This window comes from Triticum aestivum, chromosome 2A (genome assembly GCF_018294505.1).
Source record: "Triticum aestivum cultivar Chinese Spring chromosome 2A, IWGSC CS RefSeq v2.1, whole genome shotgun sequence".
In the NCBI taxonomy this organism is placed as follows: Eukaryota; Viridiplantae; Streptophyta; class Magnoliopsida; order Poales; family Poaceae; genus Triticum; species Triticum aestivum.
The window spans coordinates 82,874,230-82,946,318 of record NC_057797.1 but is presented as its reverse complement, the minus strand read 5'-3'; the positions used below and the strand labels follow the sequence as shown (position 1 = coordinate 82,946,318).

The window sequence follows — 72,089 nt, the reverse complement described above, 5'->3', positions numbered from 1 at the left end:
TGGCCCAGGGCAGCCTTACCCGCGCGCTGATATGTTTTATATTTTCTTGTTTATATTTCTAATATTTAAAATCAAATCTCTTTTTCTATATTATTTCTAAAAGTGTTTACTAAAATTTAAAAAATATGCCAAATTCTGTTGTGTTTTATTTCATTTGTTCGTTCTCTTTTGCATATTGATAATATTTACGAAATATAAACTAAAATGGTGTGTTTTATTTTAATTTTAATTCTAATATTTCTTATCTTTATTATTTTTGAAATATTTTTAGTTTGTAAGATAAAATGTTCTGTTTTATTTCACTTCTTCACTCTAATATTTGTTCTCTTCTTTATATTCGAAATATTTCCAAAATGTAAGACAATATGTTATGTTCTATTGCACTTCTTCATTATTTCAATTCTTCATTTCAAATTATAAATTTTATTTTCTGTTTGATACTTGAGATATTATTAAATCAAATGTAGTTGGGACAGTCGCATGCATACCTCCACATGCACCATGTACTAGGAGCAGGTTTATCTTCTCGGTCTCACCAATTCAGACCAAACTGTATGCACACCCTAGGATGACCATGGCAAGCATGCATGACGAGTATCGTTCATTTCCAAAACTCGATGCATTTTCTAGGGTTTTTCCGGCGACAAAACCCTACAACACTGCCCCCACATGACGCAACGTGTGTTTTGTGTCCGAACTCGTGCACACCTTGCCTGGGGGGGCACATTGGCCATGCTCACATGCTCCCAAAAGTTGGGGTCATCTCATGCATGCCCCCACATGCACTATGTACAAGCAGGACCATTCGGGTCTGCCGGAGATCAGGTCTGAAATTGGTTTTTTCTTGACGGTTCCACCATATGGTCCCAAACTTTATGCATACCCTACAATGACCATGGCATGCATGCGTGACAAGTATCGTTCATTTGCGACACTCGATGCATTTTCTAGGGTTTTCCGGCGACAAAACCCTACAACACTACCCCCACGTGACGCAACGTGCGTTTTGTGTCCGAATTCGTGCACACCTTGCCTGGGGGACCACATTGGCCAAGCCCACAAGCTCCCAAAAGTTGGAGTCATCTCATGCATGCTTCCACATGCACCATGTACAAGCAGGACCATTCGGGTCTGCCGGAGGTCAGGTCTGAAATTTGTTTTCCTTGACGGTCCCACCAAATGATCCCAAACTTCATGCATACCCTACGATGACCATGGCTTGCATCGTGACAAGTATCGTTCATTTGCGACACTCGATGCAATTTCTAGGGTTTTCTGGCGACAAAACCCTACAACACTGCCCCCACGTGACGCAACGTGCGTTTTGTGTCCGAATTCATGCACACCTTGCCTGGGGGACCACATTGGCCAAGCCCACAAGCTCCCAAAAGTTGGGGTCATCTCATGCATGCTTCCACATGCACCATGTACAAGCAGGACCATTCGGGTCTGCCGGAGGGCAGGTCTGAAAGTGGTTTATGCGTAACCTACGATCTCACGAAATGATCCCAAACTTAATCCGTAACCTACGATGACCATGGCATGCATGCATGACAAGTATCGTTCATTTCCGACACTCGATGCATGTATAATATTGTAGAAATGATAGAGATACTATAAATATTGTTGAACATATACAAGTATACAATAACTAATACGTGTCACAAAGAGTTTTTTTAGGGATGAACCAATGATATTTATTTTGAGGGAAGAAACAATAAAGGTAGGTGGGCCGGCCCAGACCGCAAATAAGTGTCGGATCCATATTGTGGAGCCCACAACGCTGCGCTTTCCATGCACGTCGATCACACGCACGTCGATCACGGGAGTAGTTGCCGTTCTGTTACACAATTCTGGGATCGTGCTAATCCATATGTTCCTAATCCTACGATTGAGGAGCACGTTCAGCCTCGCTTCAACGGAGGAAAATATAGATCGCGAGATTGGCCACAGGGAAGTTACGACGACCTAGGCGTCGACCTCGTATATAATCTCCTCCTCCTCGCACATGTCGTCGACTAGATCGACTCCTGCCGGCGAGGCGTCGACAGCTCCGTCCGCCGCATCCCACACGCCACAAAAACCCCGAGAAGATCAAGGTCGTCCGCACGTGCAGGCCGACCTCGACGAACTACGTCGAGAACGCATCGCCGACTTCTTTCATCTTCGTCGACCGATCAAGTAAATTGTCCTCCTTCCCTCGCGCCTTCATAGCAAGCTACTTCCTCCGTCTCGTTGCTTTGATGGACTTAGGTTTACCACATATTTTCAACTAGTATGAACTCGACTAGATGCGTTCTGACCAGATGGCGTAGATGAAAACATTCTTTGGTTCTTTCATAGCATGGTAGAATAAGATGTTGTTTCTCGAGAAGCATGATGCAATACATTTTTTGTCACAAGATCCAATTATATTTTTGTCACACGATCCAATTATATTGTTGTGCACATAGAACATTAAAGAGTTATTAACATTAGATGTTGATGAACCTCAAATAGGTACCATTGCTATAGACTCTAGTTTATTTACAGCTGAACAATTTGTCACCCTGTTAGTAAGACAACCAGACGAATTAGTAACAGTTTACCATATTAAATTTATTGATTATATAATTTATATGATACTCAAAGAACTTGATCAGATGCAAGTAAATTCAATTACCAATTGTAGTTATTTTTTTATTACCTCATGTCAGCACACACTTGGTTGCATGTTGCAGTATACATGGTGATAGTTTTGTATTTCCATTAGTGTTATTTTTGCATTAGTGTTAGCTACTGCCAGAAAGTTTTATATTTTTGCATGCCTATTGTTATTTTTGCTTTAGTGTTAGCTAATGTCACGAAGTTATATATTTTCTTTCAACAGGATGGACGAGCTGAATGGAGAAATAGTATGCGCAGTTGAGAAATGGTGCAAGCTTGTTGCAGATCTATCGAGCGGTCAACGCGCTAGAGTGGCTGATACATCATTGCGCAGCATGCTGCAGATACCATCTATTAAGATGCGTACCCTGCTGATTAGGTATATGATTGAGAATTTTCAGGCCAGCACGGGCAGGTTCATTATACAAGAGCAGGTTGGGGAGGTGACTCTCGGTGCGGTCGACGTCGAGTGCATCTTTAACCTCGAGAACCAAGGACTGTCCGCTTCGGACATTCTGACTGAAGAAGGCGAGGACATGAAGGAGCGGGTGCCGCCACAATTTCTCAGTAAGACATCAGAAAACATAGTGATAGATAATCTCATTGAGGACATAATTAAAAGTAAAGCCACCGACAACGATTTCCTTCGCAAAGTAGTGCTTGTCCTGTTAGGAACAATTATTGCTCCCATGTCGAGCAAGATTGTGCCAAAGCAGTACTACGCTTTGGTCGAAGATGTGAAACGTATTTCAAAGATTAACTGGAATGCCTTCACCATGCGTGTTCTCCTTGATTGCCTTCGCATAGTGAAGAAAGGCAAACACCTCCGCCAATGGCCGAAAGGCAATTTGGCTCTCTTGCAGGTACACATATGAGACATGTTGCATAATGTCAATTATCATATCATTGCAATTTTATGTGATGTATTACTAACTCTAAATCCTTATATTTTTTTGTAGTACTTGTACTGGGAGAAGGTGCAACCGGTCGAAGGCGAATGCGCCTATAATCCCAACTTGTCCATACAACCTCTTATGAGGAACTGGACAGAAGGTGCAGCCACTAGGAGAGATAGGTTCGACTATGATAATGGGCGCGGCCGTGGTAACGTAAGGGTAAGTCATTGTGTTTCGTCTTTCTTAAATGTTTTGTAACTTAATACTATTTATTTTTTATTCATCACATGTACTTCAATATCGCATGCAGATCGAAAATAATATCACCCAGGAGTATAGGGCTCAGGAGCCCAACATCCCAAATAATGCGCCTACCATGAAGCCAAAAACCAAGCCTGCAACTGGAAACGCAAAGAAGTCGACGACAGCCGCATTGTCAGAAGATTTGATGGAGCTTCTAATGAAGCGGTGCATGGACTTCATACACACCCAGATGAGGCAAATCCCTGATCAAGTTGCTGAGGTATCACACCCAAACTTTATAGTTTACAGTATGTTTGCTGTTTTAAACCATGCTACCATTACTAAGTTTATATTTCTATTGCAGAGGTTGTTGGAGAAGTTGAACAAAGCAGGTGTCATGTACAAGCCGGCTGCTGCCGTGCCATCCGCGGAGAATGATCCGGACGAAGTGGATTCGTTCGAGAATGGTCCATATGAAAAGAAGGAATTCGTGTACAAGGAAGACATGGACAGTGATGGACAGCCGATCATTGACATGACGCAGCCTGATATAGTGCTTCCCGACCATAAAACCGTTCCTGAGGTACTATGTATTTATCTTTCTGTCTATAATTTTCTTGTTTAATTTTTTTACATCCAGAAATGTTCACACGATTTAGTTTGCCAAACAGAAAACCCCACCGAAGATGAGTGGACACAAGGAAGCTTCACCTGTTAAGCGTAATGATGTATGTGGGGGTACACTGGAAAACCCTTGGGTGGTTGGTACTTCTACTCTAGCACCTTCATCGGACATAGACATTTGTCCATCTTCTGTCAGCAAGTTCATGGCTAAGGCGAATGGAAAAAAGGGTGTAACAATCGATAAGGATGAGGAGGTTATGTCCGGTAAGAGGAAGCAGACCGTTCCCAACAAATTTGAATCCCCCTACGCACTTGACAAGCCCGGCAGGCGTACCAGCCGTGGTCAGAGAACCTCTGGTACTAGTACTGCTACTAGAGGTATCATAACTAACATTCTTAATTTTTTTATTTACTACCAATGCATATGATCACCATTGTTGACGTTCATATTATTTCATGCAGCTCTATTTTCGAACAATAATGTGCCGGAGGTTGTGGCAGATGAGTTGACGCCAGAAATAATTGATGCAACTATTTCATTTGTCGAGTTAGCTGCTAGCACTGAGAAGAACAAGAACAAAAAAATTTACTACAGTGAAGGGCGTGGCATAACTCTGACTTCCAAAAGGATTCTACCGGTACTAGCTTATAGATGGCTGTCGGACGATGTAAGTACTACTTGCATGTCCTGTTTTTAAAATGCTCAATAATCTATGTCTCAACTTTCAACATGTAATGCGCTGATATTCTATGCAGGTTATTGATGCTTATATGGGACATTTGGAGCTGCGTGTTGGTCATGATCATTACCTCTGTCCAGCGTGGAGGTCCAAATTCCTTGTAGATCATGCTATCGCACATGACGATCCATTGCCATCGAGCTGCAACATGGATAGTGCTCTGACCAAAGCTGGAGCAGTTAATAGAGTCACCAAAGAGCATACTATGCGTGATAAGGTACGTAATGTTTGTGATTCATCACTACATGATAGTTCATCAAGTTTTTCTTTTGATCTGTAATGGTTTTTTGCACTGTAGACATATATCGCGTTGAATATCGACAATAGCCACTGGATGACCATGGTCATGCACATGATCAAGAAAGAATTCCAAGTTCTCGATTCGCTCTATCCTTTGGACCTGACTGAAAGGACTGTTAAAGCACTGGTAATGTAATCAACATTTGTACCATTGCTCTTACATATTGTTTATGATTGTTCTTTAACACTATCCTCTTTATAGCGAATGGCTATAGCAAACGATATGCGTCAGGCAAATCTTATTACACCAAGGAAATATCCGGACGTAAGTACGTGGCCTATCAAGGAGTATGACATACCCCAGCAAGAGGATGGGTGAGTTAATAGGACATCATGCACAATCAAACAACAACACACATGTTTGTATTGCCCACCGCTAATGTTTGCATATGTACCAGGAACTCTTGTGGCCTTTTTGTCACAGAATGTCTAGAACATTGGGACGGGGACCGAATCACCCGCAAATTTACACAGGTATGTTGTTATTTTTCGTTTGTAGACTAGCTACTATGGTGGTGTAGCAACTTCAGTTCATGTAACCTTTATGTCATTTTTTGCAGGCCACCGTTGACGCAAGGAGAAGACGTTTCGTCACAGAGTTGATTGTGTCACCTTCAAACTAGATGGAGTGTGTGAAGAACAAAATTCGCGAAATCGCAAGGAAAAGGCGCCTGAAGAATTCATGCGGCATGCAAGATTGAAGTTTTAGTGGTTTGGATTTAGTCCGGTCGAAGGTTTCGACGGCATGATTATCTTAGGGGTTCTATAATTTTTATGTAATAAACAGGGCACATGCATGTGTATGTGTCTGTCAGACAATTCGCTCGTACAAGACAATTCGGTCATAAAATTCGCTCGGAGAAGACAATTTGGTCGTACCAATAAAGTTTTGGCTTCACTTATCAATTGTTCTTGCTTAATATTTTTCTCGTTCTCCAATTTTTTATAATTGTATTTTTCACAGCTTCACTTATCAAGTGTTCTTGCTTAATATTTTTCTCCTTCTCCAATTTTTTATAATAGTCTATTTTCTCTTCAACTGCTCTCGTAAGTTTCATATTAAAATTTTCACAATCTTAACTTTTTTTAAAACTCTACCAAGCTTAGCATTCTGCCTTAGCTATCTGCATGTCATCATCTTGCATAATCTCCTAGTAATTCCCCCTCATCACATTATTATGAAAAGTAGTCATGGTAGATAAGTAAATATATCGAGCCAAAATGTAATATTACACTCATCAAAATTAGTCATGTCAGCTCGTTGGCTCTATCGCGTGTTATCAGGCATCATGTTTTTCTAGTTTGTTTTACAAACCCGTCGTTTTTTATTATATGTATAATTAACTTTTTCTGTACTCACCATAATGCCAGGCACGGCCCATCTAACCACGTGAGGGGCCCCACAGGTGGGCTATCTTCCTGGCAGCGCTACACCAGCCCATTTTGCCAGGTTCACATCGATCTTTCCCCTTTTCTCGTTTCCCTTTCCAAATCCCTAGCCCTCCCTCTCTATTTGCGCCTCCAAATCTCGACGGCGAAAGCATGACAGCGAGCTGGGCGTCGGGTGGCGGCGGCTGCGGCAAGAAGAGCGGTGGCGACCGCAAGTTAGGTCGAACCCTGCGTCCTACAAGCAGGTGGGCCGGATTCAGTGGCACAGGAGGCAGCGGCGGCGGATCGAGTGGAACAGGGGACGGGGGTTTCGTGGGTGGCGGCAGGCCGGGAGAACCCACGGCTAGGGTTTCTTTAGTCCTACACTTTGGTGGCAAAAAGGTAGGTTCTTTACCGTTGTTCTTTACATCCCAGCATTATCGCCCATAATTCATCACCTGTGGCCATGACAAGCTCCATCTATGTGGTCATCAGGAAACTCCTAGTGGCCGTGTCTGCATAGATGCAGACAATTTTGGCAGCGCACTCGGGGGATGTGTGTTTGAGGTTAGTCTACTGAGCATGATCTTCAAACTAGTACTGCTATTGCGGTCAAGCTGCAAAAAAGTTCAGTGTTTAATGCTTGCAGCGACAAGTTCAGTTATAAAATGACTTGAATTGCTCATGATTTATTTAGGATGATATCACTTCTGAGTATGTTGAATGGGTTGATGGGGAGTGGGATAGCAAAGCAAAGTCAGTCATTAAGTATCTTGCCATGAAGAACAAGAAACTGGAGACTAAGATTACAGAATATGAAGCTGAAATTAAAAGGAATGAGAAAGAAAAGAGGGCAATGGTTAAGATGCACAAGGAGATATTGCTCTATAGGGATAGGATTTTAGGATTTGGAGGTCTTCTGTATCTTGGCCTGCTTGCCATTATGATTGCTGTCATAGTTAGCAAGTAGATTGTTCATAAAGTTATTGACATCATTGTAATTGACATGATGAAATGATGCTAAATTATTTGCTATTCAGTTTATGGGCAAAGTGTAACAGAGATTGCAGCATAAATAACATGGGGCCATCATGATTGGTAGACAGTGCACTTTTGGCATGTTCTATATTTGGCAGACAATGCACTTTTGGCATGTCCTGTATTTGACAGACAATGCACTTTTGGCATGTTCTATATTTGGTATGTGATGCACATGGGCACATCACCTAGCAACACTACTGATTTATGTAGCAGACTAGTTCATTGTCTTGTTGCAACATAGGAGCAACATCTAGCAGCTTCCATGCAACACTGAAGCAAAGCAACAATACATATTCAATATTCAGAAATTTAACTGAACTTGGCACTTAGGGTGAGCAGTAGATATTCAGTTCTTCAGCCACAAAGAACCCGATCAAACCGTACCGATTGCATAACTTATATGCTTACATATAAAAGCATACCTAACCAACATCAAACCCAAAATAATGTTAACTTATATGCTGAAACATATAACAGCATACCTAACTTAAGATAATCAGCAGCTTCCTCCTCCTTCAGCAACTGTGCCCATCTTCACTTCTTCAGAAATTTGAGGCGGCGTGAGCGGCGCACCACACACGGAGAAGCCTTCTTCTAGACCACCGTTCTGTTGGACAGCTGCGCCACCTGATCCTGAGCCACCTCCTCTTCTTCCACCTTCACTATGCCAGGGAGGAGGGGAAGGAGCTCGACGTCGATGGGCATTGTCTTGCCACCCTCGACGGCGACCGGCGCTACCATCTGCACAGCGTCCTCCTCGCCCTCCTCATGGTCCAACGGCAGCACTGGCTTCGATACATGGCGGACCTGGTAGTCCGGGCTGACGGGCGCAGGGACAGCGAGCTCGACGTCGACGCGGTCCGCCTTCGACGCGATGCGTGCTGAATCTGGCCGCAGCGTCATGGTGGTGGAGCGGTACATCCACCACCTTGCACGCTGAACAGGGGAGTCGCTCAGCGTGGCCTCTCGCATTGCCCACACGAGTAGGACAGCCGGCGGGACGCCGCGGCCGTAGGGGAAGGCGCGCTTCCTCTCGGCGTCGGTGAGGACTTTGACGAGGCCACGCGCGTGGTTGACCAACATCTCCGTGCTGGGGAACCAGCCGCACACCTCCGTCAACTGCGCGCGCCACCCCTCGTCATCGCCGGCGAGGTCCATCATCGCTCTCTGCCAGCCGAGGCTTCTCTCCATGGAGGCGGCTGCAGCGGTCGCCGGCGAGGGTATTCTCGATCTACTGTAGGTGGGGATAAGAGGGGAGTTCGAACCGGCGCCCGTGGGAGGTGGGTGAGTGTGTGGTGGGGAGGAGAGTGGTACAGTTACTTATTTAATGGCATTTAGGACGTGGGCAGGGGAAATGTACAATAATATTCTTTCTACCTCCCCCGCACCCCGGTCATTACACAGTAAAGAATTTTTTTGATTTTGTTTACAGGGAAACATCTTACTTTATTTAAACAAAGACTGGGATCTCGTCTGCTAATACACTAAGGATACAATCACGGGGCCAAAGCCTCCAAACCAAAGAAACACAAGCGCCACCTTAGCCAAAGTATGAGCCGGCCGATTAACACAGTAAATAATTGAAGCAAGTGTTCTACTCTTGTTCCTTCTCCACTTTTCTGCACCTGATAGAAGACAAGCTAAGTTAATGAATGATACAAACTTTAATAATCCACAATGCATACAAACACTTACTTCTGATTTAGTTTGCATTTCTTGCTACGTCTAGTGTGTCCTACCAATTTGCAAGCGCCGCACCGGGTTTTCAACTCATCAAAAGAGAGTGGTCTACCATTTTTCGAGACAGGGCGGCTCTCATCTGCCTTTGTTGCACCTTTGCTTGACACTTTCATAGGATCTTTAACCTCAATCATGTTGCCTTCACCATCGTCCACATATTCAACTGCACACTTACTGATGTCATTTGTTTGCTTCAACAAATTTTCCTGTAGCAGATCATACTCATGACTCTTAGCTATCACAGCCTTCAAACTCTCCTGTAACTGATCCCACAAAGCAGGGTGTTTGCATGCCGCATGCATAGCTTCAGACGCTAACACACTGACCTGGCTATATTTCATTCTTTCCCCGGCCCCAGTCCAACCAAATCCCAACAGATCGCTTGTGCGCCTCGCGGGCAGTCCCAACCTTGCTTCTTTCGTGAACCGAATAAGAACTAAACACTTTGGTATTTCAGATATGTTCAAGTGCTTCAGTACATGGAATATGTGCTTGCAAGGTAGACCCTTTCGAATCATTCTTCTGCAGCTGCACCTTATAGTTTCTGCGGAATTTACTGGTGTATACTCCACCCAAAAACGGCGCTTCCGGTTATTCTTCCAGGCCACGATGTACTGCTGTGATCCGTCTCCCAGCTTAATTTCTACAATCTCCATGCCGTCAATTTTTCTAAGATCATCTTGCAACATATAGAAGTTTGCTGGAGTGAAGACGTGAGAAGCAGCTATCTCAAGTTCCCTCGAGCTAGTAACTGGCACCGGTAAACTCTGTGAGGCCGTGCAGTCATCTCGCGCCTCGTTTTCACGGATACGCACAACGGCGTTCTCATAGTGCAAAATCATATCCACCAGGGTCATTTCACCGTCTAGGTGGAGGTGAAGGCATGAGTTCAGGCTTTCACTCCGCTGGTTGCTTTTCATGCCAAGCCAAAACCCCTCTGTTAGATATGCCGCGGCCCACAGTCTCCTCTTCTTATACATCCGCCTCAACCATGTTACAGTTTTTTCCGACTGCCATCTTTTGGAAAATGCGTGCCATCTCTCCTCAAACGTTGCCGTGGACGTGCTGTAGTACAGAAGAGTTCGGAACTCCTTCAAGGACTTGTGACTGAGGTGAATCTTCATATTTTTCTCTATGTGCCACGTACATATACGGTGCCACACGTCTGGCAAGACTTCGCGAATTGCCTTGATCATCGCAGCGTCGGCGTCTGTGATAACACTCTTAGGCATCTTTTGACACATGGACCTCAAAAAAGTCTGCAGAAGCCACACGTATGTCTCCTCGGTCTCGTCCGAAACTATGGCACAACCAAAAACAGTGGTCTTCCGGTGATTGTTAAGACCAACAAAAGGTATGAATGGCATACCATAGCGGTTCATCTTGTACGTGCTGTCAAATACAAGCACGTCGCCGAAGTCCTCATAGTCATGACGAGACTGGGAGTCGCACCAGAACATCCTATTCAAATGTCCTTCCTTATCTAGCCTGTACTCGAAAAAGAAGCTAGGATCCCTCTGTTTCCTACTGGCCATGATGCCTATGGCTGTGGCAGCATCACCTTTTGAAAGCAGCTTCCTCTTCTCCTTGGCGCAAAGGTTGTATATTTCACGCCTGGTAAAACCAACACCGCCGTACCATACATGTTTGCTGATGAAGCAATCCATCATGTCGTGAATTCTAATCCCTGCAGCTCCCATGGACATTATCTCATGCTTCTGGTACTCTTTGATTTTTCTGTGGGACCAAAGAAAAGGTACCTCGTCCGGTCCTGCCAACATATGGCTATGCTTGTCCTCAAAACTTTCAACATACCAAACCCCACGCTTTTGGTCAAGCTTGACGGTCAGGTGCGCTTCGCAAAAGCAGCGTGTCTCGGCTCTGAGCCTACGGCTGTGTCCTTCCTCGGTTAGCAACTTGCTGTCACGTTTCCCTTGTCTTGAACAAACAAACCGCCTATAACGCATATGACGTGACTCTGTTTTGCTATACCTGACCTTATTCTTTCTAATGCTGAAACCATTATCTCTAGCATAGCTGTTGTAGAAATCATACGCAGCATCGTGAGACGTAAAGGTCATTTCCATTATCTGCATGAACATATCCCTCTTATCATCTGCACTGGCAGTATCTTGGACATTCTTTGCCCCATCATCTTGTGTCACCTACACAATCAAACCACAGCCATGAAAACAGATTTCTAAGGTTTAACATTACTTACTTCCATAGAACATTGATTACACACATACCTCACTCATGATGACCGACGACTCGGACTCCCCAGAACCAGGTGCATCTAATGATTCGTCGTTAAGGCCTGTCTCCGCGTCGGATTCACCGTAATAGTCGTACGCATTATGACATTCGGAAATGAACTGAAAAATACAACACAAATACATAATTACTTATCATATAATATTCCAGAAGAAATTCAATTTGCATGCCAACAAAATTTTTCACTTACGTACCTGACTAATGTAATCTTCATTCGAGAGCTCCGAGTTGTTTTCCTGATCATCATCAAGCTCATCGATCTATAAATTTTCAACACAAAGATTTAATGTTGTCGGATGCCACCAAAAAATTACAACATGACAATGCCACTCACATTAAGATCGTCCCATTCGTTCCCATTCTCTGACCGATCTTCACGATCTGAATTTTCATCATCTGACCAATCTTCTATCCAGTCTTTCATCAGTTCTCCAAACTCCATGTCTACCATGATATCAGTTAACTCCTCGTCCGCCATTTCCTACAACCAATATTATGTATCATCACATGTGCAAACATTATCAATGATGAAATGTAAAACACATAGCACACGATCACGGATGTTATGTAAACAACCGCAACCGAGGCCGTTCAGATCTGCCCAACTCAGTAAGGAAGATGGCCATGACACCCGTCGTGATCACTTTCAATCGCGAGGAACTGCACGATCTCAAAAGCTAGCTTGATCTGTGATTACCTCTGCCGCCGGATAACTAGGTTAGCCGCCACATCAAATAACGATACCGGTGGTGCGCACAGCCGACGGCCACCGACACTACGTGAACCCAGATCACGAGGAGCAGCACTACCGGAACAAGATCCACGATCGCATGCGCCGCCGGGTAGCATGGTTACCTGCCCCGCTAGGTTAACCACTACCACTGGCGGCGACAGTTCGTTCGATGTTGCCGCGAGCGAGACTAGAGGGGGGACGCGGGATGCGGTAACTGTGCACACTCGTTGGAGATTCACGACGTTGTCGCGCCCGCTGTCTGACGAGATCGCCGGTGACGAGATAGCCGCCGCTGGAGATCTACTACGTGACTTATGGAGCTGCGTCAATGCTCGCGAGATTGATGAAGCTGCTCGCGTGAATGATTGGATTCGGCAGGCCTTACGTGGACGTGGGGTCGTGTGATGTTTTTTTTCGGACCAGGATACTGTATGTATACGGTCTGGGTTATATAGGGCTAGACAGGGCTTGGATCTGGGCTGCGGCGGGCCAGGAAAAAAATAAATTCGCGAGGATAAAAATACCCCTCCGAAATTAGGTTAGGGGGGAGCACTGAAGCAGGGCTCCTTGAGGTGGTCGCGGTAGCACTTTGAGCACATGCCCTTGGTTGCCTCGCTCCCGTAGAACCCACAGCCGTTCGCGCAGAGCGGCACGGCGCCACCGGCGGCGGCCTGCGTCGACGACTCCTGCCCGTGCGCCATGTATCGCCGCTGATCTGACCCAAAAGGAACCGATCGGGGATCGATCGTCTCGTGTTCGCGTATTACGGGAGCTTGTGAATCTCGCGTTGGTTCGGTTGGTTGCCGTCGTGCGTGGGTGCTTCGTTGACGAGGGCCCTTGTGTGGCTTATAAAAGGACCGCCACGCGTGACCGGAACAAATCCGAGGCGTGCTCAGGAACCTTCCAGCTGACCTTTGAAGCCGCGCAGTGGCCTTTTCGGCTTCCTTAACTGTATCCCGATCCAAAGGCAAGCAGTTGCCAGATTTAGCGACGTAACGAGTGCAGTGTCCAACGTAAGACGGATCTAGCGACGTTGCATGATCGGATACGTACACACCGTTAGCTCAATTTTGGCCATCCAACTCAACACGAAGCGGCTCAGCATACAACTCCGCCCTTTTCCCAATCTACAAGGAACTACGGAATCAAATGCGACGCCGACGAAGTAAAATACGTTTTTTCTCGAATACGCAGAGTGTGCTTATCGTGTAATATATTCTCTCTGTCTTAAAATAAATGTCTTAAGTTTAATAAAAAGTTGACACATTTATTTTGGAACGGAGGGAGTAGAAGAAAGGGGGAAAGAACACCATCACAATTTTTTTTTGAACATAGTATACATGCAAGTGCTCATATATACATGCATACACTCACTCCTATGAATGCACACACGCACACCCTACCTCTATGACCATCTTCAAAAGACTGAGCCGGCATATTATCTTGAGATTTTACGAGATCACCGTAGACGCCTCGTATTCCACAATTGAGTTTACGTGATATTAGCAATGTATGCCTCGCCCACTCCACCCAAGTACACGCTGACTGGACTCCTTATCCTTCCAAAGTGCCTTGAGCTCTCTTTGAGGGACGCCCGCTTGCTTGCACACCTTGCACTCGTCGGCAATACGTCGTAGCACCTCCCACATGACTAGTAGACATATATCACGTGTCGTCTTCGCTTGTTGACCAAGGTGCCCATGCCTAATGCACCAATCCTTGCTAGATTCTCCTGCCGTTGGTACTCCTTCCACCGACCCCAACTCTAATCGATCCTATATAAAACAGAGGAGGATCCGGCCGAGTAAAGCTTGGTTGAGGATTTTTACTCTACTAACTTTTGGTCAGACCTAACCGAACTCCTTAATTAATGAAGTAGAAACCAAATTTGCATAAGTTCAACCTAGTTTTGATTTAAACAACCTAATTGGATGCATTGTCTTGACAACCAAAATTAAACAACTGACTTAAACAAAAACTTAATCTTAAAACTAACTATTCATCATCATCATCACCCTTGTAAAGGGCGAGCCAATCTTGCCTTGACATTACACCGTCCATTGGGTCTAGGCCGGTGTCGTTGATGACCCACAAGTATAGCGGATCAATCGTACTCCTTTCGATAAGTAAAAGTGTCGAACCCAACGACGAGCATTATGAAATGATAAGCGGTTTTCAGTAAGGTATTCTCTACAAGTGCTGTAAGTAACAGTGATAGATAGTTTTGTAACAAGAAAATTGGTAACAAGTAGCAATAGTAGCAAGGGTGCAGCAAGGTGGATCAATCCTTTTTATAGCAAATGACAAGCCTGAAAGTTCTCTTATATAAAGCAAAGTGTTCTCGAGGACACATGGGAGTTTAATCTAGTCACTTTCATCATGTTTAGTTGATTTGCATTCGCTACTTTGATAATTTGATATGTTGGTGGACCGGTGCTTGGGTGTTGTTCTTATTGAAAAAGCAACTCACTTATGATTACCCCCTTTGATACATCTCAAGCTATCTATAATTTATGAAGTATTCATGCCATGTTTAGAATAATTTTATATGATTTTGGTAGGATTTGAATGGAACTAACCCGGGTTGACGCTATTTTCGGCAAAACTAACATGGTGTTCTTTTTTGTGCAGAAATAGAAGTTCTCGGAATGGATCAAAAATTTACGGTGATTTTTTATGAACAAAAAGAGACCCCCGAAGCTTCGAGGAAGGATCACAAGACTCATGAGGAAGAGACAAGCTTGGAGGTGCTCCTACCGAGCTTTTCGCTCCCCCGTGGACCACCTTGACGTGGATTCAACGCGAAAAATTCCTATAAATACCCAAAAAACCCAGAAAAAACCAATAACTTCCGCTCCGCCACCGCAAGCCTCTGTACCGAAGCGATCTTATCTGTAGGCCTTCTCCGGCACCCTGTCGGAGGGGGAAATTATCGCAGGAGGCCATCTTCATCATCCTGGCAGTCACCATGATGAGGAGGGAGTAGTTCACCCTCGGGACTGAGGGTATGTACCAGTAGCTATGTGTTTGATCTTTATCTCTCTCATGTTCTTGATTTGGCATGATATTGATGTACCGCGAGCTTTGTCAATATAGTTATATCATATGGTGTTTCTCCCTCTCTATCTTGGTGTGATGAATTGAGTTTTTATCTTGGAGGTTTCACTATTATTGGATTGAATACTTTTTGGATTTGAGAACACTTAATGTATGTCTTGCATATGGATACCCATGGTGACAATGGGGTGTTCTATTGATTCACTTGATATATGTATGGTATTCAACTTGCGGATTATCGTGACATTGGGGTAATCTATGCATAGGGGTTGATACATGTTTTCGTCCTTCTTTCTCTGGTATAAACCTTGGGGCACTTTTTGAAGTTCTTTGTGTTGGATTGAATATTATGAATCTAAAGTTGTTTGATGCATAGCGAATAATCAACTCATGGATACTTGTGGTGACATTGGAGTGTCTAGGTGACATTAGAGTTAGTTGATGTGTATCATATGGCGTTATTTTAGTATGAACCCTAGGGCTATTTGCAACACTTGTAGGGATGGCTCAATACATTGATCGGAAAAGATAACTTTGAGGTGGTTTTGTACCCTACAACAATTTCATCTTATGTTCTCCGCTAGATAAGAACTTTGGAGTGACTCTTTGTAGCATGTTGAGGGATTGTTATATGATTCAATTATGTTAGCAGTGTTGAGAGATTGCACTAGTAGAATTATGAACCCTAGGCCTTGTTTCTAATCATTGCAATATCGTTTATGCTCACTTTTGTTACTTGCTACATTACTATTTTTATATTTTCATATTACAGAAACATATATCTATTATTCATACTACACTTGTATCACTACCTCTTCGCCAAGCTAGTGCACCTATACAATTTTTCATTGTATTGGATGTGTTGGGGACACAAGAGCTTTCTTGTATTTGGTTCCAGGGTTGTTTGAGAGAGACCATCTTCATCTTACGCCTCCCACGGATTGATAAACCTTAGGTCATTCTCCTGAGGGAAAATTGCTACTATCATACAACTCTGCGCTTGGAGGCCCAACACGAGTCTACAAGAATAAGTTGTGTAGTAGACATCACCCTCCCGCAACTACGAAAGAAGAATTAAGATAAATCTGACCATAACATGAAATATATGGATTCAAATCAGCCTCTTACAGAATAACACACAAACTATGGTTTAAGCTTTTGTTACTATAGCAACCCATCATCTACTTATTACTCCACAGTGCCTTCCCTTAGGCCCAAATATGGTGAAGTGTCATGTAGTCGATGTTCACATGACACCACTAAAGGAAGTAACAACATATATATCATCAAAATATCAAACAAATACCAACTTCACATGATTACTTATAACAAGACTTCTCTCATGTCCTCAAGAAAAATAGTATCTGCTCACAAATCATACTCATGTTCAAGATCAGAGGGGTATTGAATATCCTTGAGGATCTGAACATTTAATCTTCCACCAAATAAACCAACTAGCATCAATTACAAGGTGTAATCAACACTAGTAGTAACCCACAGGTACCAATCTGATGTTTTGAGACAAAGATTAAAAACAAGAGATGAACTAGGGTTTGAGATGAGATGGTGTTTGTAAAGATGTTAATGAGGATTAGTCCACCCACAATGAGAGGGTCGTTACTGATGTCAATGACTTTGATTTGCCCCTCCTAGAGGGAAGTATCCCCGACGGAATCGCTCCATCGGAGAGCAAAAGGGCTCTTGCCCATGTTCCGCCTTGAGACGATGACGCTTCGTCCCGAAAGTCTTCCTCTTAATTTTTCTAAGTTAAAACTGCTCATATAGCAGAAGTTGGGCACCAGAGGCCAGTTGTGGGACCCACAAGGCATCAGGGCGCACCTGGAGGGTGACCGCGCCCTGTTGCCTTGTGAGCAGCTGATACGTCCATTTTGCATCATGTTTTTATGTTGATATTTATTGCATTATGGGATGTTATTACACTTCAAGATACAATTTTTATGCCTTTTATCTCTTATTTTAGAAGGTTTACATGAAGAGGGAGAATGCTGGCAGCTGGAATTCTGGACCGGAAAGGAGCAAATCTAAGATACCTATTTTGCACAACTCCAAATGTCCTAAAACTTTACGGAGAATTGTTTTGGAATGTATATATAAAAATATTGGGTGAAGAAACAACAGAGGGGGACCCACCAGGTGGCCACAAGCCTGGGGGCGCGCCCTATCCCCCTAGGGCATGCCTCCTGTGCTTGTGGGCTCCCTGTCCAGCCCCCTGTGCCCATCTTCTACTATATGGAAGGCTTTGACCTAAAAAATCATAAGGAAGCTTTCGGGATGAAGCGTCGCCGTCTCAAGGCGGAACCTGGGCAGAAGCAATCTAGGCCTCCGATGGAGCTATTCTGTCGGGGAAACTTCCCTCCGGGAGGGGAAATCGAGGCCATCTTCATCACCAATGATCCTCTCATCGAGGGAGGGTCAATCTTCATCAACATCTTTGCCAGCACCATCTCCTCTCAAACCCTAGTTCATCTCTTGTATTCAATCTTTGCTTCAAAACCTCAGATTGGTACCTATGGGTTGCTAGTAGTGTTGATTACTCTTCTTAGTTGATGCTAGTTGGTTTATTTGGTGGAAGATCATATGTTAAGATCCTTAAAGATATTCAATACCCCTCTGATCTTGAACATGAGCATGCTTTGTGAGTAGTTACGTTTGTTCCTAAGGACATGGGAGAAGTCAATTGTTATAAGTAATCATGTGAATTTGGTGTTCGTTCGATATTTTGAAGAGATGTATGTTGTCTTTCCTCTAGTGGTGTTATGTGAACATCGAATACATGACACTTAAACATGATTTGGGCCTAGGGGAAGGCATTGGGAAGTAATAAGTAGATGATGGGTTGCTAGAGTGGCAGAAGCTTAAACCCTAGTTTATGCGTTGCTTCGCAAGGGGCTGATTTGGATCCACATGTTTCATGCCGTGGTTAGATCTATCTTAATTCTTCTTTCATAGTTGTGGATGCTTGTGAGACGGGTTAATCATAAGTGGGAGGCTTGTCCAAGTAAGGACAGTAACCAAGCACCGGTCCACCCACATATCAAATTATCAAAGTAACGAACGTGAATCATATGAGCATGATGAAAACTAGCTTGTCGACGATAATTACCATGTGTCCTTGTGATTTGCTTTATAAAAGAGTTCGTCCAGGCTTATCATTTGCAATAAAAAGGATTGGGCCAGCTTTATACATGTTTGTTACACTTGTTACTTGTTACCCGTTACGAATTATCTTACTACCAAACTATCTGTTACCGGTAATTTTAGTGCCTGCAGAAAACACCTTGCTGAAAACCGCTTGTTATTTCCTTCTGCTCCTCATTGGGTTTGACACTCTTACTTATCGAAAGGACTATGATTGATCCTCTATACTTGTGGGTCATCAAGACTCTTTTCTGGTGTCGTTGCTAGGGAGTGAAGCACCTTAGGTGAGTGGAATTTGCTAAGGAAAAATTTATATTATGTGCTGGAATTTACTGTTACTTGTCACTATGGAAAACCATCCTTTGATGGGTTTTTTTGGGGTATCTTCACCTAGAACGGACAAACAAAGAGTTGCTCCTCAACCTACTGCACCTACTAAAAATATTTGTTAAGAAATTCCTTCGGGTATGATAGAGAAACTGCTAGCTAATCCTTATGCAGGAGATGGAACACTACATACTGATATACATCTAATATATGTGGATGAAGTTTGTGGATTATTTAAGCTTGCAGGTTTACCTGGAGATGAAGTCAAGAAGAAAGTCTTCCCTTTATCTTTGAAGGGAATGGCATTGGCATGGTATAGGCTATGTGATGATATTGCAGCTTGGGATTACAACCGATTGATATTGGAATTTCATCAGAAGTTTTATCCTATGCATCTGGTTGATCGTGATCGGAATTATATATATAATTTTTGGCCTCGTGAAGGAGAAAGTATCGCTCAAGCTTGGGGGAGGCTTAAGTCAATGTTATATTCATTCCGCAATCATGAGCTCTCAAGAGAAATTATTATTCAAAATTTTTATGCTCGGCTTTCTCGTAATGATCAACCCATAGTTGATACTTCCTGTACTGGTTCTTTTATGAAGAAGACTATTGAATTCAGATAGGATCTTTTGGAAAGAATTAAACGCAGCTCTAAAGATTGGGAGCTCGACGAAGGTAAGGAATCAGGTATAAAGCTTGAATTTGATTGTGTTAAAAAAATTATGGATTCCGATGCTTTTCAGAATTTTAGCACTAAGTATGGACTTGACCCTGAGATAGTAGCTTCTTTTTGTGAATCATTTGCTACTCATGTTGATCTCCCTAAAGAGAAGTGGTTTAAATATCATCCTCCCATTGAAGTAAACATAGTAGAACCCGTTGAAGCTAGAGAAGAAACTACTACTTATAATGTTGATCCAGTTATTCCTACCGCTTATATTGAGAAACCACCTTTTCATGTTAGGATAAAAGAAATGTTGAAGCTTCAGCTGTGGTTCGCAAGAGTTATACAAGAACACCTACACTCTCCGAACAAATTAAATTGAACCTAATGTTGCTATGGTTAAAGATCTCTTAGCTGAAAATATTGATGGGCATGTTATTTATTTCTGCGATGAATCCACTAGAATTGGTAAACCCGATGAAAAAGATAAACATAGACTTGTTGTTGCAATGCCTGTTGTCTTTGTTAAAATAGGAGATCATTGTTATCATGACTTATGTGATTTGGGTGATAGTGTGAGTGCAATCCCATTTACTTTATATCAGGAAATTATGAATGATATTGCACCTACTGAGATAGAAGATATTGATGTTACTATTAAGCTTGCTAAAAGAGATACTATTACACCACCTGCATTGTTAGCGATGTTGAAGTCTTATGTGGGAAAATAAAACACCCTAGTGATTTTCTAGTTCTTGGTTACCCACGAGATGATTTTGTCCCATTATATTTGGTAGACCTTTCCTGAACACGATTATTGCTAAGATAGATTGTGAGAAAGAAAACTGTTAGTGTAAGTTTTGGTGATGTGTCTCGTGAGTTTCATTTCTCCAAATTCTGTAGACAACCTCACAATAAAGAATTACCTAGTCAGGATGAAATTATTGGTCTTGCTTCTATTGTCGTGCCTCCTACTGATCCTCTAGCACAATATTTGCTAGACCATGAAAATGATATGCATATGAATGAAGGAAATGAAATAGATGAGATATTCTTTAAACAAATGCCTGTTTTGAAACACAACTTGCCTGTTGAGACTCTTGGAGATCCTCTCCCACCCAAAAGTGATCCTGTGTTTGATCTTAAACAATTACCTGGTACTTTAGCTAATACTTTAAAATATGCTTATGTTGATGAAAAGAAAATATATCATGTTATTATTAGTGCTAAACTTTCAGAGCATGAAGAAAAAGATTATTGAAAACTCTGAGGAAGCACCGAGCCACTATTGGATATGCTTTTGATGAACTTAAGGGCATTTGTCTATGTCAGCATAAAATTAATATGGAACCTGGTGCTAAACTGGTTGTTGATCACCAGAGACGGTTAAATCCAAAGATGAAAGAAGTAGTAAGAAATGAAATATTAAAGCTTCTGGTAGCAGGTATAATCTATCCTATAGCTGATAGTAGATGTGTAAGTCCTGTTCATTGTGTCCCTAAGAAGGGAGTTATTACTATAGTACCTAATGATAAAAATAAATTGATCCCACAAAGAATTATCACAGGTTATAGAATGGTAATTGATTTCAGAAAACTAAACAAAGCTACTAGGAAAAATCATTATCCTCTACCTTTTCTTGATCAAATGCTAGAAATACTATCAAAACATACACATTTCTGCTTTCCAGATGGATACTCTGGTTTTTCCGAAATACCTATGTCACAAGAGGATCAAGAAAAAACTACTTTTGCATGCCCTTTTGGTACTTTTGCTTATAGGCATATGCCTTTTTGTTTATGCAATGCACCTGCTACCTTGAAAGATGTATGACTGCTATATTCTCTGACTTTTGTGAAAAGATTGTTGAGGTTTTCATGGATGATTTTTCCGTTTACGGAACTTCTTTGATGATTGCTTAAACAACCTTGATCGAGTTTTGCAGAGATGTGAAGAAACTAATCTTGTCTTGAATTGGGAGAAGTGCCACTTTATGGTTAATGAAGGTATTGTCTTGGGGCATAAAATCTCTGAAAGAGGTATTGAAGTTGATAAAGCTAAAGTTGATGCAATTGAAAAAAATTCGTGTCCTAAAGACATTAAAGATATAAGAAGTTTCCTTGGTCATGCTGCTTTCTATAGGAGATTTATTAAATACTTATCTAAAATTTCTAGTCCTCTTACTAATCTTTTGCAAAAGGATGTTCCATTTGTTTTTTATGACGATTGTGTAGAAGCATTTGAAATACTTACAAAAGCATTAATCTTTGCATCTATTGTTCAACCACCTGATTGGAACCTACCCTTTGAAATTATGTGTGGTGCTAGTGATTATGTTGTTGGTGTTGTTCTAGGACAAAGAGTTGATAAGAAATTAAATGTTATCCATTATGCTAGGGAAACTCTAGACATTGCTCAAAGAAATTATGCTACCACTGTAAAGGAATTTTTAGCAGTTGTGTTCGCTTGTGAGAAATTTAGATCCTACATTGTTGATCTAAAGTAATAGTTCACACTGATCATGCTGCTATTAAATACATTGTGGAAAAGAAAGATGTTAAACCTAGACTCATTAGGTGGGTTCTCTTACTATAAGAATTTAATTTACATATTACTGGTAGGAAAGGAGTTGAGAACCCCATAGCAGACAACTTGTCTAGGTTAGAAAATATTCTTGATGCCCCACTACCTATTGCTGATAGCTTTCCTAATGAACAATTGGCTGTCATAAATGCTTCTCGTAGTACTCCATGGTATGCAGACTATGCTAATTATATTGTTGCTAAATTTATACCACCTAGTTTCACATAACAACAAAAGAAAAAGGTTTTCTATGATTTAAGATATTACTTTTGGGATGACCCACACCTTTATAAAGAAGGAGTAAATGGTGTTATTAGACATTGTGTACCTGAGCATGAACAGGAACAAATCCTACGTAAGTTTCATTCCGAGGCTTACGGAGGACACCATGCTGGAGACAGAACTGCACACAAAGTATTACAATCTGGTTTTTATTGGCCTACTCTTTTCAAAGATGCTCATAAGTTTGTCTTGTATTGTGATGAATCTCAAAGAATTGGTAATATAAGTAGACGTCGGTAAATGCCTTGGAATTTGGGATGACAAAAATGTCATTTTCCAAAAATACTCTAAATCAATATCTAATACCACCGGGGTGCCGGTGTCGTTCACACGATTCCAACGAGTCTAAAAACTTCAAAAATCAGAGTTCATATGAAGAAATTACGACTAATATACCGAAGGAGGCCTCAACGTTTTACGACGGTCGGCACGATCGTGTCTGGTCGTACCAGGTGCAGACAGGCCCAAAGTTGCCCTTTGAAACAAGATTCTTCACTGATTTCGTCCCATTTGTTCCCTCGTGGTCCTGTTCTGATAAGGAGGGGTTTGGGAGAGATTTGACTCTTCTTGATCCCTTGAATTAAAGGAGAGAACCTACATCTATGAAGGAGGCTTGGGGAAAACAATTATAAATACCTCTCCAAACCTAGTCATCAGTAATTCATCCAAGATCAATCTTCATCACCTCCATTGCTGCCCCAATTCCACCTCCATAGAAGAAGGACAAGCTCAAGAGAAAGAAGAGGAGGTTCCGCCACTGCACGCACCGGCCATCGGGCTGGCGCCATCTCCGTCGCGTCGCCTCCATCGGAGTCGTCCTTGATTCCTTGTATCTAAGTTGGTATTTCCTCCAAGATGAGAGGATGATGTAGCACATCAACGGTAAGTATTTCCCTCGGATATGAAACCAAGGTTATCAATTCAGTAAGAGAACCAAGCAACACTATGTCAACAACATCTGCACACAAACAAGAAAAACTTGTAACCCAACGCGTAAGAGGGGTTGTCAATCCCTCCTCGGTATTGAGATAGATTAAATTGTATGATATTCGATAAATAGATCTAGCAAAAACACAAAATAAAATAAAGAAATAAAAAGTGCAACAAGGTATTTTTGGTTTTAATATGATAGGAAATAGACCCTGGGGCCGTAGATTTCACTAGAGGCTTCTATCGAGAAAATAACATACTATGGATAAACAAATTACTATTGGGTAATTGACAGAAGAGCAAATAATTATGAAGATATCCAAGGCAATGATCATGTATATAGGCATCACGTCCAAGATTAGTAGACAGACTCCTGCCTGCATCTACTACTATTACTCCGCACATCGGCCGCTATCCAACATGCATCTACTATATTAAGTTCATGAAAAAACGAAGTAATGCAATAAGAACAATGACATGACGTAGACAAGATCAATTCATGTAGGAATAGACCCCATCTTTTTATCCTTAATGGCAACGATACATGCGTGTCATGTCTCCTTCCGTCACTGAGATTGAGCACCGCAAAATCGAACCCATCACAAAGCACATCTTCCCATGACAAGAAAAATCAATCTAGTTCGCCAAACCAAACCAAAGTTTTGGAGAAGAAATAGGAGGCTATAATAACCATGCACAAAAGAGTTCAACAAAGACTCAAATAATATTCATGTATAGATGTGATCATAAACTCACAATTCATCAGATCCTAACAAACACACCGCAAAAAAGTCATTACATCAAATAGATCTCCAAGAACATCGAGGAGAACATTGTATTGAAGATCAAAAAGAGAGAAGAAGCCATCTAGCTATTTCCTAGGTCTGTGGTGAACTACTCACGCATCATCGGAGGGGCGAGGATGATGATGAAGAACCCCTCCATGATCGTTGACCCCTCCGGCAGAGTGCCGAAAAATGCCTCTAGATTGGATCTCATGGTTCTAGAACTTGCGGTGGCTGGAATTGTGTTTTGTCGACTCCCCTACGGTTTTAGGATCTTAGAGTATTTATAGGGACAAAGGTCGGCGGAGAAGCTTCTCGTGGGCCCCACTACCCACCAGGGCGCACCTGGGCCTTCTGGCACGTCCTATGCTTGGCCCCACGGGCCTCCTCCGATGTACTTCTTTGGCTCCCTAGGTGTCTTCTATCCAAAAAATCTCCAAAATGTTTCGTGGCATTTGGACTTCGTTTGGTATTGATATTTTGCAAAGTAAAAAAACAAGCAGAAAACAATAACTGGCACTAGGCACTATGTCAATAGGTTAGTCCCAAAAAATTATATAAAGTTGCTAGTAAATGAGTATAAAGCATCCAAGAATGATACTTTAATAGCATGGAACAATAAAAAAAATTATAGACACGTTGGAGACGTATCAGCCCCCTTCTCCACCATTGTTGGCGCCATTGCCGCTAGCTTCGCCATGCCTTCTCCCTTCACTAGCTCAATGTCGGCTTGTAGCCTGACCCTCTTTTTTATGTTGTTCGTCTACATGTTTGACTACTTGCATTAGTTCTTGGAGATATGGATGGACTCTATATGATTACTTGATGTGATCATTTATCTTCTTGTTCATGTTAGAGTTAGTAGCCTTCACGAATGTTGAGAGGAGGCCTCACTCGCATTATCTCCATGATTGTCTGTGAAGTATACTATTGCCGCTGCTCTACATTAGGAGGTAATTCGAGGTGATAGTAAAAGCCACTTTCTTTGTGTGTTGCAGTTGGTAGGGGAGTAACACGGAAATTCACATCTGACTGCATTCATGGGGAAACTCTTAATTAACCTAGTGATAGCCGGATGGGAAAACTACAGTTGGTGGCGTATGTGGTATGAAGTCTACCTAGAGTAGAACATATTCTGTGCCAGGAGCCGTCCACTTATGCACATGAAGAGTGGATTAGACATATGATAGTTCATATTAGCAGTGATGAGTTCAGAATCCTCGAGAACGTTGTACCGCTGAAGCACCATCATCTGTTTCCCTAGCAACCAATAAAGTAGACTATTTTCAAACTCCGGTTTGGGTATGTACATAACTACGTAAGTGGCAGCATAGTTGTGGGGTTTGTAGTGTCTTCTTATTCGCTCCCTGTGGGATTGACAAATCTTACTAACTGTGGAAGTGCTATAAAGCCCTGTGCACTTACATGACATCTAGCATTTTTTGTCACCGTTGCCAGGGAACATAGTGCTTGGTCATTACCTACCTACTCGCATATAGTTTATTTTGTTCGTTGCAATTATCTTATTTTTTTTTCTTTAAAACCCGTAAAAAATAAAAATTACTAATCATGTCTTCCGAGATTTTTCTCAATGAACAGACGAAATTAGCGATGGAGGACGAGACACAAGCCCACCATTGGCTATCAATGATGAGAAGATACAAGAATTTCTCCAAAAATTGGAAAAGTGGTCATTGCTAGTACGTGAAGAATATCCAATCACTTGTGATGTTCGTAGAACCAAAGGGTATTTCACTTATAAATGTAAGTATAATTATGATTCAGTACTTGTCAAGAGGAGCCGCCACCAGCATGACGACTATTGTTGTTCTAGTAGTAGGGGCGCCTAGAATTGCCCTAGTTTTGGTTGTTGTAGCCTCTGTAATAGTCATCATTGTAGCCGGCCTCCATAGCCATCATCGCCCGGGCCTTGATAGCCACCTCTGTGGCCTTGACCGCTGTTGTTATTGTAGCCTTCGTTGCCACCACCTCCTTTGTTGCTGGACCGCCTCGTACCCCTTTGAAGGACCATCGCGAGTGTTCGCCGACAAAGCAGCCAGCACCCGTCCTGTGAAAAGTTGATCACGCTAGTAGAAGCTAGCGACCATGGCGAACAAGTTGTCGATGGTGAGAGGGGTGCAGATGTCAAGAGTGGAGCGATGGGCTGGTAGTCCATGTCCATCCCAACGATGATGAAGGAGATTAGTTCGTTAGTGGGGACATGTTTTCCGGCCACAGCAAGCTCGTCAGCAAGCGACCTCATGTGAGCGAAGTAGATGGCAGCGGACTGGGACCTCTTCTACGTGTTGGCGAGGGAGATGAAGAGGTTGTTGACGGGTACGCTGGACTACGAAGAGAACGTACTTGTCACAACTGCCCATAGTGGATGTGATTTTTCATGGGAATCAACCTGAACGAGCAATTCGTTGGAGAGGTTGCTGAGCAAGTACGCAAATTCCTACTGATCTTGCCCACATCACATACTCTGTGTTCTCGATGATCGGGTCTTTGCCATTGGAATTTTTGGTGGTGATTGATTTGCTAGCTAGGGGATAGATTAATATAGGTATCATAAATGTCTGCAACTTTAATCCGCGTAACACTTGGCAATCCCTATTTGGCGCTTCAGGTGCCCCTTATAAAACATTTTGCTAACGGGCGCCTAAAGCGCACACCACTTCCCGCGAGCTGGGCCGGCCCACATTTCTTTTTTTTTTGAGTTTTTAAATCACAAAAACAAAATTGCGAGTGATGGTATTCGAGCCACAATAGCAAAGGTAGTTACCAAGTGGACTCGCGACCTGTTTGTGCCTAGTTTATTTTTTATTCATCTTCAACACTAAAAAACCACAACAGTTTTCTGTTTTTTTGTTTGCTTTTGGCTGGTTTCCTTCTCTCTTTTTTCTTGTGTTTTTTTCTTTGTCTTTTCAGTTTCTCTTTCTTTTTAAAAAATCGTGAACTTTTCTTAAATTCATATACTTTTCAAATTCATGAACTTCTTTTGAATCACATGAACTTTCTTCTAATTTGAGAGTATTTTTTCTATATTTTTATTTTTTATAATTCGCGAACTTTTTTGAAAATGGATGATCTTCCTTTGAAAATCGATGATCTTTTTTGACCTTTGTTTCAAACTTGTGAACTTCTTCATATTTGATGATTTTTTTAAAAATTTGATGAACATTTTTCAAATTCAATGGACTTTTTTCAAATTTAATGGACTTTTTTCAAATATGATGAATTTTTTTCAAGTTCAATGAACTTTTTCAGTTTTGATGAACTTTTTTAAATTTTTTGATAAACTTTCTCAACTTGTATGAACCTTTTTTCAAATTTGATTAACTTATCTAAAATTAGATGAACTTTTTCCAAATTTATGGACTTATTTCAAAATTTCATGGACTTTTTCCAAATTCGTGATGTTTTCTCAAATACGAACTTTTTTCACTTTGTATGAACCTTTCATTTTTTGATTTTTTTCAAAATTTGTGGTTTAAAAAAATTCTTGAATTTCTTTTCAAACTCTATGTTTCTTTTCATATAATTTATATTAGGTATATAATAGTATATATTAATGTTTTATAGTGCTATTTCCTAATATTGGTCTTCAAGGCGAGCTTGGTCTAGTGGTTATTGTGCCTGCCTATTGTTTTTCTCAAGAGAAGTTCGAGTTTGACGAAATGAATTTTTCTTCATGTTTTTCTTTGCATTGCTTTCTTTAGCAGGTACTGGGCTGGCCCGCTAGACGCCCCCTACGAGCGTCAGCACCTCTAATCAGCGCTTACAGTGTTGAATAGGAGCTCCCATAGCACTTGGGCATGCTATAGGATATAGTTGGTGCGCATGAGCACACTGAAGTGCGCCTGCGAGGATTCAAACCGCGGCCCTTTCATTAGAGACCATGGGATGCTGGCAACTAGAGTTGACGAACGCTAGTTTCAATAGAACATTATTGAACTAAAATAAGAGCTCCACCCAAAACATATCAGACGCGATTTGTTTTGTTTTTTGAAAAAGTGAGTTCTTGGTACGCAATTTTTTTCCAGATTTTGATCAAATTTTTTGAAACTCAAACATATTTTAGAAAAACAAGTTGTGAACAATTTATTGTAAACAAACACATTTTTTTGAAAATAGGGAAATTTACTAAAATTTAAAAATGTGACTATTTTTTGAACTTTTCAACCATTTGTTAGAATGATAGCATTTTTTGAAATTCCTGAAAATTTTAGAAAAATGCGAATTTTTCTTGAATTTATAAAAAAATTGTTAACAATTTTTTAGAAATGCAAGTACTTTTGAAATTTCCAAGCATTTTTCTAAAAATTGTTCTTTTTTCAAATGCGAAAAAGTTTTAAAAAACAACAACAATTTTTGAGAAAACAAACATTTTTTAAAATTCTGAACAAGACTTGAATTCTGGACATTTCATGTTTTTGAATTTATGAAAAAAAGAAATAAAAATAAGAAAAACAAATAGTAACAGAAAAGGAAAAATATTAAGTAAATAAAAAAGGAATAAAAACCATTAAAAGGGGAAAATGGTCCAGGAACCGTATAGAAGGTTCGCAAAAAGGGTAAACCAGCTTGGAAACCTTCTAGAAAATCCCCAAAACCAGGATTGCTAGAAGCCTTAACTAGCCGGCCCAGCTAATTGCTCGATCACCAACGTGTGTGCGAAAGGTCGACCCTTTGTCGCTGAATGCGTCAAATATGGGTTTTCTCTATCTCTACTACTTAAAAAATACGTAAGGTTCTCATTTCATATTTCTTCTCACCATCCTTTCGTTTAACCTTTCATATATATGATAATCAATCATCTTAATTGCTTGCCTTCTGAATCAATTCTACTTTAATTTACTTGCCAAACTTTTAATCAACATATAAGGTAATTCATGGTCAGAATTTGATGAATATTTATTTACATAATCGCATTATTATCGACAAGTAAATCACAAGCTAACGTACTAGAATGTTTATATCCCGCTGCAATGCACGAGCACTGTTCTAGTCATCTCTACTCCTAATGGAGCAGTTGGTAGTCTCGCTTCCAGGTTTTTTTCGTCCCACCTCACCCGTTTTTTTTGGTACTTCTTTGGTACTTCCTTCCACCTCCCACCCGTTTCATTTCCCTGGTTTTTTCGTCCCTCCCCTACCCCACCGGTTTAGTTTCGCGTCACCCTCTCACACAACGAAAAAAATCTTAACGGATCATAACTTTCCATGCGTCACCCTCCCATCAATGCAATTTGATTTAGGAAACATATAATAAATTTTAAGGAAACAAATAACAGACTTTAAAGAAAAATTCAATTTTAAGGAAACAAATCAATCGATCCATCCAAATCAAACGATCCATCTCATCAATGCAATTTGCTTTAGAAAACATATAATGAATGTGAAGGAAACAAATAATAGACTATCTAAATCAATCGATCCATCCCATCAATGCAATTTGATTTAGGAAACATATAATAAATTTTAAGGAAACAAATAACAGACTTTAAAAAAAAAATCCAATTTTAAGGAAACAAATCAATCGATCCATCCAAATCAAACGATCCATCTCATCAATGCAATTTGCTTTAGGAAACATATAATGGATGTGAAGGAAACAAATAATAGACTATCCAAATCAATCGATCCATCCCATCAATGCAATTTGATTTAGGAAACATATAATAAATTTTAAGAAAACAAATAACAGACTTTAAAGAAAAATCCAATTAACTAATCTCTACTCTTAAAGGCCCCTCGATTGATTTTTGTCCCTCGCTTCCTTTCCCAGCACTTATACAATGGAAGGAATTATAATCCACCTATTTGTTCTCCTATATATCCGTGCAGGCAACACAACATAAACCGGTGAAAAAAACACTCACCTCGCACGCCCCCCTGCCTGCAATCCCGAAACGCCGCCATCGCTCCAGGCTCCAGCCTCCGCCGTCCTACATCTTGCCCCTCTCCAACCTCAGAGACCTCCGCCACCGCCGCCATCTCGGAACCCCAGTTCAGGGCAGGACTCAGAGAGGGTGTGGCTGTGGACGACGCTGCCGCCGTCGCAGAACCCTAGGGCAGGGCGTGGTCGCGTTGCGGGCAGCGCGAGCGGCCGTGCGTCTCCCCCGTCAGGCTGTCCTCGGCAGGAACTCGGGACCTCCTCCTGACAGAGCCAAGGCCCTCCGAGGTCCAAGTCGCCGTGCGGCGTGCACAGTAATCTCCCCGGCCTACTCTGTCTTCACGTCAATGCTCATGTGCTCCGACCCTCCCCGACCCCTCCCAGCAAGCAGCAGAGTCTCTCGGGTTCGAGCTCCACCGGGCCGCCGGCGGCGGCGTCCATGTTCGTTGGGCGGAGCACAACGCTAGGTTTGAAATTCACCATGATGCTACTGATGAGGCTCTCCTTCTCCTTTGTTTCGTCTGGGTTTTTTCGTCCCCCCTCCCACCACCCCATCTCGTCTGGGTTTGAAATCAATAAGAGCAGCACAAAGTCTAGGTCCCTGTCTCGGTGGCAGACGGAAGGAGAAGAAGGATTGATATGTATGAGAATATTAATATTGAACTCTTAAAGTTAATGTGGCCCCGTTGCAACGCACGGGCGTTCTTCTAGTATAAAATAGGTAACGTCCTGCAACCGAGACTTCTCAGTCAATTGAGCCCTACTCGCTTTCTATGGTCCGATGGTCAACAAAAATGGTAATGGAACAATAATGGGCTCAAAAATTAGGAAGGTACAACATGTATTCTATTTGGAAAGAAATCAAACTATATGGTACTGGCATACAATTATTATCTATATCTATACCAATATAAAAAGATTCGAAGGAGTAGATCCAACTGATCTCGGCCATCGAACTAAGTCAATCCAACGACCTAGACTGTTCCATTGGTGAGCGTTAAACGTGTTTAATATGTAATTAATATCATACCAAATATTGCACTAATCACAGTATTAAGAAACAAATAATAACATACCTAATATCCGCGTGCAATTAATATATTACCTAAATATTAACGTGTGTTGCCTGTGCGCATTTACTAATTTAAAAAAAAAATCAAATTACACGGACGAAACATCGCAAAAAAAATGCAACTCCTACAACTTTTTTGCAAGCCAAAGATTAGGACAAGTGCGTGGAGTAGCTGATGAAGTTTATATTAAAGAAAAAAAAACACGTTGGTACCCCGAGCAACTACAGCTCCAGCCGCACCATCTGCTTCAGGACGACCTCCAGCAGAGCAGAGGGGCAATCTATTTTCTTTTTGACGCCCAACAAATAAGTTATTCAACTATCCCCACCGGGGATCTCATCCGAAATTACATGCAAGATAAAGTCTGGGGGCATATTGGGCCACTCCATACATCGATTACTAGAAACAGCTTCCCTAGCTAAAACATGAGCAGCCTGATACATCTCTCCTTACCCATGCAATCTTCCACTCCTCCCTTGCCTCCATTATCCTCTTGACCTCCTCCACGATCGGCCTCAGAGATGACAGATCATTCTCTTTGCTCCCGATTCTTCCTACTATCTCTTTGCAGTCCGATTCCATGTACACTCTAGGGATATTTTGCGCTGCCGCCAGGATGGCTGCTCGTTGGCAAGCATGGAGTTCTGCTTTCACTAGATCATTGCACCTTGGGAGAAAAGTAGCTAGCACTTGTGATGTACGCTCTGTCATGGTTTCTGAGGACCACCCCAGCTCCCCCGTCCCCCGTCTTTGCCGTCGCTCCATCAACGTTGGCCTTGACCCTTCCCTCTTCTGGAGCTTTCCACTTCTCTGTCGTCCTCGGTTTTCCCGGTTTGCTCCTGCGGCCGTGGATAGACTGCCACTCCACTATTAGGTTAAGAACTCTCCTTGCTATCTCCTCCGCTTCCTCGACCCGCTGTCCATCTCGGGCATTATTTCTTGCTAGCTAAAGGGCATAAACCCCATGTACCATGACTGCTCATTCATCATCCGAAGCTTCAGCAAACCATGACATGAGCCATCTCGACAACGCACCCTGAGGGCTACATGATTTCGGTGGGATCGCCACCGACACCCCAAATTTTGAGTGCATTATCTTCCAGAACTTAACCGAGTGGTAGCAGCCCCAAAATATGTGATAGATTGTCTCCTCTCTTCCGCAAGCAACACAAAAACTCCCGGTTTGATTTTCCTCCTCTGTAGCTCTGATCCCACCACAATATCGTTTCTTATGACTCGCCACATATGTGTTTTAACTTTCCCAGGTGCCACCGTGTCCCATAGACACATCCAGGATTTGTGGTCCGCCACCGTCGAGGAAGATTCTGGCCTCCCTGACGCGCTCGTTTCTGACTCATGCGAAGGTGATAGGCCGATCTAACCGAGAAATCCCCATTCTTGGTGTACTTCCACGCCTGATAGTCCTCTGTCTCAGCGCCTCCCACTGGAATTTGTAATATTTCCCGAGCCTCGTCCGCGCAAACATGGTCTGTACCATGTTCACATTCCAAGATACTCCATCCGGCTCCAACAAGTCGCTGACTCGCACTATCCCTGGGATGTAGCTTTGCCCAAGTGGCTTTAGGCTACCTTTCCTGGGAATCCAGTTATCGTGGTGGATTTTTATGTTAGTGTCGTCTCCAATTCTCCATATGAGGCCATCCAGTAACAAGTTCCTCCCGTGTAAGATGCTTCTATATGTGTAAGAACCCTCCCTGGGCAGGTTGCATTTAGTATTGATCCTTCTGGGTAGTATCGTGCTTTCAAAACCCTAGCACACAGTGAAGACGACACTTGAAAGAGACACCAAGATTGCTTTGCAAGCAAGGCTTGGTTGAAAGCCTCCGGGTCGCGAAACCCTAGGCCCCTTCATGCTTTCTCGTGCACATTTTATCCCATGCGATCCAATGAACCTTCTTTTGTCCATTTGCTTCACCCCACCAGAAGTTTGACGAAATAGATGACAGATTCCCGCACATTTTCTTTGTGAGTTGGAAGCAGCTCATGGTAAAAGTTGGTGTTGATTGGAGGCCGGATTTAACAAGCACCTTTCTAGCCATCTTTGATAGTCCTCGTCCTTTCCATCCTGATACTTTCCCTCTTGCTCTCTCCTTGACATATTTGAAAGTTCCATCCTGCGAGCTCCCTACCACTGTAGGTAACCCCAAATACCGCTCACTCAACGCCTCCTCCTTAATGCCCATCACCTTCTTTATCTCTTCTTTTGTAGTATCCTCCTTTCCTTTCCCGAAGAAAATTGAGGACTTATGGAAGTTCACCTTCTGCCCGGACGCAGCTTCATACTGCTGCAGAATAGTCCGGAGTGCTTCAAAGTTATTCCTAGAACCTTCCACAAATACCACACCGTCATCAGCAAAGAGTAAATGGGTAACGATTGGCCCGTTGGTACCGAACGAAACCCCTTTGATAACAGCCTCCTCCTGCGCCTTCTTTAATAGTGCCGAGAAACCCTCCACGCAGAAGAGAAAGAGGTACAGGGATAGGGGGTCCCCCTGTCTCAGTCCTCTGGACGGGATAAAACTATGAGATAAACTCCCGTTGAGCTTGACAGAGAAAGTAGGAGATTTAACGCAGCGCATAACCATCTCCGTCCAGTGACAGGAGAAGCCCAACTTCAGTAGCATTTGCTCTAGAAAATCCCACTCAACTCTGTCATAAGCCTTCATCATATCTAACTTGACCGCACACAATGGCTTCTTCCGTTTCCTTTTCCTGATCGCATGAACACACTCGTAGGCTACAAGCACGTTGTCTGTTATTAGTCTGCCAGGCACAAACACACTCTGCTCTTCTGAGATCATGAAAGGCAGCACCACTTTCAGGCGATTGGCCAGTTCCTTTGCCGCTATCTTATACAACACATTACAAAGGCTAATGGGTCGGAATTGAGAAAGTAACTCCGGTGAGTTTACCTTCGGAATCATAACAATGATCATGTCATTAGAACTATTTGGGACCGCTTTTCCCTCCAAAAACTCTCTGACTGCTGCACACACATCCTCCTTCACCAACTCCCAGTGGCGTTGGTAAAACATGGCAGGTAGGCCATCCGGCCCCAGTGCCTTGGTTGGCCCCAGCTGAAAAAGAGCAGCGCGTATCTCCTCGTCAGAGAAAGGTGTTGTTAGTTTTGCATTCATCTCCTCAGTGACAAGTCCCTGTATGTGTTACAGAACATTTTCTTTGTGATGTGATCCTTCAGAGGGGAAAAGACGCTCATAGAACTATGCAGCCATCGCGCGCATCCCTTCATCATCGGTGCACTTCGTCCCGTCATCCCTCCTCAATGCTTTGACTGTGATCTTTCGTTTGCGATGCGAAGCGCGATTTTGAAAGTATTTTGTGTTCTGATCTCCTTCCGTCAGCCAGTCCACTCTCGACTGTTGCTTGTGGTACACTTCTTCCCTCTCATAGAGCTCATGGCGCTGATCTTCAATGTCTTTTATTTCCTGTCGGTAGCCCGTCCGAGAAGCTCGCTCCTTTGCGTCCACTAACTACCCCTTTAGGTGGCCAATATGTTTTTAATCGACCCAAAAACCTTTCGACTCCACTCTTGCATGGCTTTGGTCGCTTCCTTGAGCCTGCTACATGCTGCCACCAACTTCTCGCCCTGCTGATTGGTTGTGAGGGCAGCAGCCCATGCAATAGCCACCATCCCATCGTAACCATCATGTCGGGCCCATGCAGCCTCATAGATAAAAGGCCGCTGTCCCTTGGCATGCGCCTCGGCCAGTGCCGTCGACGCCTTAATGATCAGCGCTTGGTGATCGGATTCTTCCTTCATCACACGCTGAACTTCTACCGCCGGGAACAACTCGGCAAAATCAGCGTTAGAAGTCGCCCGGTCCAACCGAACTTGAATGTTCTCTTCCATATCTCGCTTGTTATCCCATGTGAATGGGTATCCCGAGAACCCAAGATCCCAAGTGTAACGCCCTCGATGCGGCTATATCTCCCACGTGTCGAAGCATGACTTAGAGGCATAACCGCATTGAAAGCAATGTCGCAAGTGGGGTAATATTCACAACAACCCATGTAATACAATAAGGGAATAAGAGTAACATAGTTGGCTTACACTCGCCACATCACACAAATAACATAAATAACATTACATTCATCCAATTACACTCAAGGTCCGACTACGGAACCAAAATGAAGAACAACCCCCAAATGCGACAAAGTCCCCGATCGCCCCAACTGGGCACCACTACTGATCATCTGGGAAAGACACGTAGTAACGACGAGAGTCTTCATCGAACTCCCACTTGAGCTCGGTCATATCGTCTGGAGCGGTATCATCGGTCCCTGCATCTGGTTTTGGAAGTAATCTGTGAGTCACGGGGACTCAGCAATCTCACACCCTCGCAATCAAGACTATTTAAGCTTATAGGTAAGGCAAAGGTATGATGTGGAGCTACAGCAAGCGACTAGCATATATGGTGGCTAACATACGCAAATGAGAGCGAGAAGAGAAGGCAAAAGCATGGTCGAACAACTATGATCAAGAAGTGATCCTAGAACAACCTACGTCAAGCATTACTCCAACACTGTGTTCACTTCCCGGACTCTGCCGAGAAGAGACCATCACGGTTAGACACGCGGTTGGTGTATTTTAGTTAAGTTAAGTTTCAGGTTATCTACAATTGGACATTAACAAATTCCCATCTGCCCATAACCGCGGGCACGGCTTTCGAAAGTTCAAATCCCTGTAGGGAAGTCCCAACTTAGCCCATCACAAGCTCTCACGGTCAACAAAGGATATTCCTTCTCCCAAGACAATTCGATCAGACTCGACATCCCTGTTACAAGACATCCTCGACAATGGTAAAAAAAAGTCCAGCAACACCACCCGAATGTGCCGACAAATCCCGATAGGAGCTGCACATATCTCGTTCTCAGGGCACGCCGGATAAGCAATCCGTACAACTAAAACTAGCCTTCGAGTTTCCCCGAGGTGGCGCTGCAAGGGGCTCTAGTTTGGACCAACACTCAGAGGAGCACTAGCCCGGGGGGTTTAATAAAGATGACCCTTGGGCTCCGGAAACCCAAGGAAAAAAGAGGCTAGGTGGCGAATGGTAAAACCAATGTTGGGCATTGCTGGAGGAGTTTTATTCAAGGCGAACTGTCAAAGGGGTTCCCATTATAACCCAACCGTGTAAGGAACGCAAAATCTGGGAACATAACACCAATATGACGGAAACTAGGGCGGCAAGATGTAACACCCCAAAAATTTAACCAGGTTTTTGTTATTAAAATTTTGCCAAGAGTCTAAAAATTTTGTCTACAAGAATATCCCTGTTGATTTCAAAACTTTTATTTTAATATTAAGGAGTTTTTCCCAAGTGGATCCTTCCAAAACATATTGGACTTATTTTCCCTCTCATTTAAAAACATCTTTCAATCAGGAGATTTATTTATTAAATTATTTCACTCTGAGCTTTATTCCTTAAAATGACCTTCTTTAAGTTTTGGAGCTCTTTTTGAACTGCAACCATTTGATATATTATTCTAAAAATCCAACCAAAGTTTGGAGATATCATATGATGTCTCTAAATCACTTTTGTGCAATAATGTATTTCATTCATTGGATAATTTGAGCTCTGCATCAATTTTTCCTTCTCTGGTCCAGAGTGCATTTTGCACTACAACCCTTTTAAATAATTCTTTCTAACCTCCACCAAAATTATGGGATATTGGTAGTAGCATACGATTCAACATTATGCAAAAACCTAGTGCTGTTCTTTGAAAATTTTGAGTCAATCATCCTCTTTTTCATTCTGATCCAGCCTTGTGATTTCTACTGCAACCCTATTTAATTTTGCTCCAAAGATCTTGTGTTTTCTCCTACTTGTAGACAGCCCTACCAAACCCCTAAATCCAGGAGCATGCACCCATTGGATTAATTTTGGTTCATGAAATAATGTCATTTATTTCCTGTCCAGAATTGAAGTTTTGTAAAACTTGCACAAACAAGTTTCTCCTTTTGCCAAACTAACCCTACCACTCTCTCTTGCATCTAAGGAGACACTGATCTGGAGTTTTTGACCACTCCAAGACTTGCCTAAGTGCCCTTGGCATTTTGTCAAACACCTTATGGGCATGATCTGTTTTGGCATGAATTTTTGGTTTGCACTGTGAACCTGATCCCCTGACCAAACCAGCTTGTCCACTGATCCCCTTGCAAGCCCAAACCTAGACCTGCTAACCCCCAGCTCCAACCGAGCCACCTAGCATGCCATGGCATTTCGCCGAGCATCTGGTGGGCGTGCGCTGGGCGCGCCCAGAGCGCGCAAATTGCAGCCGCGCACACGAGCCGCCGCGTCACGCCCCTGTCTTGGCCCACACGGCAGGACCTCGCCACGCACTCCCCGCCTCGCCACAACACGACAGCCCGCCCTGGCGCCCTACAGCGCCACCGCCAGAGCACTTTTGGCGGCACGCCGGCGTCGGCAGTGTGCCTCTGCCACGGGCAGCACCGCCCTAGCCTCTCCCGCTCGCCACCTGGCCCCTGGAGCAGTGCGAGCTCATCCGCAAGCGTGTCTGCTAGCCCTCGTCGCTGCCACGTCGCCCTAGCTACAGAGAGGCGGTTCACCAGAGAGCTTATCCACGGCCGCCGCGGAACCGCCTTGCCTTGCCTATATAAGGACCCCCGAACTCATCCGAGCACGCATGCAACCTCAGTCCACCTCCCCAGTTTCCCCATGGCAGCCAATCGACCTGAGGAGGTCGTCTTCTTCATCTCCGGCAACTCCTGCCGCCGCCACTGTCCCGTCCATTCCAGCACCACCAGGGCCTCTCCCTCCCATTTCTCTTCACCAAGAACACCTCCTTCCTTCCAGGAACCCAACCCCCTACTTGATTTTGATCGGGAGCCATCGCCGCCACAAAATCACTTTGTCACCGAAGCCCCCTCCGCCACGGAGCTCGCCGCCGGCGACTCCCTCCACCCCCGGCGACCCTGCGACCACCGGAAGGACCGTCTAGGAGTGGCGGATCCATCCCTGCGCTCAGATGCCCGCGAAGAAACGCCGTTCGCCGGCAACGATCGCCGGACGCCCCGCCTCGGCTCGGGACAGAGGAAGAGGAGGGAGAAGACTAGTCAAACCTGACTGGTGGGCCCCCTGGACCCACTGTCAGCGACCCCGCACCTGTCCACGTGGGATTAAGTGGAAGCGTAAACTCCCCAGATTTTTGAAGAGAGGAGAAATGTTTCAAGTTTTGGAGTGCACCCTGCCTTTCCACACATTGAAGGCAAGCATTCTGAACCCCGGCATAATATTTTTGTGTGTTCGATGACACGTTCATAACATCACCTCACTTTGGAGAAACTTGTTATTTCATGTGATATGATCATATGCATGGGTGCATGTTATTGATTTCCATGCTGTTGGAAATGGACACACTTGTGATGATAATCACCCTCATGTGCCTTGCATGCATACCGGCAGGAACCCGGGAAAACCTCTGCCTTGGGTAGGCATGAGTTTGTCGCCGGTCTCCGTCGGGACGGTTATGTCTGGTATGGCATTGCAAGGTGATATGAGCGGTGACTCTGTTGGTTGAAATATATTCGTCATGCTAATCATGCAGGGAATACTTAAACCTCCTGAGTCGACCGTAGATCGAGTCTTGTGCCAGTAACCCCCATACTTGTTTCGTACTACCACTCGTCTCTACAGCAAGTAGAGTACGGTTCAGTAAGTTGTCAACCTCTTTCTAGCATACACCGTACAGAGAGGCCATGGTGGAAGATACCGGTTATAGCTGGTAGGCAGGCCACCTGGTCCGGGGGCATGGGTGTTTCCGGTTGGGATCGAGAGGGAAGGCCACCCCTTAGAGCGCGCGATATAAATTTGATCCCATGCTACGCGAGGTTGTAGCCTCCCCACTTAGAGTTTGCTTAACAGGTGTCGTGGGTGATTCCAGACACGTGTGAGATAAGCTGGTGTGTGCAAGTTAGGTGTGTTTTCAACAAAAAGACCGTAGACGGAATTAGTCCCGATGGACTAAAGAAATCCGTTACTCGTGGGTAAAGAGTACACCCTCTGCAGAGATTAAACCTATTCGAATAGCCGTGTCCAGGGTTAAGGATTACAGTCTGGGATGGGTCAAGTGTCGGTCTTAGTGTCGGTCTTCGGAGGTGAAACTGTTAACCAGAACTGGAACTACTACCTGTGACTTGTGATAATTATGATTATTATTATCATTGACTAACCCGTGATATTATTGTTATTATCGAGTATCTCTGGGATGGTTCTACCTCCGGGATATTCACTATGATTGTTTATTTTAAAGCCCTTTATGTGGTGTCGCTCAGACGCCCGACTGTGGCATTTCTTTTAAAGCCCTTTATGTGGTGTCGCTAAGACGCCCGACTGTGGCATTTCTTTTAAAGCCCTTTATGTGGTGTCGCTCAGACGCCCAACTGTGGCATTTCTTTTAAAGCCCTTTATGTGGTGTCGCTCAGACGCCCGACTGTGGCATTTCTTTTAAAGCCCTTTATGTGGTGTCGCTAAGATGCCCGACTGTGGCATTTCTTTTAAAGCCCTTTTATGTGGTGTCGCTCAGACGCCCGACTGTGGCATTTCTTTTAAAGCCCTTTATGTGGTGTCGCTCAGACGCCCGACTGTGGCATTTCTTTTAAAGCCCTTTATGTGGTGTCGCTAAGACGCCCGACTGTGGCTTTGCTTGTTATTTATTTCATAAATTTTAATACTACTATGTTATTGCAATTTTATAAATAACTTGCTTGCACGCATCAGAGATTTATTTATCTTTTGTGACTGACGTCATGAGCATAAAATATTTTCAGCACATCATTATTATATTATACCTGTGTTCATAATGTTTGCGAGTACATTCAAAGTACTCACTGGCTTGTCCCTGGCTATTGTCTTGGCCAGATTTTCTTGCACGAAGAGGAGCGACGCGATGACAGCCCCGGAACCTAAGCAATGGAGATAGCAGCCTCGCGAAGATAGGAGTTAACCTGGTCAGCTGTTCCCGTGGGAAATGGAGCCCCATAGACACTGATGTTTCACAACCCGCTTCCGCCATCAACCACTAGAAACCATTTGTTGTACTCACAGGCCAGAATGGCCTTGTACTACATATTTTGTTTTCTGCTTGGAATTTCTGTATCAAGTTGGAGCCTCATCAGCTAACAGTAATCCTGGGGCTGATGAGCATGACGGTCTTTTCAGGAAATTTATTACCCGGAAAACCGGTCGTGACAGACTTGGTATCAGAGCCAGGCTGACCATTGGCTAATCCTATCTTAGCCAGGTCGAAAAACTTAGGCAAACCAACCCACTAGACCTTAGCCAAACCCCAGCCAAGCTTCTCGTGCAAGATAGCCACACAGTAATCCCGACACTTTTGGCAGTCGGTGCCCAACCTATCAGCCTAGCCTGTCGATCGCACACCAGTGACCGATGGCAAAAATGTCTCATTCGCAAGCGTGCGAAGGAAGACTCCGTTCCCTTTGCTATAAAAAGGGCACGCTAGCCTCAACCCAGCACAGCACAGTCTCTTCCCCAACCTAGCCACAATGCCTGGCCCCATAGTGCACAACGAGACCACAGCAACCAACCTTGGAGGTTTTGTGACCATCCTCGCAAACCTCACCCGTCGTGCCTATGCGTTAGAGGAGCCACCAGAATATGTTGTGTACCAAGGACCCATGAGCGGCGAAGACCGTCAATTCTGGGCCACTGTACACATCTACGGTAGGGGTCTAGCACCCGAGCACCCCTACAGGTTCACCGGAAGAACAACTTCCTTTGAGCCACAAGCCATACAACTAGCTGCTCGAGAGGCTATAGTTCATCTCAGGCACTTGTCGCCCAGAGTTAACTGTCGCTCGTTCCACTACTACCCCAGACGTGAAGGGTATGGTAGACCACCCCAAGTTGCCAACGGAGATCACGAGACAGATCCTGCATTGTTGCACCTGGTGCGCTATGTAAGTGCACTAGAGGAACTGTGCGATCAAATCACTATTGATTTAATTGCAGCTCGTGGAGAGCTGGTTCGTCGAGCCCCGACGAGAGAAGAAAACGAGCCCAATGCCGACAACCCAGTCGTGCTGTTTGGACAACCGATCGAGACCCCGAGATTAGCTCCAGCCACCAACCGAGATGCTTTGATGACCCCAGAAGTGCTTCGTCGCCTTTTGGGAACACACTCCAACGGGATTGTGGCTAACAATCCCCGCGATGGTCATCATCGCTACCCCGACCCTGCAGTTCCTCCGCCATCTCCGACTAATCCCAGCAGTGAGACACGTGGAGAAGCCTCGACATCCACCAGGCACGCCCGTTTAGACATAAACGAGGTAGACTAAGCCGTACGAGTAGTACCGAGTCTCAGTGTATCCTCACTTGGTAATCATGCGACCGTGTATATTAACGCAGCCTGTCGTTGTGCCTCTGTTTTAATGGTAGCCTTGCGTATTTTCTTTGTCAGCGCATAGTTGCACATTTTCCGGGCACAACTACCAAAACCAACCCGACGACAACCACAGTAACACGTCTCTTTATGAGATATGTGTATCTCTGACACTGACCCGACCTTTGGAGCTAAGCTGGCAAATTTATTACCTATCACCACGGTAAAACGAATCCGGCTCCATTGCTATATAAAGGCCACCTTGTGACCTTACCCAGCAACCCTCACCTTGTGCACCACACTCACAACTTTTTTCCTGTCATGCCGAGCCCCAGCATTCATCTGAGAACCCCAGATGCAACTGTTGGGGAACGTAGCAGAAATTCAAATTTTTTTCCTACGAATCACCAAGATCTATCTATGGAGAAACCAGCAACGAGGGGAAGGAGAGTGCATCTACATACCCTTGTAGATCGCTAAGCGGAAGCGTTCAAGTGAACGAGGTTGATGGAGTCGTACTCGTCGTGATTCAGATCACCGGAGATCCTAGTGCCGAACGGACGGCACCTCCGCGTTCAACACACGTACAGCCCGATGACGTCTCCCACGCCTTGATCCAGCAAGGAGAGAGGGAGAGGTTGAGGAAGACTCCATCCAGCAGCAGCACAACGACGTGGTGGTGATGGAGGAGCGTGGCAATCCTGCAGGGCTTTGCCAAGCACCTACGGGAGAGGAGGAGGTGTCACGGGAGGGAGGGAGGCGCCAGGGACTCAGGTATGGATGCCCTCCCTCCCCTCCACTATATATAGGGGCAAGGGAGAGGGGGAAGGCGCAGCCTTGCCCCTTCCTCCAAGGAAGGGGTGCGGCCAAGAGGGGGGGAGGAGTCCATCCTCCCCTAGGCACCTCGGAGGTGCCTTCCCCCTTGAGGACTCTTCCCTCCCCAAGTTTCCTTGGCGCATGGGCCTCTTGGGGCTGGTGCCCTTGGCCCATATAGTCCAAGGCGCACCCCCTACAGCCCATGTGCCCCCCGGGGCTGGTGGACCCCCCGGTGGACCCCCGGACCCCTTTCGGCACTCCCGGTACAATACCGATAAAGTGCGAAACTTTTCCGGCGACCAAAACAGGACTTCCCATATATAAATCTTTACCTCCGGACCATTCCGGAACTCCTCGTGACGTCCGGAATCTCATCCGGGACTCCGAAAAACATTCGGTAACCACATACAAGCTTCCTTTATAACCCTAGCGTCATCGAACCTTAAGTGTGTAGACCCTACGGGTTCGGGAACCATGCAGACATGACCGAGACGTTCTCTGGTCAATAACCAACAGCGGGATCTGGATACCCATGTTGGCTCCCACATGTTCCACGATGATCTCATCGGATGAACCACGATGTCAAGGACTTAATCAATCCCGTATGCAACTCCCTTTGTCTAGCGGTATTTTACTTGCCCGAGATTCGATCGTCGGTATACCGATACCTTGTTCAATCTCGTTACCGGCAAGTCTCTTTACTCGTTCCATAACACATCATCCCGTGATCAACCCCTTGGTCACATTGTGCACATTATGATGATGTCCTACCGAGTGGGCCCAGAGATACCTCTCCGTTTACACGGAGTGACAAATCCCAGTCTCGATTCGTGCCAACCCAACAGACACTTTCGGAGATACCTGTAATGCACCTTTATAGCCACCCAGTTATGTTGTGACGTTTGGTACACCCAAAGCATTCCTACGGTATCCGGGAGTTGCACAATCTCATGGTCTAAGGAAAAGAGACTTGACATTAGAAAAGCTTTAGCATACGAACTACACGATCTGTGCTAGGCTTAGGATTGGGTCTTGTCCATCACATCATTCTCCTAATGATGTGATCCCGTTATCAACGACATCCAATGTCCATAGCCAGGAAACCATGACTATCTGTTGATCACAACGAGCTAGTCAACTAGAGGCTCACTAGGGACATATTGTGGTCTATGTATTCACACGTGTATTACGATTTCCGGATAATACAGTTATAGCATGAATAAAAGACTATTATCATGAATAAAGAAATATAATAATAACACTTTTATTATTGCCTCTAGGGCATATTTCCAACAGTCTCCCACTTGCACTAGAGTCAATAATCTAGTTCACATCACCATGTGATTAACACTGACAGGTCACATCACCATGTGACCAACATCCAAAGAGTTTACTAGTGTCATTAAACTAGTTCACATCATCATGTGATTAAGACTCAATGAGTTCTGGGGTTTGATCATGTTCTACTTGTGAGAGAGGTTTTAGTCAACGGATCTGTAACATTCAGATCCGTATGTACTTCGCAAATTTCTAGGTCATATTGTAAATGCTGCTTCCACGCTCCACTTGGAGCTATTCCAAATGGTTGCTCCACTATACGTATCCGGTTTGCTACTCAGCGTCATTCGGATAGGTGTTAAAGCTTGCATCAACGTAACCCTTTACGCCGAACTCTTTATCACCTCCATAATCGAGAAACATATCCTTATTCCTCTAAGGATAACTTTGACCGCTATCTGATGATCCACTCCTTGATCACCTTTGTACTCTCTTGCCAGACATGTGGCAAGGCACACATCAGGTGCGGTACTTAGCATAGCATACTGTAGAGCCTACGTCTAAAGCATAGGGGACGACCTTCGTCCTTTCTCTCTTTTCTGCCGAGGTCGAGCTTTAAGTCTTAACTTCGTACCTTACAACTCAGGCAAGAACTTCTTCTTTGACTGATCCATCTTGAACACCTTCAAGATCATGTCAAGGTATGTGCTCATTTGAAAGTATTATTAAGCAGTTTGATCTATCCTTATAGATCTTGATGCTCAATGTTCAAGTAGCTTAATCCAGGTTTTCTATTGAAAAACACCTTTCAAATAACCCTATATGCTTTCTAGAAAATCATTTCTGATCATCAACATGTCAACAACATATACTCATCAGAAATTCTATAGTGCTCCCACTCACTTCTTTGGAAATACAAGTTTCTCATAAACTTTGTATAAACCCAAAATCTTTGATCATCTTATCAAAGTGCACATTCCAACTCCGAGATGCTTACTCCAGTCCATGGAAGGATAGCTAGAGCTAGCATACCTTTTAGCATCCTTAGGATCGACAAAACCTTTATGATTGTATTACATACAACCTTTCCTTACGAAAACTGGTAAGGAAACTCGTTTTGACATCCATCTGCCAGATTTCATAAATGCAGCTAATGCTAACATGAATCCGACGGACTTAAGCATCGCTACGGATGGGAAAATCTCATCGTAGTCAACTCCTTGAACTTGTGAAAAAACTCTTCGCCACAAGTCGAGCTTCATAGACGGTGACATTACCGTCCACGTCCGTCTTCTTCTTAAAGATCCATTTATCTTAATGGCTTGCCGATCATTGGGTAAGTCCACCAAAGTCCATGCTTTGTTCTGATACATGGATCCTATCTCGGATTTCATGGTTTCTTAACCATTTGTTAGAATTTGGGCCCACCATCGCTTCTCCATAGCTCGTAGGTTCATTGTTGTCTAGCAACATGACCTTCAAGACAGGATTACTGTACCACTCTGAAGTAGTACGTATCCTTGTCACCCTACGAGGTACGGCAGTGACTTGATCCGAAACTTCATGATCACTATCATAAGCTTCTACTTCAATTGGTGTAGGTGCCACATGAACAACTTCCTGTGCCCTGATACACACTGGTTGAAATGATGGTTCAATAACCATATCAAGTCTCCACCATCCTCCCACTCAACTCTTTCGAGAGAAACCTTTCCTCGAGAAAGGACCCGATTCAAGAAACAATCCATATTGCTTTCGGATCTGAATTAGGAGGTATACCCAATTGTTTTGGGTGTCCTATGAAGATGCATTTTATCCGCTTTGGGTTCGAGCTTATCAATCCTGAAACTTTTTCACATAAGCGTCGCAGCCCCAAACCTTTAAGAAACGACAACTTAGGTTTCTCTAAACCATAATTCATACGGTGTCATCTCAACGGAATTACGTGGTGCCCTATTTAAAGTGAATGTGGTTGTCTCTAATGCCTAACCCATGAATAATAGTGGTAATTCGATAAGAGACATCATGGTACGCACCATATCCGATAGGGTGCAACTATGATGTTCGGACACACCATCACACTATGGTGTTCCAGGCGGTATTAATTGCGAAACAATTTCCACAATGTCTTAATTGTGTGCCAAAACTCGTAACTCAGATATTCATCTCTATGATCATATCATAGACATTTTATCCTCTTGTCACAATGATCTTCTACTTCACTCTGAAATTACTTGAACCATTCAATAATTCAGACTTGTGTTTCATCAAGTAAATATTCTCAACATCTACTCGAATCATCTGTGAAGTAAGAACATAACGATATTCACTGCATGCCTCAGCACTCATTGGACTGCACACATCAAAAGGTGTTACTTCCAACAAGTTGCTATCTTGTTCCATTTTACTGAAACCGAGGCTTTTCAGTCATCTTGCCTATGTGGTATGATTTGCATATCTCAAGTGATTCAAAATCAAGTGAGTCCAAACGATCCATCTGCATGGAGTTTCTTCATGCGTATACACCAATAGACATGGTTCGCATGTCTCAAACTTTTCAAAAATGAGTGAGTCCAAAGATCCATCAACATGGAGCTTCTTCATGCGTTTTATACCAATATGACTTACAACTTTTTTCCTGTCATGCCGGCTCACCTTGTGCACCACACTCAGTACAACTTCAAACGAATCCGGCTCCATTGCTATATAAAGACCACCTTGTGACCTTACCCAGCAACCCTCACCTTGTGCACCACACTCACAACTTTTTTCCTGTCATGCCGAGCCCCAGCATTCATCTGAGAACCCCAGATGCAACCCCAGGTAGCTTTGTCAAAATATTGTGGGATTTTACCCGCAATACCATGGGTTCTACCCAGCCACCTCAGTACAAACTGTTCAAATCAAGGATCACCCCATCCACCTCGGAATATTGGGCAGCAGTACACATTCCTCCTGTAGACCCCAACCAAGATCCAACAGAAGTTTCCTTCGTGGGGAAATCTATGCCAACCCCACACCTGGCCATAGAAGCTGCTGCGAAAGAAGCGATTGCTCGTCTTCGATCCGCAGTACCCTATGCCCGCGAACGAGGATATTATTACTTTCCGAGCCGTGCAGCACCCGGAGAAGTAACGTCTTTTCCCGGTGGGCGTATTGAGAGAGACCCAGTTCTGGCCAACCTTGTCCAGTACGTCAACACTCAAGAACGTTTAACCCAACGTGTGATGGGTTATCTTCAGAGCCTCGTAGATTTAAATTCTCAGATCGCCATCGGCAGACCACTGAGGCCCGACCCGGAGAGACGCATACATCGACTGGTCAATCCACTTCCTCTGATAGAAGAGGAGTGTATCCCTGTACCAGAGACATTTTCTAGGGACCCCGTCAAGTTACCGTTTTCATTTTAGATGTCACTACTGTATTTGTTTTTGCAGCATTTATATTTGCGTGTATCTTATGCATGGTACCCCAAATTTGTGCGACGAGTCGAGTATTTAGTTTCTACTGGTATGAGTAATTTTTCTTCGTGATTAACTTGTGTAACCGCGAAAAATCCTAGTATGAGTTTTCTTTTTACTGAATTGCTGCATCATTCATCCCACACTACATGGATTATTTTTATTCACGCAGCACCACGGCAGCAGTCTCACAACCGCTCGAACGCATATGGAACTTTTGTTTTTCACAACGGCTCTTAGAAAATCTCGAGGACGAGATTTTTCTTAAGGGGGGTAGTATTGTAACACCCCAAAAATTTAACCAGGTTTTTGTTATTAAAATTTTGCCAAGAGTCTAAATTTTTTGTCTACAAGAATATCCCTGTTGATTTCAAAACTTTTATTTTAATATTAAGGAGTTTTTCCCAAGTGGATCCTTCCAAAACATATTGGACTTATTTTCCCTCTCATTTAAAAACATCTTTCAATCAGGAGATTTATTTATTAAATTATTTCACTCTGAGCTTTATTCCTTAAAATGACCTTCTTTAAGTTTTGGAGCTCTTTTTGAACTGCAACCATTTGATATATTATTCTAAAAATCCAACCAAAGTTTGGAGATATCATGTGATGTCTCTAAATCACTTTTGTGCAATAATATATTTCATTCATTGGATAATTTGAGCTCTGCATCAATTTTTCCTTCTCTCGTCCAGACTGCATTTTGCACTACAACCCTTTTAAATAATTCTTTCTAACCTCCACCAAAATTATGGGATATTGGTAGTAGCATATGATTCAACATTATGCAAAAACCTAGTGCTGTTCTTTGAAAATTTTGAGTCAATCATCCTCTTTTTCATTCTGGTCCAGCCTTGTGATTTCTACTGCAACCCTATTTAATTTTGCTCCAAAGATCTTGTGTTTTCTCCTACTTGTAGACAGCCCTACCAAACCCCTAAATCCAGGAGCATGCACCCATTGCATTAATTTTGGTTCATGAAGTAATGTCATTTATTTCCTGTCCAGAATTGAAGTTTTGTAAAACTTGCACAAACAAGTTTCTCCTTTTGCCAAACTAACCCTACCACTCTCTCTTGCATCTAAGGAGACACTGATCTGGAGTTTTTGACCACTCCAAGACTTGCCTAAGTGCCCTTGGCATTTTGTCAAACACCTTATGGGCATGATCTGTTTTGGCATGAATTTTTGGTTTGCACTGTGAACCTGATCCCCTGACCAAACCAGCTTGTCCACTGACCCCCTTGCAAGCCCAAACCTAGACCCGCTAACCCCCAGCTCCAACCGAGCCACCTAGCATGCCATGGCATTTCGCCGAGCATCTGGTGGGCGTGCGCTGGGCGCGCCCAGAGCGCGCAAATTGCAGCCGCGCATACGAGCCGCCGCGTCGCGCCCCTGTCTTGGCCCACACGGCAGGACCTCGCCACGCACTCCCTGCCTCGCCACAACACGACAGCCCGCCCTGGCGCCCTACAGCGCCACCGCCAGAGCACTTTTGGCGGCACGCCGGCGTCGGCAGTGCGCCTCTGCCACGGGCAGCGCCGCCCAAGCCTCTCCCGCTCGCCACCTGGCCCCTGGAGCAGTGCGAGCTCATCCGCAAGCGTGTCTGCTAGCCCTCGTCGCTGCCACGTCGCCCTAGCTACAGAGAGGCGGTTCGCCGGAGAGCTTATCCACGGCCGCTGCGGAACCGCCTTGCCTCGCCTATATAAGGACCCCCGAACTCATCCGAGCACGCATGCAACCTCAGTCCACCTCCCTAGTTTCCGCATGGCAGCCAATCGACCTGAGGAGGTCGCCTTCTTCATCTCCGGCAACTCCTGCCGCCGCCACTGTCCCGTCCATTCCAGCGCCACCAGGGCCTCTCCCTCCCATTTCTCTTCACCAAGAACACCTCCTTCCTTCTAGGAACCCAACCCCCTACTTGATTTTGATCGGGAGCCATCGCCGCCACAAAATCACTTTGTCACCGAAGCCCCCTCCGCCACGGAGCTCGCCGCCGGCGACTCCCTCCACCCCCGGCGACCCTGCGACCACCGGAAGGACCGCCTAGGAGTGGCGGATCCATCCCTGCGCTCAGATGCGCGCGAAGAAACGCCGTTCGCCGGCGACGATCGCCGGACGCCCCGCCTTGGCTCGGGACAGAGGAAGAGGAGGGAGAAGACTAGTCAAACCTGACTAGTGGGCCCCCTGGACCCACTGTCAGTGACCCCGCACCTGTCCACGTGGGATTAAGTGGAAGCGTAAACTCCCCAGATTTTTGAAGAGAGGAGAAATATTTCAAGTTTTGGAGTGCACCCTGCCTTTCCACACATTGAAGGCAAGCATTCTGAACCCCGGCATAATATTTTTGTGTGTTCGATGACACGTTCATAACATCACCTCACTTTGGAGAAACTTGTTATTTCATGTGATATGATCATATGGATGGGTGCATGTTATTGATTTCCATGCTGTTGGAAATGGACACACTTGTGATGATAATCACCCTCATGTGCCTTGCATGCATACCGGCAGGAACCCGGGAAAACCTCTGCCTTGGGTAGGCATGAGTTTGTCGCCGGTCTCCGTCGGGACGGTTATGTCTGGTATGGCATGGCAAGGTGATATGAGCGGTGACTCTGTTGGTTGAAATATATTCGTCATGCTAATCATGCAGGGAATACTTAAACCTCCTGAGTCGATCGTAGATCGAGTCTTGTGCCAGTAACCCCCATACTTGTTTCGTACTACCACTTGTCTCTACAGCAAGTAGAGTACGGTTCAGTAAGTTGTCAACCTCTTTCTAGCACACACCGTACAGAGAGGCCATGGTGGAAGATACCGGTTGTAGCTGGTAGGCAGGCCACCTGGTCCGGGGGCATGGGTGTTTCCGGTTGGGACCGAGAGGGGAGGCCACCCCTTAGAGCGCGCGATATAAATTTGATCCCATGCTACGCGAGGTTGTAGCCTCCCCACTTAGAGTTTGCTTAATAGGTGTCGTGGGTGATTCCAGACACGTGTGAGATAAGCTAGTGTGTGCAAGTTAGGTGTGTTTTCAACAAAAAGACCGTAGACGGAATTAGTCCCGATGGACTAAAGAAATCTGTTACTCGTGGGTAAAGAGTACACCCTCTGCAGAGATTAAACCTATTCGAATAGCCGTGTCCATGGTTAAGGATTACAGTCTGGGATGGGTCAAGTGTCGGTCTTAGTGTCGGTCTTCGGAGGTGAAACTGTTAACCAGAACTGAAACTACTACCTGTGACTTGTGATAATTATGATTATTATTATCGTTGACTAACCCGTGATATTATTGTTATTATCGAGTATCTCTGGGATGGTTCTACCTCCGGGATATTCACTATGATTGTTTATTTTAAAGCCCTTTATGTGGTGTCGCTCAAACGCCCGATTGTGGCATTTCTTTTAAAGCCCTTTATGTGGTGTCGCTAAGACGCCCGACTGTGGCATTTCTTTTAAAGCCCTTTATGTGGTGTCGCTCAGACGCCCAACTGTGGCATTTCTTTTAAAGCCCTTTATGTGGTGTCACTCAGACGCCCGACTGTGGCATTTCTTTTAAAGCCCTTTATGTGGTGTCGCTAAGACGCCCGACTGTGGCATTTCTTTTAAAGCCCTTTTATGTGGTGTCACTCAGATGCCCGACTGTGGCATTTCTTTTAAAGCCCTTTATGTGGTGTCGCTCAGACGCCCGACTGTGGCATTTCTTTTAAAGCCCGTTATGTGGTGTCGCTAAGACGCCTGACTGTGGCTTTGCTTGTTATTTATTTCATAAATTTTAATACTACTATGTTATTGCAATTTTATAAATAACTTGCTTGCACGCATCAGAGATTTATTTATCTTTTGTGACTGACGTCATGAGCATAAAATATTTTCAGCACATCATTATTATATCATACCTGTGTTCATAATGTTTGCGAGTACATTCAAAGTACTCACTGGCTTGTCCCTGGCTATTGTCTTGGCCAGATTTTCTTGCACGAAGAGGAGCGACGCGATGACAGCCCCGGAACCTAAGCAATGGAGATAGCAGCCTCGTGAAGATAGGAGTTAACCTGGTCAGCTGTTCCCGTGGGAAATGGAGCCCCATAGACACTGATGTTTCACAACCCGCTTCCGCCATCAACCACTAGAAACCATTTGTTGTACTCACAGGCCAGAATGGCCTTGTACTACATATTTTGTTTTCTGCTTGGAATTTCTGTATCAAGTTGGAGCCTCATCAGCTAACAGTAATCCTGGGGCTGATGAGCACGACGGTCTTTTCGGGAAATTTATTACCCGGAAAACCGGTCGTGACACAAGAGTGCCACATAACACTAGGCATATGGCCGAGCCTTCCACCCTTTACCAAGTATATAGGTGCATTAAGATAAACAAGATAATATTATGATATCCCAACAATAAACATGTTCCAAGAAGGAACGATCTCCAAATCTTCACCTGTAACTAGCAACGCTATAAGAGGGGTTGAGCAAAGCGGTAACATAGCCAAACAATGGTTTGCTAGGACATGGTGGGTTAGAGGTTTGACATGGCAATATGGGAGGCATGATAAGCAAGTGGTAGGCATCGTAGCATAGGCATAGCAAAAGAGCGAGCATCTAGCAAGCAAAGATATAAGTGATTTCGAGGGTATGGTCATCTTGTCTGCAAAGTTCTCAAAGTTGCCTTGATCCTCGTAAGCATACTCAACGGGCTCCTCGTTCACGTACTCGTCTCCCATCTCTACCCAAGCAAGAACAACAAGCAAAAGGAACACAATCAACCACGTGCAATGCACACACAACATGATGCAAAACATGGTATGATAAGCGGGATGCGATATGTGATGCATAGGCATGATTTGGAAAGGAATGATTGAACCTGGCCTCAACTTGGAATTCCAAGAGTGCCAGTGGAAAGGTGAGGTGATTTCGGTTAAAATCGATATAAAGATCACCGGAATCGGATGCACGGTCTGGAAATGACAAACAAAACAAATATGGCATCGGTCTGCGATAAATAGCAAGTAACCTTCTAAATGCATCAAGATAGCTAAGCTACTGCACCCAAACATGGCAAAAAAATACATGGCAGGGATCCACTCATGATGCTTGACAAAAGATGAACACTGAGCTACGGCTAATTCACTCAATAGCAGGTTCAAACAAGCATGGCAAAAGTGCAAAAGATAACAGGTTTCAGACTTAGTGAAATTAACAGCATGTCATGAATTTATCATCAGGAAGCAATCTTTAGAGCATGAAAACTACATGCTACAGGAACATATCATGGCAAAGCAAGACATGGCATGATGCTACTCAAAACATACAACAAAAGTCCCTTAGTGACCATAAGCCAAAAGGGATCAGAAAATACAATTGCAAGCATGTGAACATAGCAAAAACATAAACAGATTCAGACTTAGTGAAAAACTGGAGCATGCAAAACAGATAACGAGTAGGCATGTTTACGAGCTCGATGCACTCACTACGAGGCACTGCATGACAAACTAAGCATACACCTAGCAAATAGACATGGCAAAAAGAACATCATAGTACGCATGGATCAACAACAACAAGCTTGGCAAAATTGCAAAACATGTTAACAATCTGCCAGGAACATTTTATAGCAAAAGTAGAGCTCGATTGATTCAAGATACGGTGCTCCATAATTGCAAACAAAGACATGGATGGATAGAGCACAATATTATCAACAAAACATCTTTACTGATCATGCACAAAAGAGGCACGGATCTCTAGGAAACAACATGAACATATGGCATAAAATTAATGACAGGGCAAGGACTTAGTGAAATTCCAAGTCCCTGAAATCAGCATCATTGAGTAAGCTACTTTGCATGCTTGTGCCAGTCACCACAAAGATCACACAAATACATGGCATACACCCCTTTAAAGATGACATGGCATTCTACAAAACACATGTAGAGCTTAGGATAATAGCATGCACACATTAATCATGGCAAAAATGACAAAAGTGCATTTGCTGAAACAGATCTGAAACTATCATCACATAGCCCTTTTCCAACAGCATTTCGGGTATCAAGATGAGCTCAAATGAAAATGATGCAATGAGATGAAATGATGTACTCTTCGAGGCGAACATTTTGATATGCTACACGCATGAATCGGAGCTACGGATGCAGAGTTATGGCATGTGGAAGAATGCAAAATGCTACGGTTTAGGGACGAAAAAGTCAATCGAGAGGGGATCTAGATCTGGATCCAGATCGGGTACTGTAGCAGTCGGCGCGTGAACCGAGGAGATCGCCGGAGTCGAAGCTCGGGTCGTTGGACTTGGGCCGCCGGAGTCGAAGGAGAGGCGGGGAGCTCGCCGGGGCGCGGCGCTGGGGCGGCGAGGGTCGCAGCTGCTGGCGTCGGGCGGCGAGGTCCGCTGGAGTTTGCGACTGGCCGGACCCGGGAGCTCGCCGGCCGAACGAAGAGACGGGGCGACGCGGGCGGTGTACGGGTGAGGGCGGCGTGGAGGCAGGCGGAGATGGGCGGCGGCGCGCGCGGCCGGGCCGCGGGGGCTCTCCCTGGGCCGGGCGGGCCGGCGCGGCGGGGGAGACCCAGCGGGACAGGTGGCGGTCTCTGGTTCGCCGGAGGGAGCGGGGCGGACGTGTCCGACCAAATCGGACACGTCCGGCGGCGAGGGGAGCGGATGTGCTAGAGTTAGGGGGAAGAATGACCCGAAAATTTCGGGGAAGGCCTAGTTTTATAGGTAGAGAGAGCTAGGAAGCTCCAAATGAGGTGCGGTTTTCGGCCACGCGATTGTGATCGAACGGCCTAGATGATGGGAGATATTTAGGTGGGTTTTGGGAAACTTTGGAGGGGTGTTGGGCTGCAACACACACGAGGCCTTTTCGGTCCCTTGGTTAACCGTTGGAGTATCAAACGAAGTCCAAATGGTACGAAACTTGACAGGCGGTCTACCGGTAGTAAACCAAGGCCGCATGACAAGTCTCGGTCCAATCCGAAAAATTTTAACACCCACACACGAAAAGAGGTAGAAAGGGACACCGGAGGACATAGGAGCGCCGGAATGCAAAATGGACAACGGGGAAAATGCTCGAATGCGTGAGACGAACAAGTATGCCAATGCAATGCACATGATGACATGATATGAGATGCATGACAAAGACAAAACACACGGAGACAAAAACCTGACAACGAGGAAAAATAATAACTTAGTGCCAGAAACGGCAAGAGTTGGAGTACAAATAAGGTAAATTACATCCGGGGTGTTACAGCAAGTCCGCAGTCAGACAGGCAGTCCTCAAACATTGCCATCTGGTTCACGTTCCTCGGGTTTCCACCCTATTGTTCACTTTGTCACAACGCTTCATTAAAGTCTCCCGCGCATAACCATGGTAGGTCATCCTGTGCCCTGAGATATCGAAGGACCTCCCACATTTTTTTTCTCTTGTCAACGCATGGTTCCCCATAAATTCCAGTGAATCTAAAAGGAATTCCATCAGCCATAATTTTAGCATCGATGTAATACTGACACCAAGGCCGCACCGTAACATCAACATGATCTCGCCACCAAAGTGCCAATCCTCCACTCTTTCCCTTGTAGTCCACCGCCACACCATGATTGAACCCCAATCTCCATTTTAATGTCTCCATCGCCCCCACTCGTTTCTTCGTTTCCGAAAGAAACACCACCTCTGGGTTGTATGACCTAACCAGGTCCCAAAGTTCGCCAACTGCCGAGTCCAACCCCAATCCTTGGCACTTCCAGGCTAAAATAATCATTGCTCTCGGCGGCCCCGCGCCCTGGCAGGGTCCGCGGTTGCATCATTCATAGTCATACGGTCAAAAACAGAAGCTGTCTTCTGTCGAGTGTCTCGCACAAAGTTGCCCGGTTAATCATATTTTTCTCTGCCCTTCTTTGCTACCCACATTTGTCTTGGCATCCTTTTCCTCGAGTTTGGAGTAGCATTGGGGCTGTTCCCTCTTCTCCCGTACTCCTCCTGATCATGCCGAGGATTCCTAACATAATATCCTCTTCTTCTATGTACGGGGTAGTGGGGTTTATAAGCATAATCCTCATGAGCAGGTCTGTTTGCACCATTCCACTCCATATACATTCTCCTCTCATGTTGCGCTCCTTCCATATCCCTCTTCCTCTGCTACTCCTTTAGCTATTCTCTTAAATCTCTTTCTTTCTTGCGTTCGATCTCGTGCCTGAGATCCCTCTCCTCAGGCCATGTACCTCTAACCCGGTCTTTCTTCAGGCTGTTAATTTCACCCTTGTCCAGTTTTTGCTGCCCACCAGTGCGGGAGCTTTCTGGTTTGTCAAAATCGGCATTCAAGTTATGTTTGGTCGGGATATCTCTCACTCGAGCCGAACTGCCAAACTCCCTAGAATTTCCTTCCGAGTGCGAGCTGGCAAAGCTGTTGCTAGCGTTGGGTTTCCCTTCTTTCACATGGTTTTGGAGCCAGTGCTCCTCCCCGGTGATGCTCTGAGCCAACCTCCCCATTGTGCCGATTTATCAACCGGAGGATTACACCTTCCGTCCACGTGGACTAGCCTCCCACACTCAAAACAAAAGTGAGGAATTTTCTCGTAATGGAAATCAAACACGTACTGTTCTTGTCCTCCGGAGTGGCCTTGAGGAAGAAACTCCGTACCAACGGTTCAAAGATTGAAATTCTTGCCCTAACACGAAGCCGGTTTCCTCTTGTCATCCCATCCTTGTCCACATGCACCTTGATTACCTCCCCTAGCCAGTTGCCGAGGGCTCTGCCAAAGCTCTCCGTCCTCTTCCCCGGTGGTAAGTCTATAACTCTAACCCACACATCTACTTTGTCAAACACCATCTCCAAGGGTCTAATGTTGCTCTCATACTCCTTTACCACCAGGACGTTGAAATCAAACTGCCACGGTCCGCTCGTCATCGCATGCCTCCAATCTCCCTCACTTCCAAAGTGGACCGTGAATATGTTATCGCCCATGTCTCGGAATTAATCTTGCCTCGTGATGAAGACCCCATGCCCTCTGCATAGTTTTTTCCAGCACCGTCTTGTTGAATGGACGTGGTGAGAACGCCTTCCCCACCGCCGACCACTTCATGTTTTTGGGCAAGATCTGATCTGATTCCTCAAAGATGAAACCTTCCGCTTACTTGTCCAAGAGTAGCATCCCTCCCAACCTCGCTGAGAGGCTCGCAGTTGGATCCGGCGTCTTGCACATAGTAGGGGACTTGGAGGATCCCCCACTCACCGTCTTCCCCGGGGTCGCTGCCACCGCCGGGGTTGCCTTTGCCGTCGGAGTCCCTGCCGTTTTCTCCTTCGCCTTCTCTGCCATAGCACCGCTCCGTGGCGATGAGGATAGCACCGGTCTGTGTCGAGAGGAGCGCTGTCGCCACCCCCATCACCAACGTAGACTCGCCACCCCCGCCGCCGAAACCCTAACCTTAACGCTGGGAGAAGATCGCCTGGCGATCGCCTCACAATCGCCTCTTAGCGAATCGATACATGGTGGACCCCCGACTAGTACTCCATCGGCAATCTATTTTCATCTCCTCAAAACCATCGGTAGCCATGAGTGCTTTCAAGTTGCCGGGAAAAAGACATGAACTGCATGCATGCTTCCCTCAGCTCGGGACAACCGTGCCGCTCGGCCAGCACAACGGTCGCCCCCACGGAACTCATCCGGATGCGCTGGCGTAGCGCATCCTCACAGATATGCTTCAGCTCCTCCAGCTTATACATGTCCGCTGCAATGAGCAGCTTCTCAGCTATTGTGTCCGCCGTATCTAGCTGATTCATATCCGGTGTGTTGTTGTAGATGAACTGGAGCAGAGCCTTGCACACATCGACGTCCATGCCGTTGATGCGTAGCACAACAGCGGCGCCCTCGCTGGCCAAGGCGAGCGAGAGATCTGCCTTGAAGACAGGGGATCGGGCCTCGAGCACCCACCGGTGCACCGCCAATGTCTCGCCGCCGACCTCAATCAGCACGTCCGGTTTTTGGTTGTTCGAGACGAGTTTCGCGTGTAAGTCGAAATGTGGTGCCGCCGCCACGGCCTCAGGTTTTGGCGTGGCAACCTCGGTGTGGCCGTCGGTGTGCATCCCAGCTGTGACGGTGACGTCGCACAAAATGGCGAGGTAGTCGTCCTTGACATAGAGATCCTTCTCCTCCTCCAGATTCTCATGTTTTACGAAGTCGGCCCAGCCCCAGGACGGATCGGTGGTATCGGAGAAGAGGCGCACCCCGGAGAATCTAGTCCATGATGGCTTCGCTATGGCGATGGCGTCGCATGTCTTGTTGTGGCTGGCGTGGTTGAGGTAGAGAGAGATGGAGCTGTCATGTTCCTGCCGGTCGCCATATGGATAGCACTCGACACGCCAATTGTGGCCGCCGACGCTGAATGTGCTCGAACTCATCTTCCAGCCCTTGGGCATCGTCCTCCTTGCCTGAGTGTATGTGTCGATCCGGAACACGTGTGACCCGGTCGCCTGCCTCACGCCGGCCGTCGAAGCGGAGAGCTGTTGCCGTCCGGCGCTGCGGAGGGCGGACAAAACCGCAGACATTGACATGGCGCCGGTGGCGGCGGGGGAAGGTCTCGCGATGGAGGAGGAGCTGATCGTGGCTTGCAAGAGAAGGTTCGGTTTAGCCTGAGATAACGGGGGAATCACGACGGAGTTAGTTCGTCAGTAAGATCAACCTTTAAGATCAGTGCCTGGGTTTACCATTTTTGCCCTACAATTTGTTCGCGTATAGGGCAGACCAGGAAAAGGATGCGCGCGTTTTAACAACTTGTTCGCGTGTGCAAAGATATGCAGATCGGGTCGGGTGCCCCGGCCACATTGTTGGAGCATCTCCCTAGCATATCTCGCCATCCGGTAAAATAACCGCCGGTTTACGGGACGGAGCCCATAAAACCAGCCCGATAGACCCCCCCCCCCCCGAATCCGTGAGGCCATTTCCTCCATATCAACAAGATTTTGACAGATTTTGGGGGCTCCCATTTCCTTTGGGGCGGATGCACTTTCGACGGTTTTCGTTCATGCCTCCACTTCCCGTCGCCGCCGCACATCCCGCCCATTCTTGCTGCCCTGCACCGCCCGAAAGCTCTGCCACCACGCGCCAGATCCATTCCACCAAGTTTCGCCATGTGTCAGCGGCCCACACCGCCCGAAAGCTCCGCCATGGATCTGCCCGGACCTTGGCGCATGGCCTTGTAGCATGTGCATCCAGTTGGTTCCGGCGTTGGAATCGATGGGGCTTGCCTGCACGTGTCGGAAGAAGGGGGCGGCGCAGCTTGGCTTCGGCCGGCAGGGAGAAGAAAAGGGCGGCGCGACTCGGCTTTGCTTCGGTCGGCTGCAGAGAAGAAAGGGGCGGTGCGGCTTTGCTTCGGGCGAGGTATGTCCAACACCCGCGGGTTTGTGCTCAATTTGGCTCGGAGTAGGTTCGCGTGAAATTTATGGGCGTTTTGTGTACATTTTGTAGATGGATTGGAGTCCGTCTGCATCGTCTACGTCTGATGATTCGAACATAGACGAGATGATCCTCGACGAGGATGTAGACAACCTAGTGTTGTTGCGTCTCGTGGAAGAAGTTGAGGCGAGGCCAAAGAAAAAGCGGCGTGGATCCACTGTCGACCGGCTATGCCTTCTCTGCAACCGAGCTCTCGGCCACAAGATGCTCATGAAGTACTACTTCACTGAGGTACTGACATATCCTTCTCACCTCTTTCGTAGGCGATATCGAATGCGTAGATCATTTTTCATCCGCATCGTTGAGGCTTGCGAGCAAAATTGCCGTTTTTCACTCGACATTGGAATGCCGCTGGTTTGATTGGCTTTAGTGCGTATCAAAAAATTGGCGGCGATGAGAGCGATTGCATATGTTGTTCCCACCGACTACGCGGATGATTATCTTCGCATTGGAGACTATACCACCATCAAATGTGTCTGTGTCTTTGCGAAGAAAATGATTCGGGTTTTGGCCCGGAGTACCTTCGAGCTCCAAACGAAGAACACACAAAGAAACTCATGGCAATGAACGAAGCAAGGCGATGGCCGGGCATGCTAGGTAGTATTGATTATAGGCATTGGAGGTGGAAGAACTGGCTAGTGGCTTGGGCAGGGCAATACACCGGCCACAAACGTAAGCCCACCATCGTGCTTGAAGTCGTGGCTTCACATGATCTATGGATGTGGCATTGCTTCTTTGGCTTGTCGGGGTCTCTCAATGATATCAATGTTTTCCAGTGATCTCATCTATTTGCTCAAGTAGCTAGTGGCAAAGCTCCGGCTTGCAACTATACCGTCAATGGCCATGACTATATCCTGGGGATACTATCTTGCCGACGTTATTTATCCTGCATGGTCAATATTTGTCCCCAAAATCAAGAATTTTTTTGTTGAAACCATTGTTTAAGAAATCCGTAACTGGTAGCTGCCCGGCCTGCTTGGGAGTAGCGATTAATCGGTGAATCGGCCTATTAACTAGATTAATCGGTTGACCAATAATCGGTAGCTATTGAGCTATGTAATATATCTAGTTTTTATGTATTATACCATACTCTCATGCTCTCAGCTATGTAATATACCAATATATGCTACTGTTTGGTCGAACCCTAGCTATTGAGGAGTGAGAGGGTGATGGGATGAGTTACAGGCCAAAATTTTGGGCTTTGTTTGCCCACTAGTTAATGGACCGATAGCTACTAATTGGCCTAACAACCTATTAGTCGGTCGGACAGGCCAATTAATCGGCCTAACAAGTTAACATGATGAATAGGTGTTATTCGATTCGGCCACCCTACGAGTAGCGGTTAACTGGCCCATTAACTGATTAATCGGATGAATTCTTGAACGGTGGTAGAAACACAAGAAGCTTGCCGAAAGGATATTGACAGGGCATTTGGTGTGTTGCAAGCTCGGTTTGCTATTGTTTGAGGTCCTACTCACTTATGGGATAAAAAAATCCCTCAGAAACATCATGACTGCTTGTGTAATTTTACACAACATGATTGTCGAGGATGAGAGAGATTTGGAGTTAGAGTTTAATTATGACAATGTTGGAAGCCGTGTGAAGCCTGCCAGGGACACAGAGGAGATCAATGCATTTCTTGAGACCTATCGGACGATTGAGAACTGTGATTCACACAACCAATTGCAGCATGGCCTTATTGAGCATCGGTGGCAATTCTATGGGGGAAGATACATCCCCATTTTTATCATTTCTATTCGTGTGTGATTTGAACAATTTGGTGTTGTAATCTTATTCGATTTTGAACATTTGTTTTAATGAAAACTATTGTTGTATTGTGAATTGCTTTTCGGACCATTTATATTCGTATGTTAGATTTATATTATGATTCCATTCAGTTTATATTATTGAAATATATAATTTGTTCGATGCAATGCAAAATTTGCAGTGCCGCGAGCGCTCCGGCGGAACAGATCCCGTAAACACGTGTGGGACACGTTTACGGGATCTATTCCGCTGGAGCGCTCGCAATACTATAAAAGATTTTTGCGGGCCGCCCGGTTGCGGGATCTGCTAGAGATGCTCTAGGAAATGACTTCGTCTTTGACAAGCTACTTTGTAGGCCCCAAAAGCCATGGATCTGTGATGGATCCACGTCGAGCTTGGGTAAAGAGGTGTTCTGCCTCTCTCCTTTCGGTCCACTCTAGTTGTGCTGGATGATAACGGGTGTTCGCATAAAGCTCAGGTGATCTTCAGTCTTGATTGTGATTTTCTTTCTACGCTAGAGTCTTTGGGAGTTATTATTGTTCTGTTATCTTTATAATTTTGTTTGCTTGACATCTACATGACTTGATAATATTTTTATGAATGAGGTAAATATTATCTTCAAAAAAGAGAGACTGTAATGCCTCAGCTCTATGACGTTGGGAGATAATACGCGTTATTAGGGCATTACTAACGCGGACCCTCAAATCGTCCGCATATGTACGGACCACGCGGTCCGGACATCTTGGTAGGGAAGGCGAAGGGGCTTTGCTGGCCTCTGTACCACTGCCACACCCACATCTGACCGCCCTGGCCCACCCAAACTCCCTCCCTCGCTCGCGCGTGTTTCCTGTCTAGAACAGTCAGCGACGCTCCAGAGAGTTAGTGACGCATTATGCCCAACCAGAGCGGACGCGACCTCTCACTGGCGGTGGCATTAAAGTGGCGTGCCGGCCGAGAGCACACGAGTTCTCCGCACTCAAACAACACCACAGTCGTGTCTCCGTCCATCTGCTGACCATATTAATGATACGCGATTGTCGAGGAACATACTACGACGCCAACCGTCCGTCCATCTGTCGTCCACCATTTTCATTCGCTCGCTATTTAGACCGCAGCCCCGGCCATAGCCGCATTCATCCTTCTCCGGTCCCTTTCTCCTCTCCGCACCACTCCCACCATGGCCTCCTCGTGCTCCAAAACTCTCTGGGACGGACTATTGCCAGAGAAGAAGAAGGAGATGTCCGTCATTGCTACTAGCTGGCAGGCCGGCAGGCAGCCGGAGGCTGATGACGTCGCAATGGGGACACGATCGAGGACGATCTGGCACCACACTCGCCGATGCATTGCACCATAACCATCGGCGAGGCATGTGCCCATTACATGGACATGGTGCGGGAGGAGTGGGAAGAGCAGTTCCAGGAGGCGCAGACCGGCGCGGCCTCCAGCTCCTTGAGGAGCACCGGCAGGCGAAGGAGCAGCTCGTTGCCGGCAGGGCGATCACACCGGATGCGGACATGGTGGGGCAGGCGACACTGCTCGAGTCCTACCACTCAGTCCGCGAGATCTGTATGGACCGCTGGCTGTACCGCCAGTGACAGGCGGAACTGATGGCCACCTACAAGGAGTTCGATGAGGCGGCGGACGGGGTGTGGGGCAAGAGCGACGACAAGGAGGGCATCGCCGGCTCCGCCAAGGTCGCGTCCTGCTGCCACGACCATGAAGTCGGCACGTCCACGCGTGCCGCCAGCAACGAGGAATAGTAGTGCATGGTAGGTCGCCGCCGCTCAGGTCCTGGGAAGGCTACCGAGCTTGGTAGGTTGTTAATCCTCGGCCTATTAGCCGCTGAAGCTATGGTGGCTGAAAGGATCGATATGATCGACTAGGGGGGAGGGGGTTGAATAGGCGACTAACAATTTTTATCTCGCTTTAACAAGTTATGGCTTGACAAGAAAATAGGTTGTTTAGATATCCAACTAGTTGAACAACCTATATGACAAGCAGAACAACAAGCATAGACAAGCAAGCACAAGATACAAACACAATAAAGCTTGCACAAAATAAAGGTAAGAAGTAACTGCAAGTGGAGATGGTGAAGACGAGGATATGTTATCGAAGTTCTCTCCTTTTGGGGAGGCACGTCTCCGTTGGAGCAGTGTGCTACACATTTGCTAATGCTTTTGTTCATGAAACTTCTTAAAAAATATATGTTCATGTTTGCTTCATGTGCTACACATTGAAATTTGAAGAGAATTGGAATGTTTGAACAAGGAAACGAAAAAGTTTATGAAGGTTAAGATATGGTGACTCTGGATTTCTCGTAGTCCAGCCTTCAAACACTTCATACACATTAGACTAGTCACAATGTGGAGTAATTTAGAGTAGTAACATGCATATGTTATTAGTCTATGTTAGTACCTATACAATGGGTAGGTTCATTTCATTTATTACGTTGTAGACTAATCTTTTTTTGATATGTGATGTTACAGTAACTAGCTATGTTATCACATGTATCTCTTTCTTCATTAATTACATGCTACATCATCTATTTTGTTTAGATAAGTGTGATGTTACATCTATATTACTCTCACTGTGGATAGTCTTATGACGATTCCCGACACGACGCCTCTGCTCGAGTTGCTCCCAGGCAAAGAAGCGAACCATTTTGTTGGTCGATTCAAAGCGATCGATGTGACCCTGCACTGCACGCGAAGCAAGCTATAAATCCAAAAAGCGTCCTTTTGGAACGGTGCGGATCCAGTCATAGTAGCTAGGAGGCGGCCGTACGTGTAGAACGTTCTGGACAGTCGATCCCGTTCACTAACTCACCTATCCGGCAACGGTTTCCGTGACTTTGGCAGCCCATGCGCCGTCCACAAGCTCCTCCACAGATCAAGGAGGACTACTCTAGAGATGTAGTACGCGCGAACCCTCGTCGGCACGGCAACCACCAACGACGACGTACCGACCACCCGCCAAGCACGCAGCTTCGGACGCGGGTGCAGCCACGCGCGCGCGCGCCGCCCTTCCACCTCGTACCACGCACCGCTCCCTGCCTGCATCCGTCGATTTGACGCCGCGGCCGGCTTGCTCGCCGCCCTCCCAACTTGCTCCCCGGCAACTTGTCAGCGTCGCCCCGAGAAATCGCGAAAACGCTGCGGACTTTGACCACCGACGCGAGCGTCATGTCAACCGCCACCCACGACCCATCCATCACTCTGTGCAGCGCCCGCACGTACATGTCAAACATTTATTTTCTCGAGTGGTTATGTCAAACATGCGCTGCCAACTTGTGTCCACAGCTCGCTCACCGTGGTTATTATATATAGCGGGTTAGCAGCCGCGCGCGTCAACCAGCCATAAGGTAACGTGCAGATCGTCGTGGTTGCTAGCTCCATCATATCACTGCTGTATCGTGCGCGCGCACCATGGCAAACGGCGTGCTGCGGTGGCTCTGCGTCGTCCCTGGGCGGACGCAGCGGAGGCGGAGGCGCGCGGTGAAGCTGGTGCTGTGGGGCGGGGAGACGCGGGCGGCCGAGCCCGGGAGCACGGCCGGGGAGGTCATGGTGGAGCACGGCGCCGGCGGCCGCGTGGTGTGCCGGGCCGACGGGTTCCGCATCGGCCGCTCCTCGCCAATGCTCGCCGTCGAGGACCGGCTCGAGGCCGGCCGCACGTACCTCGTCGTCCCCGTGGACCGGCTCCCGGCTCAGGGCCAGGGCGCGGTCACCGCGGCGTCGCTCGCGGCGCTCTCTTACGACAGCCACAACGGCCGCGCTGGCGGCGCCCCGTCGTCGGCGCCGTCGCTGGCCGGGGGCGGGAGGAGCCCGTTCGAGTACGTCAAGGACGGCGACGGCCGGACGGTGATCAGCGTCACGGAGGAGTTCATCGTGAAGACGATCACGGGGAGACGGCCGCCCGCTGGCGCCGGTGGTGGTCGTGGTGATGAGGAGGACAACGGGTCGCCGATCTGCAGCACGCCGGAGCTGAGGAAGCACTACGAGCTGTTGGTGGGGGCGGCGAGGGGGCGGCCGTGGTCGCCACGGCTGGAGACGATCGAGGAGCGGAAGGCGCGCAGGCGGCTGGACGTCGTGATCAGCCCCCGGCGGCTGTCGCCGGCGAAGCTGCTGGGGTTGGTCAAAGGATCCAATGAGCTAGCGAGGTAGGACGCCGGCCTTGCGCACGTATTATGCATGCATGCAAATTACAGACCCCTACACTCTGCAACAGACCAACAGTGACCGTGCACGTGAATACCATTTCTCAACAATGACCTTCGCTGTACATATACTGCTATGTGGCTCCATCTAGTGAATGAACTTGCCTTGGCTGACGCATCCGATCTGTACATTTTGCTTAATTTCCTTGAGGATTTCGTACAGTTGAAAAGATTTATATATCTATAAGAGCATCTACAACCAGACTTAGAGCATCTCCAGCCGTTGGCCCCCCAGGAGGCGCGTAAAATCGCCGCCTGAGGGCGAGCCGGCGCTAAACTCGGCGTGGGGGCTTTCGGGTCCCCAACCGCCGGCCCCAGGGTCGTCTCCAGAAGGCGGTTTAAAAAAAAGAGTTCGACTAAAATTCGGTAAACTGGACAAATATTCGGCTAAAGTTTGGCGATTACGTAAAAACTGGGCAAACAAGACATTACATAACAAAGTTTTTAAAAAAAAACGGTCTCAACTACTACTATGGGTCGAAGAACGCCTTGAGTGCGGCAAAGTCGCCGACGTCACCGCCATCCTCGTCGTCGTCCTCATCGGCCTTCTCCTCCTTGACGCGGCCGCCCCTGCCGGACCCCTGCCCGGTGTCGCCCTGGCGGACCGGTGGCGGCGGCGCGTCTATCGTCGCTGTCGTCGAGGACGACAACGCCTCCGTTGTCGTGGCCACGACCCCGAGCTTCAAACTGCTCGTAGGCGCGGCGCTGGCGCTCCAGCTCCGTCCGCGCCCAGTCTTCACGTGCCCACTTCAGGGCCGCCGCGTCGTCGAGCTCCTCCATGACGCCGGCGGTGAGCCCTGGCTCCGTCTTTGGTTTGACATAGTGGGGAGGAGCCAAGGAGGAGCCGCGCCCGCTGCCCTTGTTGATGACGATGCCGACGCTGCGGGTGCGCCGGCCAAGCGGCGTCTCCGCTGCGGGCTCGGACTTGACGCCGAACACCGCCGGCGAGCCGGAGGAGTGGGAAGAGTGAGGGAGTCCTGGATTAGGGGGTCCCCGGGCGTCCGGGCTATGTGACGTAGGCCGGACTGGTGGGCCTTGAAGATTTAAGATAGAAGACTTCCCCCCGTGTCCGGATGGGACTCTCTTTGGCGTGGAAGGAAAGCTTGGCGTTCAGATATGATGATTCCTTTCTCTGTAAACCGACTATGTACAAACCCTAGCCCCCTCCGGTATCTATATAAACTGGAGGGTTTAATCCGTAGAGGTAGTCATAATCATACAGGCTAGACATCTAGGGTTCGCCATTACAATCTCATGGTAGATCAACTCTTGTAACCCCTATACTCATCAAAGTCAATCAAGCAGGACGCATGCTATTACCTCCATCAAAAGGGCCCGAACCTGGGTAAACATCGTGTCCCCTGCCTGTTGTTACCTTCGATCCTTAGATGCACAGTTCGGGACCCCCTACCCGAGATCTGCCGGTTTTGACACCGACATTGGTGCTTTCATTGAGAGTTCCTCTGTGTCGTCGACAAAGGATTTGATGGCTCGTTCGATCAACCACAATGATGTTGTTTCGGGGAAAATATTTTCCCTGGGCCAGATTTTCGTATTCGGCGGCTTCGCGCTGCGTGCCAACACGATTGGCCACCTCGAGAAGATCGACAGCTACGCCCCTGGTCATCAGATCAGTTTCGGAAACCTAAACTATGTTGCCTATATCCGAGGGGATTTGATCTTCGAAGGGTTCGCGGCCCCAATCACCGCTCCGGCCTTAGATCCGGAGCAGGCTGTCGGGTCCGAAGACGAGAGTTTATAGCCCGCCGGATCCTCTACAATTATGGAACTTATTACCGGAGATCCGGAGGGGACGGCGTCATCGGCTAACCCGAAGACAAACCGAACTCCCCTTGTCACTCAAACACCGGACACTCCACCAGACTCTAAGTCCGAACTCTCGAGGTCTGTGTTAAGCGGGCGCCGCCAGGTGGCTCCAACTCCGGACAGCCCCTCGGAATCTCGCTTCTCTGTCCAACCCTCGCTGTTAAACGATGCTCTGGACTTAATGCGATCACTCGCCATTACGGAAGGATCGCTTCCGAATTATGCCCAGCCCAGATTAGGGGCTGAGAGCAGGGAATTTTACGTCCCACCCACCACCCACTTCATAGCCACTGTCGACGATCTAACTGGCATGTTGGACTACGCCTCCGAAGACATCGACGGTATGGACGACGACGCTGGAGACGAACAAGGCCAAAACCCTCCAAAGAGGATGGCGACAACGACAAGGAGAATGCGGTTGAGGACAAGCCTGCCGAAGCACCTCCAAAACATCGACGTCAGCGGCGCCGCTCAAAATCGCGCCGCCAAAAAGACAGCAATACCGGCACCGAAGAGAATAACACTCTGGAGAATGCTGAAGACCTAGAAGCCCCTGTTGAGCCAACATCCGAACAGGATGATTGGGACGATGGGAAAGTTAATCCAGACAATCCTATCAGGAACGAAGACTCGGAGGACAGTAATTACCTACCGATCTCCGAAGAGGATGTGAGCCTCGACGATGAAGATTTCATCATGTCGGAGGAACCCCTCAAACAAGCATGCTTCAAACGTCGGTTAATCGCCACTGCGAGAAGCCTGAAAAAGAAGCAGAAGCAGCTTCGAGCTGATCAGGATCTACTCAATGACAGATGGACTAACGTCCTGGCGGTCGAGGAATACGGCCTCGAGCGCCCAACTAAGAGTTACCCAAAACTCAAGCTACTGCCTCAATTCGGTGACGAGGCCCTTGAGCCCATACCGGCAAAGCATAAAGCTGCTGACGAGCCTAACTGACCCCCACGGGGACGGGACAGACCGGCTACTCATGCCGAACACCACCCCGCACCACCCCGCCCTCGAGGCAGGAAGGTAACTGCCCCGGGCTATACCTACGACTTACGCAAGGACCTGGACAATAGAGCCGGTCTGACAAGATCAATCTACGGATCCAGCGGGCGTGTGATAAACCACAAGTATAGGGGATCGCAACAATTTTTGAGGTTAGAGTATTCAACCCAAATTTATAGATTCGACACAAGGGGAGCCAAAGAATTTTTGAAGGTATTAGCAACTGAGTTCTCAATTCAACCACACCTGGAGATTAATTATCTACAGCAATATGATCAGTAGCAAAGTAGTTTGATAGTTTTGATAGTAGTGACGGTAGCAACGGTAACAGTAACAGTGATAGTAGTAATTTTTAGCAAGTGTAACAGTGATGTGATAGCAATAGTAACGCAGCAAGATCAATAAGGATAAATTCGTAGGCATTGGATCGGTGACTTGTTGGATTATATTCATCATGAGACAGTTATAACCTAGGGCGATACGACACTAGATCCAGTTCATTGATATAATATAGGCATGTATTCCGTAAATAGTCATACGTGCTTTATTAAAAGAACTTGCATGATATCTTTTGTCCTACCCTCCCGTGGCAGCAAGGTCCATATTGGAAACAAAGCATTAACACATAGTGAATACATGAACTCCTCAAACTACGGTCATCACCGGGAGTGGGCCTGGTTGTTGTCACTCCGGGGTTGTCGGATCATAACCATAGTAGGTGACTATAACTTGCAAGAGCGGATCTAAAACATGGATATAATGATGAATTCATAAATGGTCCAGATCTGAAATCAGGGCACCCGGGCCCAAAGTGACAAGCATTAAGCATGGCAAAGTCATAGCAACATCAATCTAGGAACATAGTGGATACTCGAGATCAACCCCTAACAAAACTAACTCGATTACATGATGAATCTAATCCAACTCCTCACTGACTAGCGAACCTATGAAGGAATTACTCACTCCCGGTGGGGAGCATCATGGAATTGGCGATGGAGATAGGTTGGTGATGATGAAGATTGAAGACCTCCCTCTTCGGAGCCCCAAACGGACTCCAGATCTGCCCTCCCGAGGAAGAACAAGGCTTGACAATGGCTCCGTCTCATGGATCGCGATAATTCTTTATCCCTGATTTTTTTCTGGAATAATGTGAATTTATAGTATCAGGGGGGTCATCAGCGGGGCCACCAGGTGGGTACAACCCACTTGGGCGCGCCAGGAGAGGGGGGCACGGCCTGGTGGGTTGTGCCCACCCAGGGGCCCCTCTCCGGTGGGTGTTGGCTCCATAAATTCTTATTATTGGTATAAAAATTCTCAAAAAGTTTCGTTCCATTCTGAGAACTTTTATTTCTGCACAAAAACAACACCATGGTAGTTCTGGTGAAAACAACATCAGTCCGGGGTTAGTTTCATTCAAATCATGCAAATTAGAGTCCAAAACTAGTGGAAAAGCATGAGAAAAAGTAGATACGTTGGAGATGTATCAACTCCCCCAAGCTTAAACCTTTGCTTCTCCTCAAGCAATTCAGTTGATAAGCTGAAAGTGAGAAAGAAAAACTTTTACAAACTCTTTTGCTCTTATTTGCATAAATAAGCTTAAACAGGACTCATGTTTTCAGCTAATATTATAACTAACCATGTCAACAATAACTCTTAAAGATTATAATGATTCATATCAATGACATAATCAGCTAGCGAGCAATAATAAGATATCTCAAACAGCAACACATTGTCAAAACAACCATGATATAATATGGAAATAATGGTATCTCGCTAGCCCTTTCTGAGACCGCAAAACATTAATGCAGAGCACCTCCAAAGTTCAAGCAGCGACTAAACATTGTAATTCATAGTAGAAAAGATCCAGTCATGATGCACCCAACATTAGCTACACACAATGCATAAATCATGACCGCTATGCTCTACTCAGTTTCTGGCGCTTGTTTATACAAGGTGATGACACAACATAAAAGTAAATAGAAAGTCCCTTCGCAAAGGGAAGCAGTGATTTGCAGAGGTGCCAGAGCTCAGTTTTAAAACAGAGATAAATGATATTTTGAGACATGCACCCTTCTTATTCACTTCATGACCATTAGTTATCAACATCTTCCATGCTAAGCACGCTAGTGGCGGTTCCCAAGTAGAAACTAAAGGTTTTGACTCTATTGAGAGTTCTTGTTTGATTATGTAAGAGATGAACTCTTTTTGCATTTTGCAGTTTGGGACTGGGCATCCCTATTACCGCCCATTACCTTGTGCGATGGCGAGTGAATAAACACTCGACCTGAGGGTAACATGCTTAGCACGAAAGATATCGACCACCTCCTGTCATTCCATGAACGATCCAGGCACACAATACGGATAATTTTTTTTAGAAGTTTTTTGAGGTGGCACATGCAAATTTACTTAGGACGGTAGGGTAATATCGTATATAGGTAGGTATGGTGGACTCATCTGGAATAACTTTGGGTTCAAGGTTTTTGATGTACAAGCAGAATCCCCACTTAGTACAAGCGAAGACTAGCAATTTAAGATTGGGAAGCGGCCAGCTAGAGAGAAACAATGATCATGACCAGGCATTATGCATAAGTAACATTATACACTAGCATGAGTAGGATATGAACACCATGAACATAAACATTATAGAGGCTATGTTGGTTTTGATTCAACTACATGCATGGACATGTACCAAGTCAAGCCACTCGAACATTCAGAGGAGGATACCATATCATCATACTACATCACAATCATTTTAACGCTATGTTGATATCCAAGATAAATCATTATCCACTCCCAGCTACTTATGCATGGCATGAGAAACTATAATCTCTAATTGTCATTGCAAACATGTTTAATCATAACGGGCTGAATCATGGGCACTAGGTTAAACATATTTACACAGACAAGACAAGCCGAGTTCATACCAGTTTCTCTTTGCCACGGCCAGCTCATCGAATATCGTCATTATTGCCTTTCACTTTGCATGACCGAATGATATGAAAATAATAATAGTGCAAGAGTGCCATGGACGAAGCTGGAATCTGCAAAACATTTTATTCAACAGGAGAAGACAAGGTAAAATGGGCTCTTATTAGTTCAACAGTTATTCATATGAGAACCACTCAACATTTTCATCGTGGTCTTCTCCTTGGTACAACTCGAATGAAAGAAAAGAATTTCAGAGAAACACACTGAAATGTTTTTGGAGTTTTTGGTTTTTTCTTCAACAAGCAAATAATAAGCAAAAACGAGAAAAACTATTTACACGGGAAAGCTCCCAACAAGAAAAAGAAGAACAAGGAAATCTTTTTGGGTTTTCTTATTAGTACTACTACTAAGCATGCATAGAAAGTAAACTAGCTACAACCAATTTTTTTGGTTTTTCTAAAGTTTTTCAAACACACAAGAAGAAAGTAAGAAAAATAAATTTAAGCATGGATGATACAATGAAAAAGTGTGAACACCAACAAATGGAATGATATGTGAACATGAATATAATGTTGGTGCGAAACACGTACTCCCCCAAGCTTAGGCTTTTGGCCTAACTTGGTAGTGATCAGTAGCCTGGAGGGTAGTATGGGTCCTGAGGACCAGGCATCCACTCATCCCACTACTGTGGAGCGGGCATCTACTGATCCCACTGTGGAGGTGCCTGTGCAGCCTCTGCAGCAGCGTGAGCGTTCTAGTAGGCGAGGATGTCTACAGGCATAATCCGGTATCCGCCCCCAGCAACAGAATCAAACAAAGCAAGTGCAGACAAGGGGATAACATCAGGAGTGTTAATGTCCAAGTTATAAGGAATGTCAATGTCAGGACGATCATGTGCAAGAAAGTGATGGTGATCCATGGCTGCATGGTCTAGGTAAACTTTGGTAAGAGGGAAATCATGAGGGCGTATCTCAACCTCAAAGTGAGCCGCCAAACGAGTAGCATAAATCCCACCATGTATTTTTTCCTGAGATTTATTAAGGTGCAGGTGACGAGCCACGATAGCCCCCAAGCTATACGTGTTGTCGCCCTCAATGGCACGATGTAAAATAGCAAGGTCTGGTGAACTATGTGCACCCACCTTTTCCCTAGCAAGCAAGCATTTGGTAATGAAATATGCAAAGTAACGAACAGCAGGAAAATGTAAACCACCGACAGTGATGGCTGACACTCTCCTATCATCACCCACTGTCAAAGTGTGACAGAAATCCTCAAACTAAGCCGGCCCAGGATCGGCCAAGTTCCCGTCAGAAGGGATCAAGCATATGTCACAAAACTCAATAAGTGATATCTGATGATTTTCAGCTTATAGATCAAAGCTCACTTCAGGAGGATTATTTCTAGGCAAGAAAGTAAAGCTTTGAACAAACATATTTGTGAGGATTTGGTGCTGGTCACAGTCATCTGCGACGAAGTCAGTGAGACCGGCATTGGCAATGAATTGCATGAACTCATCATGAATTCCAGCTTCTTGCAGGAACGGGATGTGTGTCCATTCGCACGGCC

The 72,089-nt window shown here is 45.7% G+C and overlaps 1 protein-coding gene and 1 pseudogene across 1 annotated transcript; one reads left to right on the top strand and one right to left on the bottom strand.

Annotated features, from left to right (window-relative positions):
- Positions 1–31,585: 31,585 nt before the first annotated feature.
- On the bottom strand, positions 31,586–57,741 carry LOC123184838 (BTB/POZ and MATH domain-containing protein 2-like; annotated as a pseudogene).
- Positions 57,742–63,969: 6,228 nt separating this feature from the next.
- LOC123184837 (uncharacterized) lies at positions 63,970–64,720 on the top strand. The gene has a single exon (XM_044596885.1). The coding sequence runs from the start codon at positions 63,970–63,972 to the stop codon at positions 64,702–64,704; it is 735 nt and encodes a 244-aa protein (XP_044452820.1). The 3' UTR covers positions 64,705–64,720.
- The last annotated feature ends 7,369 nt before the right edge of the window (positions 64,721–72,089 follow it).

What these genes read in the sequence shown, in the direction of transcription:
- LOC123184837 (XM_044596885.1), top strand. Translation starts at nt 63,970, where the DNA reads ATGGCAAACGGCGTGCTGCGGTGGCTCTGCGTCGTCCCTGGGCGGACG.